Genomic DNA, 60,948 nt, shown 5'->3' on the forward strand with positions numbered 1-60,948 from the left:
TTCCTGGGCTGCTCCCATCTTTATTTATTGTTCTTCCTTCACACCATGAGTTCTTGAATAGCAAAGATAAACAATCCCTGTCTTCAAGAACAAAGGTTGGCAGGGAAATCAAATTAAAAATGGCAATCACATTTGCAGCAATACAGTCAGCTAAAATAATAATAACCACCATTGTTATATATACTGTGACTTCACTTCAGGTATCAGGTAGCTCAAAGCCCTGTTAGGCTAGCACATACACAAACTGCCATCATGAGCATATGGAAAACATACCTGGTGAGTATCTTCAGGTGCTGAAGCTTTAAGCATATGCACGTCTCACTGATTCCTTTATTACCAGCTGCTTTCAATCACCTGCCAAAAGCAGGGGCTTATATACTTCCTTGAGTAACACATGTACTATGTGCTTCCTGAATCAGGGTGCAAGAGTCAAGCTGTCATAGGTGGATGGGACAGGTTGGTGGAGAAGGGAGAAAGGAAGTGAGGACAGAGCTCAGTGTTCTAGGAAGATTTAGTATATACTTGTCACGTGCAAGATGCCAGCAGACAATTCACACTAGCTGTTGATCTAAATCACTAAATGTTTGGACATAAAGGTTTCAGCAAAATGCTAGGGAACTATTCCAGTCTGTAGGACCCAAGGACTAAAGCCTGATGCAAAAACTCAAATTTCTCGTAGGGCAGAACTTCTGCTTTCCAGCCAACACTTAATTTGTTCTTATGACCCCCAGAAAAACAATTCCTCTTCATTTTGTGAGCTTCTTATTGCTTCTAGCTAAGATGCTTAAGGCCACAAAGCTATGTAGCCACCACACTAATACATACAATTTAAACTGTCATACTCTGCTTATGTCTTTTTATCTTCCATGTCATTCACCTGGAAGAACCTGTGGAAATTTTTCCACTCATTCACCAATATACGACTCCATTACACTGGTCCTGGTTTAGGTAGCTGTTGTAGAATCAAATCTTGCACTTCAAGTGAAATAAAATAGAAAGGCAGGTTAAAAATGGCAGTAATGGTGCATGAGCTCAAGGGCCAAATTCTGATTTCACATACACTCTCAGCTAAAGCTACTGAGTCAGTGGATATTGATTCACATTCGCCTTTCTTCCCATCAACACTCTCCTCATACACAAGAGAGGTTGGCTGTGCAGAAGGGAGCACGAGAACTTCAGCTGACATAAGGACCTTCCAGACAATAAAAGCAGTCTTCCAGCAAGACTCTATCCATCTTCCTAATCTAGACAAACGTTGGCCACAGTCTGCAACCCCAGAAAAAGCTTAAGAGAGGGGGAGCAGGAAAACCGTTGTAGTTCTGTCACTGATGTAGGTAACCCCACCATCCTTGCTGCCAGAAACAACCATTTCAGGGACTCCGTTCTGTGATACTGGGAATTCCTGTTAAACTCCTATTTCTGACGTCCTGCTCTTATGTGAAATATCCGCAGTGTTTGCAAAGAAGTGATTATGAATGACTAACCAGTCGTGTATATATTTCAGGAAAACTTGGAAAGAACTTTATTATTTTTGGAAACACATACACTTGTTCAGGGTAAGCTGGCAAGGAAGAACTACTGTGGAAAGTTACCTAAAAAACAGAGAGTCTGTAGTGCCACCTACTGCTTTGCTCAGGATTTGAACTTCTGATTTCAAAAAAACCCCACTGACGGGGACACAAACATTGCCACTGTGGATTAGATCTAAGCTCAGACAGTGACCCGGACTTGACAAGAACCCACACCAGACTCCTTACAGCAAAGTGCAAAAATGCTGCCATAAACAACGTAAGAGCTAGTCCTGATGGCGAGCTTTGTGTCCCAAAGCATTAAGTACACTAGCCCTTCAAAAAACATTGTTAGTTTTTGTTATAATCTTATTGAATATTCCTGTTACACATATTACTACTAAAGCTGTTTTAGACTAGTAATAGGTCCTTGGCTTCACCACGTACCAGCAGCAATGAGTTCCAAACTTAAGTTGTACATTGTATGCAAGTGTGCTTCATTTATTTTTGAAAATCAGTTGCATTTTTTTTGTTTACTCTTTTTATTTAATCATAAGCCCCTTTGTTTCTACACTATAAGAGATGGAGAATTTCTGATCTTCAGTCCGCTGGTCGGTCGTGACTGTATAAACTTTCATCAGGTTCACCCTTTCTCAGTCATTTGCACAGAATTAAAAAAAATAAGAAATTCAAAAGTAAAGCCTTTTTGTGTTTACTTTAACCACACAGTCAAATATATGACTGTTCCTTGAACACTTTTAAATTTTCATAACCACAAATTCACAAAATATAGATGATCGCACAAAGATGACAGATACTCCTTTTGGATTATCACTAAGGACCAGAAAGCAAAGTACACAAAAACGCAAGGAAATGGTTGTTTTTCTCTCGTGACTACCAGCAAGCATCAAAGAATCATAACTAGTTTTTGCTACTCGGTATAATGTATTGTCAAAATCGGCAAAGAATACATCCATTTGTTCATAAACATGGCCTGGATTATACAACCAAGTATCTACTACGCATGTGTGTGTGTGTATGTGTCTGGTCTGTTTTGTGTTTGATTTGGAATCTATTAATTTAGTCCTTAATTTTCCATTAAGGAACCGATACAAGTGTGCACATTAAACATTTAAATATGGGTGCCCAAAGGCATACACAGTTAAACGACTCAGAGGGGTTATTGCTGAAAATTCAAACAAGTGATTTTCATTCCTCTACAGAGGATGAGGTTAAAGGTTGGATGAGATGACCTCCAGAGATCCCTTCCAATTTAAATTGTTCTACGATTTAAGCACAGGCAAGTATACAAATAGACAACCAACAAAAAGGTGCAATGTAGAATACGATGGCCTGGGACCATCACTTCCCATTTCTGACCAGGACTCAGAGCTCATACTAAGGATGCGTCATTCAGACGGATCTTAGGAAACTTCAGTCCCCATTTTCAAAGGTGAGAAACTGCCATTCGCATCAGTAGGACTTAAACTCCGAAGTACCTGGGGGAAGGCAGGACCTAAGGTCTCGTACAAGCCTCCAAAGCAAAACCTATCAACAAAGCTCAGAGACACTAAACTCATCACAGTCTTAATGTCATGAGCTTAAGAGTTCTTGGTCATTTGGAGCATAAAACAACATAAATGATGTTTATTCCCAACACATCAGGCAAGCTCCCAACTGCCATAATATGCTGTTTGCCAAAGAAGGGTTAAATCCACTGGAGGGGGTTTTAACAACTAGTGAGTTTCTGTACGCTAGCTATGTTTGATACCCTGTAAAAACTGATGTGAATCACTTTTGTGCCTCACACAAGCATCTTTCTACACAGACTAAAGGGATTTCAATCCATGACCAATAGGAAATGTTCTCTGTTTATCTTAGTTAGAAGAAATTCTTCATGCATCTTTTAGTATATTGAACAGTCACACTACTTAGAGTGACATTTTGGTGGAACACAGTGATAGTAAAAATATATTATGTTTCATACTCTGCCTTCCAACCCCCCCCCCCATACAGCTTAATAGATATAGCCTGTCTTCCTCAATTTTTTTTAAAAGACCATACTTCAACAATGCCAAGCTTTTAATAGCATCCCAATGCAATGCAGCTTAGAACAGCAAATGAAGAGTATCATATCCATACACAGAGAAGATGTAGGACAAAAGACCTAAACTATCTCTAATGGAAGGAGGACAGGGTGAAAGAATTATCAGGAACATTCTCCAGCAAGTGTGATGGGAAATTCCTGATTAGAATGTCTAACTGAACATGTTTTCCCCATATGTTACTGATTCAGTAAAACCACAATACTCATAGAAAAGAGCAGACTTAACTTTTACTGCAAAAAAGTTTTGAAGAATGAGTTTCACAGTATTCAGAAAGAAAGCCTGTAGTTTCCTATTTCTAAAAGAATTTGTCTTTTAAATATATATTCATATTAAGAAATTACATAAACATTTTGAAATAGTTTAAAGAAAATGTTTCGCTTCACTTAGGTTGATTATTTTTACTTTTTTGATATTTTCATTCTTTTGACCAATTTGAGGGGCTGAGGGGGGATACATTCTCTAACAGATTTTAGGAAACAAGGAAGTTTTCTCTTGCTTAGCTCAAGTGAGGGTTCCATTGCTAGTGATTTTCTGCAAAGTCATAAAACATAGTTCTTAGAACCAAGGAAGAGCACCATTCCTGAAAATAAAGTCCCTGAAACTCTTCAGTTTTCCTTCATTCTTTCTACAAGTGTTGACAGAGACCAAATTATAAGCTCATGTCTGAATGACTGAGCTGTAGTAAAGTTAAACAAAAATGCAAACTACAGACCAGACATAATATATACTAAAATAGCATGACTGTTTGCCCATTTAAGACTATTCGCTATCTGATCCCTTAGTACATGTAGGAGAGATGTTTTAAAAGAGGGGATTCAGACTGAATAATCCCCAACTAAAATGTCATTGTATAAGCAGAACATACTCACCAATTTCAGTGGCATGCAAACTCATACAAACAGATACCATGGATTAGAAAGAGTTGCTTTTACCTCTGTGTCTGAATCAGATGTAATGAGACAACTGCTGTTCTGTTCTGAGCAGCACTGAATTAAAGAGTTAAAAATGGATGTGATCAAATCCAGACTCAAATTATTTGCAATTAAAGAAGAGATCAAATACAGACTTGAACTCTTCTGTTTGATTCCATTCATATCATTCTTCAGTCCAGAATGACCCAATTTTATAGCTATACTCTTGGAATAAAACAGTTAATACACATACCCCCCCCCCCAAAGTGTCTTATTGCTATGTAGGAAGTGGATCTGATCCTGGATCCATTTAAGAAATTGGCAGAATATATTAATTACTTCCCCAAGAACAAGGTTTGGCCAGCTATCTTTACTGCCTGTGTCTAACTAAACTGGAACTAAGTCTGCAGTATGTAGGCAACAGCGTGCAGAAGTCAGCAAGTGGCACTTAAAAAGCACAGCATCAATTTGCAGTACTTAGCAAACAGCCATGGTTTCCATGGTGGTTATAAGGAATTTGCCTTTGAATCTGCATTAAATAGCCAAATTTTCTACATCCTGTTTGATGCAGTTTGGAAAACATCTGTTTTGATTAACTTGAAATCAGTGCAGCACATTAACATCTCAGAGGAAATTAGGTTCATTTAATATGGATTTTAAGGCTGCATTCCCCTTGCTCTAAATATAAAGGCCTTTCTGATATCGCCAGAAGTTCAGCTTCTGCAATGCCTAGTGATGGCAGAAACAGAGTACTCTGAGCACAGAGCAAGATATGCTGAGCCAAGATATGCCTTGGTTTGCTTCACTGGATGGTGGGTAATAATTCAAGGGATAAATCGGCCAGATCACACTGCGTGACCAGTGGTTTAAAACCTGTGAGATCCAGAAGGGGATTCTAAATGGGATCCTAAGTGGTGTAATTTCTCCTGTCCTGGTTTCCCTTACGAAGATGCAAAATGGTAGGAACCTTCACAAGCTGGTCTGGTTGGTTTCAGGTGCTCAAGGAAAGGTGCAATACAAGACACCTCTGAGAAGAAAAGGAAACAAGCTGAAGAAAGTTGCCTCCACCCTTGTAAGCAAGAATCACTCCCCAAGTCCATAGCTTTCCAAACGTGTCTTTTGGGTGCAGCAAGCTGAAAGATGGGCTTTCTCCACAGAAAACATAATTTTTGTCTGGAGAGAAAAAAAAATGCTAAAAACCAGCAATAAACCCATTTGAAAATGCTGCTCCAGTATTACAAGTGTTATTATTCAGGTGCCTCACATTCCATTTCTTCTTTATAGGCAGTTATCTCTAGTTTGATGACAGCTCTTAAGACACACTGCTGTATTTTTCCATGGGGGTAGACAACAGGGGTATCTCGGGAGTCTTCAGATGTGGTTCATTACGGATGTCTGGTTAGGCAATCCTGCCCAACGGGGCCATGGGGGAACTAAAACACAGATTCTTGAGGTACTTATGTAAGTTAGATAAATCAAAATAGTATAGATGCACCAGTGTTAACATCTATGGAAAACCTATAGAAGGCTGTGACTAAAATATAATGAAAATACAGTGTTAAGAGTACTGCAGGCACAAATAGGAGGGTGGATTCCACAGCAAATGCCAAAGGACGTCCACTTGTAGCTAAACTCTATTTTTATCCTCCATTTTATCTATTGCATGGTGTCTGACTCCTAGGGCTAAGATTTTTGAAGAAGCTTACAAGTATGAATGAGTTTGAATAAAATTTGGGTGACAGAGCTCCCTCAATGTGTTTTAGGATTCTCTCCCGTGACTGTTAAGCTTGCTTTACATAGGGCTAACGTATTGTATATTTCTTCACACAGGGTCCAGCCCTCCAGAGAGGGCTTCAACTGGGAGGTTGTACCTGTTGCTGCAGCACTGGCAGCTCATCCAAGTTCTCTGATGAAGCTTAGTAGTTGGTGAAGATTCCAGGGTTTAAACTTCTCCTTACTATGGCAATCATAGTAAGGAATTTTGCAGAGCTTAGTTTCTTATTTTCCCTCTCGTTAAAAAAAATAAAATAAAAAAAATCTAGTTTTCAGCACAGCTCTAATGATAACTTCACAAAATTCTGTGGTTTTGCTTTGTAGAACATTTAAGTATTTTGTCTCAAGTTGCTCCACAGCTTTACCATGTCAGGTCCAAATGAATCAAAGAAATCTCAGAGCAAAAGCTGATTGAAACTGGTAATATTCTTCTGGATTCTCAGAGGAACCACCAATTTTGCCTGATGGGGTTCACTCAAAAGACTTCATTGACTTAAGCAAATCTTTCAGCAAGCATGGCAGGAGTTTAGAGTTTCTAATGAACCATGAAACCAGGCAAGTTTCGTACAAGCTTTTTGAGAACGCTTTCCTTAATTCTAGCTCCACATCACCTAACAAACTTGCTTCCAGAAATCTCACCATACACAAGACCCATGGGAGAGTTTGTACAAGCTGTTGAGGAAAGTTGCAACAACCATATTAGAATATACAGCAGGCCCAGAGAGACCAAAACTTGTTCTCCATGTCTTAAATCAGAGCTCCAAGGGCCAGAGAGCAACATACATATTGTTCTTGTTCTCCTGTAACAAATAAGAGCTAGTAGAGTTTTTTTTTTTTTTCCTTTTTAAACACAGCGGGTTTTCTTGGAGAAAACGATGATTCATCAGTACTAACAATGATGAAAATTTCTTAGATCCAGGACAGGATTTCTGGATGGGAAGATGGGACTCCGAGTTGTCATGTATTCTCTTGTGCGCTCTTGAGATAACTTTTAAGCTCATCTTTTCAAGGAGAATTACAAGTTACAGACAGTTTGGCCACTGAAATCTGGGATCAGTGTGTAAGAAGACTGTAACAGAGCAAAACAACTTCTCAGTTTCTCTCTGCTTCAGCCTCCCCATGCTCAAAGCAAGGGAAACTTCCTTCCTCATAGAGGTCATGTAAAGACAAAAGCATTAGGTGTTTAGCCATAACAAGGATAGGGAACTAATACTTCTGGTACCTTAAAGAAAGGCCATAAAATTAGAATGAGTCTCAGCAAGGCTGTCAAAAATATACTGTTGGCCACTGGCCATCAAAGGTATTTTGAGTGAAGCTGGGGGCTTGTGCAGCTTGAAGTCAAGCTTGTTTATGTCTGTGCTCTATCCTATAAGGATGGAAAGGATGAAAAAATTGATAGTAGTTTTATGTTAATTTTGAAATCCAGAATGTGTGTCAGCTACTTAAGGCAGTTATATCCCACCAGCAAATGAACAGTTATTTTTATTTCTAACTGAACCAAAGAATTAGCATGCAGATCCTTCTGCATTAGAGCTTGGAGAGGTCTGCTCTGCACGAGACTTGCTGAAGACTACTCAGCCTTGAATGCCTGGCGTGCACATGAGAATGTGCTGCAGCTCCTAACAGCAACTGCATTTGCTCTTCTCATACCAGCTCAGCCCTTCTGGTTACAGAAGTGGGAGCTCCACCAACTTCCCATTCCTCTTCAGTAGCCAACCTATGACAAAAGTCATTACTTGTGCAACCAGTGGTCTCCACTGCCAGGATCGGAGGTGAGATACAGCAGCTCTGGACTGATCTTATGCTCTCTTTTACTTTAGTTCAAACAATCTAATCTGTATTTTCTTTATAGAAAAGTTTCTGGGAAATGCGTAAATATCTATATGAGAAAAAAGTATGTGAAAGAGAGAAGCCTCCTGTTCTTTTTAATGTATTATCTTAGAAGGCAAAGATTAGAAAACTCTTGGTGCAACAGACTGGAGTCAATTAGGACAAAATATTCAGCGTGCATACTCTCCTCCAGGCAATATCTGCAGCTAGTATGTAATGCAAACCACGTTAAGCAGTTATGTCTAGCCTGATTTCTGTCCAGCTACCAAGGATTCTAACTGAATTTCACCAGACAGAAACGTGCAATTTTTTTGTCATTAGAGAGCACCCAGGGAAGTAGCACAACAAAATGCTTCCTGCTGCTGGTAAATGCAGGAGGCTGTGATTTCAGCTCAGTCATTTGCACTCACATTGAGTAATCCACAAATATTTGAGTATTCTGGCAGCATAACCCCCACCCTGCAACAGTAGCAGAGCCTTTTTCTCTAAATAGTCCAAGACATTTCCATGTTTGCCTTCTCAGGCTATTGGTAGCACACTGCTTAATAGGAAAGGGCATCTGTGATGCTTTTCCTGATTATTGATAACATCTAAAAGGCTTAAACATTCAAGGCCTTTCCTGCTTCAGTTTTTAAGGAAGGTTAATTGAGATCAGATACTTAAAGTTGAACTTGTTTAACAACAGAGTAAGCACACAGTCCAGGCTAAGGGAAAAAAAAAATCTTAAAAAATATTTAGAGTAGTTAGATATATCCAAATCTGCCATACGTGGTAACTTCAGAGCATTTAGGAAACTCAGTGAAGGACTCAGCCATTTCTGATTATCTTTAGAGTGCTCACTGAAGATGTATGTGAAACTCCAGGAGACTAGAGAAGAGCAAGCAATTTTACTGATTTTTAAGAGAGAGGGAACAATTTGGGAACATATAGCTTAGTCTATACAACTGATTATAACCCCTGCTATACAAATAAGATGGTAAGAAATACCTTGCATACGCATAACAGAACAAATGACAATTTCTCCTGTCACAGAAGTGGCCTACAGTGTATAAAGAGATGACAGAGGCAAGTAAGGCTTTGAGCACAGCTCTCACAACATAATTTTCCTAAGAAAACATGGTCATTGTGAAATGATTGTAAAGAGGCAAAACAAGTGATTGAAGACTTGCATTCAAGGAGTCATTATTAACAATCCACTGCCAAAATGAGTGAAGGTATTCCCTAGGGTCTTTATCTTATAGGTCTATCATAGATGCAATAGTATTCAGAAGTCTCAAAGGTTTGAGAGACTTTTTTTTTTTTTTTTTTTTTTCAAACTGTGGACGATACCAAGCCAGGAGAGAGTGCAAGCACTCTGGAGGACAGAACTAGAATTTAAAGTTACAATTGTCAGCTGGAGAAGTCAGTAGAGAAAAGTTCAAAGACCTATTAGAGGCCTTTAGAAAACAGAGTAAATCAACAGGAATAACAGGACACTTAGAAAATATGGCCTATGAAACCCAGAAGAACTTGGTATGTTCAGCAAACAGAAGATGTAGAGGGTAGGGAAAGGGGAAAGAAGGCGTGGGGGACATTTTGCAGGATACCAAATATGGCAGGTGGGGTGGGGCGGTAACGGGGAGGTCAATGATTTGTTCTCCTTGTTCCTCACGGATAGAGCTAGAGTAAGGGGCTTAAATATAAAAACAAGAGAAATTCAGTTAAGAGATCAAAAAGATTTTCCTAATTTTAAAGAGTTAAGCAATAGCTGCTTGGAGAGATTGTGAGATCACCTGTCATAGATTTCCAGAACATCTGATAGGGTGCTTTAGGCTAACTATACTCACTCCTTGGTATACCTTCTAGCCCCCAGTACCTCCCTTTGGCCACCAGCACCCTCCTCTTGCTCTTCCTTGTCCCTGGCATCCCAGTTCCTTCCTCCCTGCCTCACAATCCCTTCCTTGCGACCCTTCTTCCCCTATTCCACCAAGCACATAGGGAAAAAAATCAGATGATTCTGAGGTCCCTTCCAGACATACATGTCCATGTTTCTAAAATAAACAGGCATATTTATAGTAACTGCAAACGTTAATCTGGGATTGTCAAAGGAACTAGAATTTCCAATGGGATTTCAATGAGAAGAGAATATTTACAACTCAGATCCTCAGAATTTCTGGTTAGGAAGCGATGAAAAGAATTGCACAAAACTCAGTGTTAGAGCTGGGTATAAACAAGAAAAGATTTTTGTATATACCCTGAAATGCACTGAGAACTCAAAGAAAAAAAAAGTATAGCTTATTGACACCAGAAATAATTCAGAACTCAGAAGTACATTATCCCACTGAAGCAAATCCATCATCATTTAAGATCTATTAATTATCATTCTGGTTGCCTTATATAGTATTTCTGCTATGATCTCATTTTGTTTTAAGGCAAAACAGGCCGTGCACATTTCAGATGTGCGTGCAATCACTGGCTGCTAATGAGTTCTCTGGCATCAGTTCTCAAAAGACTCCTGACAAGACTGCATATCTGCTATACAGCGATCCTTTTTTAATACCACATTCTTGCCTCACCTGGCAAAACCACACGAAGGCGTAAGGGCTTAGCCTAAAATCCAAAGTCAATGCCATTCCACCGCCAACAGTTTTGCTTCTTGTCCCCAAAGCTTATTGTCTACCTAAATATAGCAGAAACACAGGATCCTATGGTATTTGCATCCTCACTGGAGCACAGAACAAGGATTGAGATACTCACCCTAAGCAGCTAAGAGCACTGAAGTCAAAGGAAATTTCCCACTGACTTCACTGAGCTCAGACTCTAAAGAATTCTGCCTCAAATCACTAATGAATTAAGTTAGAAATAGTATCACTAATAAGAACAATTTTCAGCACTTATTCGATCAGTGGCTACAGTGACCTCTAATACTAGCGCTATACAATTGCTTCCATCCAGCGTCTCCATTTTCAAGAATTATGAATGACTTAAAAATGCAAGCATTTCAGCCAAAATTTTCTAAGCATGGCATCTGGCTCAAGGTACGTTTTGATTTATAATGAATTATTTTGTAGAGATCACTATTTTGCGACTATCTAACAACAGAAAATCTCGAACTCCATAGAACTCCCTAGAGTTCTTCAGAGAAAGATAATTTCTCTGTTCCAGAGCTTTAAAGTCATGCTGCTACTATTTTGTGTGCATGTGGAAGGTTTGAGGTAGAATTTGTAGGGACTTCAATGGGTTCCTGCAGTGTCCAGCTTCCAAGTTTTTTCCAGTTTGGAAAAAAATATTGCAGCACTGGAAAAACAACCTGTAATCCTGTAATTAAAGTCTGCATCATAATAATGCATATACACACGGCAACAGAATTAAGACTGTACCTCTGACTGTGACATTTCTTACCCCAGAGTGCTTAACTGTATAATTTTAATGTTGTATTACTGTCAGCTCTTTCTATGGGATCTATTTTACAATGAATGTACAAATGGCATATGTAACAAGTGATATCTATTGCATTTTATTATTCATCTTTTTCCATATATTGACATTTGAGATGTAACCAGGGACTTTGCACAGAATATGTCTGGCAGAAGTGGTGTGTACTGATTAATGTCCTTTCAGTGCTGATATGAAACACATGGGTTATATTAGCAAAGCGATGTATGAAATGATACATTGGAAATTACTTACCTATTCCATGAACATGACTTACCAAAGTCAGGAATGCTCTAGTGCTTAACTCTTACAAATACACGTGAATTAAACCATTTCTTTCTAGGGAAAAGGTTAGTATTATCAACCACCACTAGGCTGTAATGAGTCAGCCCCAAAATTTAGTGAAGTAAATGGCTTTGATGGTACAGTGGCAAAATTATGTATTCAGGCAACTGCTAAGTTAAAAGAAAGTCATATTATTCCTGTTCTCTTTGATAATTTGAAGTTATTTCTTCTTCAAATTTAGGCCACGATTGAGAAAAGAATCCCTACAAAAGTCCTTAGGCATATGCTTAACTCCTATTAAAATCAACATCCCACTGAAATTGTTAGTTAAGCATGTGCTTAAATACTTTCCTCAAGCTGGCAAGTAGTAATTACTTGCCAAAATTTTATTTTCTTTATTGATACAATATTAACTCCAAAATGTTGTGGACACATAAATATTAACCAAATTTAGTAATTTTTTTCTGGATCTCCTGGCCTTTTAAAAAATCTAGTCTGGCTAGAACACTGTCTTATCATTAAACCAACATATTAAATTTCTCTGACAGTAAAAATCTATCTATAGGCATACAGTAACAACAAATTAACCTCAATCTGACATGAATGAAAACAGTTTCTAAGTGGTTATAGTTCCTAAAACAGAATCTATATGCAATAAATATAATTATTTCACTGAAATTGTTAGCACATGTTTTTCTTTTGCAACAGACATGTTCACCGTACCATCTTGTTGTATTGATATGTTCTTTAGTAGCCCGTTCTGCGCCTTTATCCTTGATTTAAATTTATCATGACACATTTTTAAACAATAGCAGGAAACCTCACTTATGACTTTAATTATAAAATGGTGTTATAAAATTATATCCACATTTTACTTTTGGCAGTTGGCAATCCTCATTTAACATAAATAACCCTTCTTGGCCTCAGCAGTTCTCTTTGGTTGATTTCAATGCTTACTGTATGTAATTGATATAAAAACACAAGGTTTAGGAAGCAGTTATTGGAACTTGTTAAAAGAAGTAGTCAAGTTCGTAAATGCATTCATTTTGCTATGTTACATGCCAAGCGAATTAATAATGTACGTCTGGGAATAAGGGAGAAATTCTGTCTTTTTAAAGAAAGACTGATGTAACTACAGTATTCCACTCCTATGTTAATTGTTTGGCTCACAGATCGATGCCTTTGTTTCTCTTCCCCCACAGCTGCTTCCAATAATCTCCCCAAAACTGACACATACATACACACATATCTACAGTATATGCAGACATATGTTTTTAAGTACACATATCTACTAACACCAAAACAATCCTGCCGTTCTATATTAAAGAAGAAGAACAAATATATTAGCCTTGCTGTATAAGTGAAAGGACAATCACATCAGAAAGGGTTGTCCTCAGAAGAGTGAGGTTTAACAACACGGGAAATTAAGCTACTTGAAGTCATTTCCTAAAGGGAATTCATAAGCAGTTCACACAGAGGGGCTGATTTCAGTTGAAGACCCCTGAAGTCACACAAAGTCACCCTTGTCCACCTCAGTTCTGCACACCGACAGCACTGGTACATGATCACGCAAGAGTTACTTGTCTGCAACTCCACGCGAACAACTAAGTAACACCGAAGTTTAAGCCTCTTATGCACAATGGTCGTACAAGCGTATCATAAGTTACCTGCATAGAAATCAGAGGTGGACTGTTATTTGGAAAACTGAAGCCTGCCGTTAGAACACAACACCTCCTTAACATATATTTGATCATCGGATAGGATTACTCACAGAACTGAAGCTAAGTGTGTACTTAAAAGACCTGGATGAATTGGAGGCAAAACAGCCCGATCCTCAGCAGTGCTAGGCCCTCCATAACTTCCAGTGAGCGGATGGGAGCTACTAGCTGTCCCGCACTTTGAGAACAAATCACTTGGGTTACACCCCACTTTAAGTTTTGCCATCTGCTACCTTAAGAGCCTGACATCAAAATACTAACTCATGCTAATTATTTGAGAATTTAAAAAATATTGCAATTTTTTTTTTAAGCTTACATTTGGCTGCTTTACCTCATACCTGAAATGAAAATCAGGTGAAAAGGTAAGAAAAGAAGGGGATTTTGCACTCTGCATCAGGATCCACCACCTCAGATCATACGAGAGGAACGCGTCCTACAGGCCAAGTCACGCAACAGGACACGGCCAGAGCACAGGACTGCATTTATTGGGGAGACAGATGTGCGACACCACAGACTGTCCCTAACAAGCACCAGATGTAGATGGTTGGATGTAGAGGCAGCCAGGGATTCTGAGGAAAGCTGAGATGCTTCAACCGAACATGCTGTCAGTGGTGTGGTGGAAGAGCAGGATACTGGGGCCCAACGTGCAAGGCTCGCACAGAAAGCGGCTACAAGCTGGGGCCATTGCCATGGAAGAGACGCTCAGCCTTAGGAATATGGAAGGGACAAATACTTTTCCTGACTCCCCATGTACCCAGTCAGCTGTTTTTATACATCCAAAATGTAGTGTAGTTAATATTTGCTTAGTCAAGGGCATAAGTATTGATCACTCATATAAACCAGTCTCTTCAGCTCTAGTAGGTACCAAAATGTCTCCCACCCCTTTCCAGTGAACAGGCAGAACACGCCAATACTGTCATCCCTTACAAGAGAAATCTTTCTCATCCGTAACTTGCCACTTCCAAACAGTATTGCAAGAAAGAGCTAGCCTGTGCCTTCTACTGCTTGCTTACTACAATATTCAGCCAGGAAACCTTGGAGACACTGGGATTTCACAAACTTCTTGTAACCTCCCTTCTCCTTCTTAACCATGGGCAAAACCCAGTCTCTGTGACACAATAAAGTTCACAGAGTAAATCAATCCCAGGAGTTTTAATTCTTCTCCATTACTGAACTACAATATCCATTTTAACCTCTCAAAACTCATCCCTAATCAGCTGAGACCTCCTGACTTTAACTAGAGCTTTCCCCAGGAGAGGGGTACCACGTCAGCCCTGCTACTTGTGGAACACAAGAGGTCCAAAAGCCATTGGCTCCCACCATAAAACAGGCACAGCAGCTAACGCTTTAGTTTTGGTAGTCCAGACTGCCCTCTTTCTTCCTGTGGCATCACCTAGGCTGGGCAAGCATTGAAACAAATCTGGAAAAAAAAAACAGTCCTAAAGAACACGTTGCTTCTTCCCGCCTGCCAGACCCAGAGGTTTAGCTCAGGAGGCCACACATACTAGCATGTCTTTCTTTCTCCCACAGATGTTACAGTGTTTCTGAATAAACAGGAAGCTGACTGTACCTAGCAGTGGAAGAAATTACTTTGGAGGACGCTGAGACTCATGGGACTTTCACATTTCCTAACATAAACTTTGATTTTGCTATTTTTATTGGGAAGGGGCGTTCAGCAAAGGGGGTAGTGCTTCCTCCTCACACTTCCTATTACTATATGCAATATTAATACTTTAACCTTATAATTACAGATGGTCATATTTTGTGGAATCTGAGGTTTTGCAAACCTCTTGAACTTTTGTGGGGGTAGGAGGAAAGGGAAGTTACAAAGCATGAAGTTCACCAAGTTCACCACATCTTTCCTTATAAGCCTGTGACATTTTTTAAAAAAGGTGATTCAGATTTTTCTTTTTAACCACCATATTTTTGTGCCTGAAGACCCATCTCCAATACTTGATCGGGATATAATTTTGAGGCCGAGTCCTCAGCTGCTGCAAACTGTCACAGCACCACTGATATCAGTGCTACTAGTCTATGCTGGCAATCAGTCCCTGTGTGTCTGCCTCCACACTTGGCAGAGTAAGGGGAAGATTGATCCCTACCGGGGAATTCACCCAAAATTCTGCAGAGATCAACTTCTTCAAAAATCAGACAATCGGCATTAGCAACATTTAGGAGGCATCAAGCCAAGAAATCCCCAAAATAGAACTAGTACATCAGAAGAGCAACTTTCAGATAGTTATATTTCTTCTTAAAAAAAAAAAAAGAAAAAAAGAAAAAAGAAAAAGCAGCAGATTCCATGAAAAAAAAATGGCATCACAGCTGAGAAACCTTGGTTTCCTGACTTAACCGACAACTGAAATCAAAACCCGAAGCCACATCCTCGGCTAATATAAACATGGTGCAACTGAAGCTGATAGAGCAAGGCCTGTCACACACATCCCAGCCCCACTGTAATCCTTTTTAACAGTGTTGAGGCAGAATAACTTTCCAAATGCACAAGAGAAGGGATCTGTATTGCTCTGTCGGCGTACTTGGGACATGAGGCCACAGTTGGGGTTTTGCAGTGGCATCAGTGGTGTCAGGACACGTTGGTTCAAGTATTCATTGGAAACAAAGTAAGGGAGAATTAGTAGGCATTAGAAGTGCTGGAGGAGAAGCAGGGCAAAGAATATATTTGTTGGCTCACTATCAAAGAGTTGAGTTCTCCCTGTTGGTCCAACACAGTTTGAGAAGCCAAAAAACATTTCAACTGAAATCACCTTAGAACTCTTCCACCCTCCCATCTTAACTTTATAACTTAACAGTGAATTAAAGAATTGTTCTAATACAGTGAATAGTAGAAATATTTTTAAAGTATCAAGTGTTTATTTTACCCATGTTATTTTTATTTAGCAAATAATAAAACAAAATGGAGGTGAATTCTCAAAAAAAAAGCTAAGTATTTTTACTCTCACAATGCTTGGTTTTGTTGGTTTTTATTATTATTATTATTATTATTGTGGGGGAGGGAGGGTTGTTGTTTGTCTGATTTTAGCAACAAGTCATTTCTGCTTTGGAGAAAGCATTGGGAGCCCGCATTCTACTGCATATCAAATTAAGTCCATGCCCTACATTCTCCCAATGAAGTCCATTGCTCTTTTGGAGGAACAAAGCAAACATCTATCCATGATGTCCCAAAACCAAGGCATCTGCCCTCTTTTCTCAGAAAGGATTCTCAATGGCAATGAGTTTTCCCTTCAAGCACAGTTTTGAGAAGCCATTTGACTGGAGATATGCTCTCAGTTCAGAGTATGGCTAGTTACACTGTAAACAGGACTGCTTTCCATGTTCAACAACACCTCAAAGCACCTTCACTTCTGTATATATAGCTAAAGGTTGTTTTGTGTGTGCTGGGACTCCCATTTTTACCAGTAAAAACAAACAAACAAACAACAAACAAACAAAAAACCCACTCTTATATTAAAATACTGACTCTTTTTAATTTTCCCTGGCTCCTAATTCCACACCAGGTATCAGTGAATGGCTGAACAAATACAAAATTTTTCAGAATTTGTTGTGCCAGCATTTACCCACTGCTGCCATCAGGAGGTATCCTCAGACAAGATGCATAGGAATCCACCTTTCTCAAAGCCATCATTTTTAAATCCCTCCTTAAACTCAGCTTCTGCCATGATGCCCATGCTAGTCCCTCATGTCTCCCCTTAGTGAAGCAGAGGAAAAATAACTCTGATTTAACTCTGGCTGATGTAGCGTGTTTATTTTGTTGCATCCTCCCTTCCCACCTTCCGACTGATTGTTTCCCATCTAACATCTGAATTGCAAACATTCCTGAGCAGCCCTTATGAGCTGCCTGCAGAGCAGGCACCATATCATGGCCCTCCTCCACAACCACAGAACAGATGATCAACAACAGACTATCAACAGAAGTGCCTGAACGAAGGAGACAAGGCCACCCTGTCTTCATCCATGGCACACATACACAATGCAGCCAGAGCTGCATTCACCTCTCCTAAAGCTGGCCAGGTTGCCACATGATTTGAAGGCTTCCCCACTTTCTCAGCCTAGTCCCTCCTGCAGGCCTGCTCCTAACACATGATGACTATCCAGATGCAGCTGCTATGCTGTAATCAGCGCAGCTGACTGGCTAACATTTACGCCTAGCATTTTTCCTTAATCTCTTTCTCTTACTTGTCTCATCCACCTGTTGTTTCTGGGGCTTCAGACTGCAAAGCAAGACAGAGCAGTTTTTCCACCAGATTTTAAAGCACCTAGCATCATAAGGGCTTTCTATGATTAAAAGCAGAACCTCCTACCAATACTGAAGCATTAATGAGGTTCACAGTTCAGACAGTGGAAACAAGGAATGAGAACAATAGTACCCAACAGAAATGGTTACTTCGCCAACATTTGACATTTCAGCATGATGTGGCTCATGACGATCACACAAGTAAAGGAAAGTCACACTGTTTAGGACTGACTACTGGCTTGGCCAGGTTCTTTCTGACAGCCATGACATCATTCCTTGTGTGATTCACAGACCAGATCTAATGCTCTTTCAAGCCAATGAAAGGCTCTGTGTAACGCAAAAGAGGGTCCCTATTCCAAGGAACCAGGTAACATTATTTGCTCTGATGACATCCTTACCCCATACCACAAAATGTGGCAATTTAACTTCCTGCTTCGACAGCCTACCACCATGGCAACAGAAACCAGAGCACCCACTGCTCTAACTCCCTCCTCCAGGGATGGAGTCAGAGACGTGAAAGAGCTTCCTATATTCCTACAACAAGCCTCAGCAGATAGGGCAGGCAACAGTTTCACTACTGTAGACATGTAACACTTCCCTAGGTTCAGTTCCTGCTGTTGATTGCTTATCTGACACAAATCATCTTTACAGTGTTGGCGTCAGTCAACAGCATCACTATAAACAGAGCTTCGTGACTGAAAACCAGCATGACCAAGAGGAAAGTGAGGCCTATCATGGCTGCACACAAAGGCGTTCTAGCCACGTTCTCTGTTGTCACAATGGATTCATGATCTGCCTGCGTTCTGGTTTCAAATCCACACAAAGTATGTAATGGAGTTAAAAGCAATCTTTCTGGAAAGATCGCGATGAATCACAAAAGTGCTGGTGCATGGCTGTTTCCAGCCTGAGGATGGACTGAAACACATTCTCCATCAAAAGCTTGTGTCATGCACTCAGTATTTTCAGCTGACCACGCAGATGATGATCTGAACCTAGGGACAGGAAATTCAGGAGTGACAAAGTGATCTGAGAGCACAAGTTTCACTGACTTTTGACAGAGCTACGTCTAAAGAGCTATGGATAGCAGTGTACTCGAACTAGATTTAAACTGGCTAGCCAGGCATCAACAGCAAGACCCCATTAAATGAGGAAACACAGAGGTTCTAGCCAAAGCACAGATCCACAATGGCACAGCTTCAGAGCTATCAAAATCTGAACTGGCTAGCCTAAAGTTGGTCTATACACAGACATGTCCTCAACTCGTATCTCATGCATCATAACAAGGAAGTGTTCCGAGATGTATTCATAACTTAGAAGGACGGACAACAGAGCCACACAGATGAGCAACACCTATTTTAACAGAATGCCTGTTCTAAGTAACTTTGAAAGTATGTCCCAAAACTTACAGACCAAGAAGGGATTGGTCTTCCCTGAACTCTGGTGGATAAGTACTCTTTGTTTATGCATTGAATAGTATGCAGAACGGACATAAAATGAGAGGCGCTTAGAATGCCTTCAAATAGTTTTCCCAAGGGTCTTGAAAAAAATCATATCTTTCAAATAACAACATTGAGGATTTTGATGTTTTCCTGCCAGAACAAAGAGCACTCAGCTTCCAGACCCTGGATGATAGCTCTATTGCAATTCATTCAAGTGTCTCAGAAGTTTTCACACTTCAACAAAAACACACTGTTTTGTAAGTGTTACAAATTGTCCAAGTGCATCAAACCTCTGTAAAGCATCAGGCTAACGATCCACACCAAACGAAAGCCTTTTGGAGAAATTTATTGAACAACAATGTCCCCTGCTGGCAGGAACTAGATCCAACTTGTAATGCTGAATTACAGTATGTTCCCCAAGATTCTGGGGACGCAATCATGAACACATCATTAAATGGTCTGAACAGGACACCAAAAATAGAAGAAAATCAACACTGTGAACAAGTGCTACTTGAATAAACTAAACTAGTTTGGCTTATCTCAGATGAGGACAGAGGTCAGGGTATGTTTGATGCATAAACTTCCAATAACAGAAAACAAATCTGAACAGGATTCAGGATTAGCCTATGTGACTTAATACCCCAGTGAACAGTGCAGCAACATGGAAATCAGATCTTGGTTCTCCTCTCAGCTTTGCCACTTGTCCTCTGCATGTCTTCAGGCAAATCAGGTCTCCTCCACATATCTAGATTTTAAAAGTGTCAAAGCAGTGACCGTCTTACTTGTCTGACCAGATCTCACCACATGAAGGACCTGAGGTAACCCTTTCAAGAGTACATAAATGACATAGGAGTCCAGGACTTACTACAGATGTTACATACATACTGAAGGCTAGATTTTCAGAGTATTTGGGTCAGTAAAAAGGCATACCAGCCCGTCTGACCTGGGTGCTCCTGAGAACTCCAGTAACAACCTAACTCCTACTGATCCTCCTCTGAAAACACAATGGAAGTGAAAGCTCATTTGTTGGGTTCCACCACGCCCCCAAGCACTGATTCTTCAGAACTTATGTTTTGCTAACACCTCTCTAAATACCTGCTCCAGTTCTGAGAATGAACTTGGGTTTTAGCTACATTGGTTTTTAGGTGCTTCTGAAAACTGCAAGAAAGCAGCCAGAGGGAAAAATCTCCATTTCCATTCTTGGCAGGCAGCTGTCCATTGTTCCTCGTACCCCTTCTGTGAAAAAGGGGCAGTTGCACCCATCATGTGTGAAACAAAGCTCATGAATACCAATTATCATCAAAAACAAGGATTGCTATTGTTCTAGTTAGTTCTAGGATCTAGCCATAATCCTAAAGGAACACGATGAAATGCTTTTCCCATCCAGGGAGCTTGACAATTCTGTTGAAACTCAGGAAGGTAAACAAGGATTTATCGAACATATTTAGAAAGAATTAACAAACTTTTGGGCTCATATTCTCTTTATCAGATCCCTTGGGATTCTGAGGTTTTTTGCTCTTTCCAGCTACATGAACTAGTCTAATAAAAGCCATTACCTCTCCCAATAAACTTGGTTTCCTTGATATCCTTAGAGTACTGCAGCTACAAGACCACTACTACGAAGATTGTTTTGACTTTCTTCAGCAGCCAATGGAAGTCAGTGGAAGAAACCTCCAACACCTGCAAAATGACTACACTGTTGCTTAGGAAAGCAAAAGCCAGGCTCAGGATAAGAGGATCGTGAATCAGCACAACGGCTCAAAATTGGCAGATTTTAAGTGTCACAATGACTGTGTTTTGGCAAGGAACTGAGAACACACCACACTGTAAAGTCATATGAGAGAAGGTAACCAAAATAAGGGCAAGCTTCATGGGGGCGGGGAAGGAAAGCAGAACTATTTTAATGTTCCCTTAGCTTAGTCACTGATTCTATTTATATGCTTTAAGGGACTGTAAATACTTTTATCTTCACTCCGGATACAAAGAGTTTTCCAGTTTCTATATAAAGAAGTCATTTTGGACAGATCAAAACAATAAAGGCACAGAACTCCTGGATGACAGATGCCAGGATGTTAGTAACCGTAAATGGTTTTCAAATATGGCTCCATCACCATCCCCCACAGTAGCCCTTTCAAGTGGGAATTACAAATTGCCTACTCGGAGAGGAAATTTCAAACAGGCCACTTATCAAAAAGTGCCAAATAAACCTGTCATTGGGATAGAAGTTACAAACCATTCCTAAACTCTGCAGACATTTCCTGAGCCTGTGAACTCTGATCTTGGCTTCTAATAAACATGACATCAGCTCCCCAGTACTGCAGACACAAGACACATGACCCACCACTATGTTATCGCTTCCTCTGCAGTTTCTTCTAGGATCTGTTCTAAAGCACAACATCAATGGAAGACTTTCCGCTTATTTCAAAATTGGTTTTGGATCAGGTCCTTAAAGAGAGGTCAAAAAAGCACAGCATGGTATCAGTATGTGAGCTACAAATATTATTGCAAGTATCCACTTAAAAGCAATACCGAATCTGAGACGTTTGAGGAGTTTTCCAGGTATTGAATTAGTAAATGGGTTAAGACGAGACTCCTCTTGCTGTCAAAGATTTATTAACTGCTAACTTCTCATCCTAGAAATGTAAACAAGCCTTTAAAAACTCTGATTAAACATGCATATACTGGATGGCTACTGAATAACATCTCAAAACATGCCAAGGATCATTCTGATATGATAGATGATTTCAGATACTGGAATGAGAGTCACCTTAATTTCCAGAGGAATTTCAGGGAATGATTAAGATAGCTGAAGCTCCATGGTTTACTTTTTCCTTGTAGCTATTTCCTTTGCAGATAAGTTTGTTTTTGAAATTTAAGTTGGAAAAATACTTTTTTTAAAAAAGTTCCTGTTTATCTCTGGGCTGGGAACATGACCAAGACCCCTACACAACACACCAGGTAAAACAGGCCATCAGCTCAATAAGCACAGAACTAGGTCTCTTGGGAAAGCAACTTAAACACCACATTATCAAAATAAGATATCTGTAAAGACTATGGAGTATTTGCCTAAAAATGAAGCCCCTATTCCTGCCTAAAGAATTGCCATTTACATGATACTTGAATATTCCTAAAACAATCCCACATCAAATATATGTCAGAGCTGGCAGGTACATAACATGTAATCACTGAGAAATTCTTATTAAAAAACTCCAAGATAACACATGAATCTTGCTGGAGAGATCTTCTACAGAGTGAATCCACACAGGTGGTAAGTCACAGCAGGGACAAAGATAAAAAGCTGTCCAAAGTGCTCAGAGTGTGACTGCCCATTTTTATTTCCCTCATTTTTGTCTTCCATCTTAATCAGTTCAGAACCTCCGACCTCTAAAACCAGGAAAGCCCTGTTGGTCTGTAGAGGTCAGAAAGGAAAGCTAGCTGCTCCATGACACAAAGTGGCCATGAGCATCTCTAGCCAGGCTTAAAGCAGCCGTGCATAAAGAGAATTCTAGCACAGAGCTGCTAACTCACCCTGGAGTCAGGGCAGCCTGGGCATTTGGCTAGCCTGCAGGCGGTAAGGCAAACAGGTCATCCTTCTCACGGCAGGATACCACCTGCCGTTCACTGGGATACAAAGGACCCGAAGAGGAGATCTCTCTGTGGAACAGATATGCAAGCAGTCGTATGTATATCTACTGCGATCACAAGAACAAGCCGGTCCTCGGGAACCTGCAAAGCTCAAGGGCCCTCCACAGGCTGCTGCAGGGAAGGGGGAAGCTCCTCCTTGCTGCTGAGCTGGACAGGAGATGCTGCAAGTTTGTTTGGTGGCTTTCACTCCGAGGGCTTTTCTTAGGGAGGAAAAAACTCACAGCAGGCACAAGATCCCTGGCCTGTGTACACTGATGATCAAAAGAAATTATCCAGTTTATACTAAGTGAGGATTTAGCCTTCTAGTTTTACAGCTGTAAACATACAGGGATCTCCCCGGACTTAAAAAGGACCGGCCACCGACTATGCCAAACTCATTAAGCCGCAGTATTTTAGCGGGAACACAAAGATGGAACCGGCACAGCCAGGGAGGGGACTGCGAAGGGGAAAGGAACTTACTGGAGTCGGGGTTAGTCAGAACAGCCAGGCAAAGCTGTGCTCTTACTAGCTGGGCCAAGGGAGCTTTAACGACCAGGAAAAATTCAGTGCTTTGGTTTTAATGACTCATGGAGCAGTGCAGTACCTCCTACCAACGTGCTGTGGCATTTGTACCCAGAAGGAAGTGTGTCAGCTACTGAGTCATGCAGCTCCCAAGGATTGGCTGTCGCCAATCTAAACACTAACCATGCCCAGCCCTGTTCAGTCCTGACATTACCGTAGCCCAAGGTTAAGCTCATCTCCCAAGAGCTTTCTAAAATGAAAACCTTGCTGGTTATAAACAAAATACGATTTCCAAGCCTGGGCTACCAGGACCAGGTTTGAGAGCCCAACAATTTCCCTGCACAGACACTTAGCCTTCTAACGCCAAGGGCCCGCACTACAACCTGCCGACGCGACCAAAAAGAAAAGCCCATTGGCCGTTTCAGAGCAAACTTTAATGCAGGAGTGGGACTCGTGTTTTTACACTACTGACCTACATTTGCAAAGCCCTGGAGGCAGTTTTGTCCAGCCTGTAAAAAGGAAGAGCTATAAAGCCAGCTATATTAAGCTGTTATGCAATAGAAAGCACAGCTGCACTGAACAAAAACAGCCTACAACAAGAAGAGGAAACAAAAGCTATGAAGTTCCATGTAGGAAAAACTAATGCGTTTCAACTAACAAAGAAGGGACTTTTAATTAACTTGTTCTCATCGAGTGCAGAGATAATTAAATTACAAAGACAGCCACATTAGCGTAATCAGTTTATAAGAACTCACATACAGAGACAAAAGATTTTTCTAGATTCATCTACAAAAAAGAAGCTTCATTTAAACTGCTTTCATTCCTCCTTTGTTAAGTGCATTCATGTGCTCTTTTTTCCAGAGAAAAGAAGATCCTAACATCAATCCAATTTAATCAAACCCTTGAAAGGCTACCACAACTTTTGATCCAATTCTTTAGCTATTTTGTATTTTTAAGACTATTTCTTTCTTTTATTCATGCAATTACTCAGGAATCTCACCTTTCACTTCAGTGAAGTGCATCTCCCATCCTTACAGTTGCACCGTAGGGATTGAAAACATACCTTGAATGCATCACAAGTGCTCAGAATGACAAAAAAAACCCAAAGTGTCAATTAAAATAACAACACTGGGGAGAGCTAGTTTGGTAAAGCCAAAAAACTGAGGGAGAAGTTAAGATTAAGAAGGGTGCAACTCATGACTTCTGATCCTTAGCTTCTGATAAATGAGGCTTGCCTAAATGGTTTAAAAGTAAGTATATTTATTAGAATGAGCTCCTCTGCATCAAATCATGAGGGATCTGCACTACTTTAACTTCAGTGTTCTTTAGCCAAAACAATAGTCCCACCTTTTCAGCGCCAGCCACAGTAAAAGTCACTCATGATTTGCTCCACGAAGGTCCAAAGAGTTCATATCAGGCCAGAGCACAAAGCAAATGAATACCCTCAATGGGACCATTCATATCCTTGAAGTTAAGCAGCTGTTGAAGTGCTTTGCAGAACTGATCCAAAATACTTAATCCTACCCTTAGGGAAAAGAAAGACCTCATAGTAAGAGGAACTCAGTCTAGGAAAATAAAAATCCACAAATAGCGTGCTCCTGAGGTATATTCAAAGGCCAGTTACGTGTGCTCAGAGCAGAGCTTCTCCTGGAGCAGCCACAACACACTTGTGGACGCTTGCTTGGTATAGATTAGAAATTGCAGCAGCAAGGAGGCCATTCCCATCTAGAGCAATGGAATTGCTCTGGATAACGGGAACAGCTTCTGCAACCTTGCAATACCTCAAACAGAAAGTGGGGCAGCAGGCAATTACTTAAGCAAACTTGTGCCCTTAATAAAATCCACACAAAAGCACAAATGACATAGACCTGACTTCCCCACTGCATCCTGCGCCCTTATTTTTCATCCCTCATGTTCTCCTGCCATCTGGATAGTAGGGCTGCACACGGTTCTTATCCCTGATACCTCACTGCAGGATCTTCTCCTAGCAGCCTAAGGCTTCTCATGCAGATCTGTTTTGTATGACCAACAAGTTCCACATTTTGGCTTAAGAAATGCTTCTTAAATAGATAATGCTCCAGATGGACTTAACAGTCAGGTGGGTTAAAATTATATATATAAAAAAATCAGAACTACAGCTGAAGCCGTGTGGCTTCCAGTATTTGCTGTTGTTTAAGAAAAAAAAAGAAACAGATAATATATATACACACTATCATTTATAACCTATTTTTTGATTAAATTATATTTCAGTGGAAGATCTTTTCACCCAGATAACATCCTTATGCACACACACACAAAAGAAAGACAAATACAGGTTTGTAGGTTTCTGAAGAACAAGGAAGGGTTTGCTTTAGGGTTTTTTTTTTTTTTTTCTTTACATGTTGCTCATTTCCTCCACAAGATGGCTCACATTTTTTTTGTGAGCATGCAATAGCTCATGTTTAATCAACTCCTGACTGTGAACCTATCATGGCAGAATCATGTCAGTTCTCCCTGGGCCCAAAGCTCTAATTACCTGGAAAAAAAATACAGCATACTGCACTCCTATGGGAGGGCAGCAGAGACACCAGCGGGCACCTCGCATCTGTGATAAGGCAAGGACAAGCCAGAAACCCAGACAGAAAAAGCAAGCTTTCCACAGGCTCCTAAACAGCAAGCATGCCACCTGCCCTAAACGTTAATCAAGCGTACCAGGACATAAGAGGCTTTTACCCCATGTCCTCCATACGCCTTTAGCAGCTGGTGGCATGGCACACACTACCATCAGGTAACGTAACTGCAGCGTAGAAAAGGGGCATCTGATGGGCTTTTCAGTTATCAGCTATTCCTACCGCTGCACTTCTATCCCCGCTGCGGTCGCCCCTGTTAGTAAGGCTGCAGTGGCATCTACTGGTCACAGCCCAGCGAAGCAGGTGGTATTGCTGTCAGCTCCAAGAGGTTCATACGGCAGAAGATCATGAGCTTTTCAGGCTTCTTTCACAATTTTGCTTCTACACTGCTATTTGCTATTGCTGTTATTTATTACTGCTGCTGTTAAGTTGCTTCAGAGATGTTTTTAGGAAAAAAAAAATACATATAGACAACCAAGTGCAGCATCACAACGATTCACATGCACCTATTTTAATAATTATCAAAAGTGTAAACTGGGTTTTACTACTAAAATATTGCATTAGAATAGCAAAAGGGTACCAATACATTATTGATGTCCTCATCCTCCACAGGGGAGAGAGGCATGAGCATCCTGAGCCCTGGTCAGCAGATTTGCCAAAAAGTTTTCACCAAAATTCATTAAACAGAAAATTGTTCCTCTTCCCCCTGAGAAAATTAAATTAGTTTCTGCTTTGCATAATATTCTATCAGAGTATGTGCATGTGCATATGGATAGGAAGACAGAGAAACCTAACTGTTCCAGCAAGATATTATTTCAATTCTTATATTAGCCTTTCTGATGGGAACCATAGTTGTAGTTTCATTTTCTGTCGTTCGCCTTCCCTTCCACAAACCTCAGCTCCCCACAAGGCGCACACACCACAGCGCACCACAAGCAGATACTCCCTTGATTCGACCGCATCTTCCCTCTGTGAGGTTGACCACGGTATCTTCCTGCAGATACAGTGTCAACCTCTACTCCCAGCAGCCCTGCCTACATTAACCAAAAAATAAATAAGTAAAAGAATGATACAACCCATACATGGTAACATGGTAAGAACTATATTTAGTAGCAAACTTAATTTAGAAATGAGTTCCTGTCAATGGGAAAAGCTTCCTGGGTTTTCCGTGAAAGGGGAAAAAATTCTAAGTTAAATCGAGACAAGTTCAATGAGTGCAGAAAATGGCCTATCCGTTACCGGACCTTTTCCCTGGCAGGGCAATGACGTCTACTCCAGTTGACAGTAAGTGACCAACAGAGAGAATCAAACACCGCAGGGTACGAATATATCGCTCCATGGGTAGAAATCCTGAACTAGCTGATATGTCTGTACATTAGAGTGCTAATGTCAATCCACAGTCAGCCTGTTTCCTAGCAGCAGAATTACAAAAGTCAGCGCTGCTTTATGCCTGGACTAGTTGGGCTTCTGAGAAGGCATTAAAGAAGAGTTGCACGTTCAGATGGGAGAACCCAGGCTACCAGCACAGCATTGCTTTCATCAGGAATTAGTCATTCAGGAAAGCTGTACAACCTACTTTTGGAAAAGTACCATTAAAAAGAGTCTGTTAATGCATTACTTTTAAAATAAATAAAAGGTCAAACAAAGGTGAGTCTATTTATCTTAAAAGCTTCCATCCAAATGGCCCCAGTGCAGACTTTACATGATATCTCAGAACGCTCTCCAGCTAAGAAAAGGTATCCTAAAGAAAACAGCTATAAAGACGACCCTATAATCAAATGATTACTTGGAACCCAGTTCTTCTCATTCTGGCATTGGTAGGAATAGTACCAAATCCTAGCCTAGCCTTTGGGACTTTCTTTGCCTGTTTCTACAGCAAAGAGTAGAACTGCAAGAAATCCTCATGGGACGTGCTACAGTACCTTAATAATAGATATAGTCCAGCACACCACAGAGTAACGCAGCATAGCTTTTCTTACCCTGAGATCCTGGAATGCTTTTTAAGCATTAAGGAACACTATTAGCAAAGCTTGCAGGATGGGAAACAGAGGCTGTTATTTGTTTTGGAAGCAGCAGACTGCAGATCAGAACATGTGAACCAACCCCATACACAGCTCTGCAGGATGCAGCTGCTCTTTATTGCCACTAGTCATTTTACTGGAAGGCCATTACAAACAAAAGGACTTCAGGTATCAGATGCACGTAGAACAAGTACAATGCGCTAGAGAGCGTGGCCTTCCAGCGAAAGCTCCAGGCTTGACATCAGGATTCCGGCCTTGGTTCCATCCTCTAAAAGGCATGAAACTTCGCACACACCTGTAGCCACTCCATTCCTCAGATCTTCTACTTGCAGAATGAGAACTGCCACTTCCTTTCTCAAAGGTGCAACAAAGCTGTCATGAACAAATTGAAATTTAACTTGATCTACAAGAAACACAACATAATAGGAGTGCAGATCAACTCCACTGAGCAATATCTTATAAGGCTGTATCTTGCAGACTGTAACATCTATGTACACGTTCAGGCATAATAACTTTTAACTCATAACTTTTATAACTCCACAGCATGTGTTCTGAGTCTGAGGGTGGAGAAGAAAGAGGTATTACATATCTGTATTGTTAATTAAAAGTATTTAAGGGCAAAATTTTCAAAACCAGACAGCATTCACTTGACACCACCTCCTTGTATCCCTGACTTCACAAAAGCAGAGAAAAGGTAACACTGAGAACTTCTGAAAGTCTTATCCCAACACCTAGCACATTTGACAACCAGGCCACTAATTATTTTTTAAAAAGCCAACAAAACAGTCCAAACCACAGTCTTTGCTCTGTGTTGCAATCACTGGACTGAAGCAAGGTGAAAAGCTGAATGGTCGGTTTAATGAATTAGTTTCTTCTCAGTCATGAAGAAACAATTCTGCTTGCAACTAAAGCTTTGCAGAGCTTCACTGCTTCAACTGAAAGTGATACGACAAAGGTCTGAGTCATTAAATCAGCTGTCTGGGGAAAAAACACTTTGTTATGGTCTGTTTCAGGGATTATTGTCCTTGGTCTGTTCTGTGGAAGAAGTCCCCTCCCACTCACCCCTCACTGTTACTCATATTCAAGGGTTTTTTGATAACACTGTTAAATGACTCAGACTTCGTGCTAGATGTGTCAGTGTTTCATCATGCTCTGCTTTTCCAGCATGAAACAGCCAGAGAGAGGGGGTCAACTTTCAAAATCCTTCAGAAACACCTGTGCCTGGGGGAAGATACACTCCCTGCAAGCTTGATTCATTATGGATCACTGCTGTCTGCTCTGCACCTAGGGAAACGCAGTCACATCAGCCTCAGGCCCAAGTTCAAACCTGGAACAGAAGCTCTCCTAGACAAAAAAGTGATAGAGGGATTTATTCGTTGTTCCTTTTAATCTGAGTAACGGCTACAGAACTTAGATTTAGACTGAACTTTTCCAAAGTTTCAGATATTTAGATCGTGGCTATTGGATTCATCATTTGGGAATACAGTCAAGAGGCATTGACAGATAGAGAATTACCTCTCATCTTGACCATTTATTATAGAGTAGATTTTAAACATGCAGGCCTACAGGTCTGCTATAGTAAAGATTGGCTTTTCTCAAGGGCTTTGTCAGTATTGCCTGGTCCCTGTTCTGAGGTTTGTATTGATTTTCCCTCTGTAATTCTGGGGGGGTTGGGGGGGAGGAATACATGAAATACATGCACTACCTTTCTTTCCCCAGAGCAAATGAAAAAATATATATATTTTTTTTAAGCAGAACAAAAATCTCTGATGAGTGGTTACTTGGGAAAGTTCAGGTGAGTAAGCAGCCAAAGAGAACTGGGGAAATAAACCACTTGCAGTGGGTTGATATTCCCCCCATGCCTGTCCCTCCAGACTTGCTCTTCTGGATCTGCTTTTGACAACAGCCTGACACACTCCAGGTGGGAAAGTTTGCTCATGGAGAGGGAGGTAGTATTAGTTCTGCAGTACCATTGCAGTAAGATCTTGTCTCTTGTCTTCATCAAAGCATGTCAAGTTAATATGTCAATGAGAAAGATGCTTTTTTCTCTCCTGCATGTCACTCTTCTACCATATGCAGAAGTTGTGCTCCTGCAACACGTTCACTCACACCTGTTTCACAGGCCCATCAACAACATAAATGGCAGCGTTAGCTAATTGTGATCACTCATACTTACAGCACCATGTAACTTGCGCTAACATGCAAACACCCCTGGAACAAGCCCGAGCAGCTAGCACAGTCTACACTGCACCAGAATTACAAAAATCACAGTAAAAAAAGAGACTCTCATATAGCTAATGGAAGCTCTGCCATTAGCTTCAATTGCACCAGGATTTAATTAATGAAGTTAATCAGTTTACTACCATTACTCATTGACTGGCAAAAGATCCTTCACTATGTGTACCCAAATGCTGCCGCCACATACAATCCCTACCTGAAGCTTCATATGACCATAGGAAATCACATCAAAAAACACAGAGAAGGGCAACTGAGCTCCAAGTTTCTTTGAGCTAGCATGTTGCCTGACTCTTCCACTGACCTCCACAACACCCGATTCATTCTTATTTGTAAGCACTCAAATGGAGAATGTGAAGAAAATGCAAGTAAGGCAGATTGGGAAGGAATGGAAATTTGAAGGACAGAGGCATCCATGAACTGAAATGACCCCAACAGTATTGGAAGTTTACTACTGAACAAATTTTATTCCCATACTTAAGGTAAGATCATGATGGATATATAGAGGCCTCTGTGCATTTTCAGCAGTGCAAAATAAAGACTGCACTGCACACTTCCATACTTAAATTTTCAAAGAGGCATTCCTGTTTAGGCAGCACGAGAGATGAGAGGACATCCACCAAGAAAAGAGAAGACTGTTACTCCATACCTTGTGTTCATGGGAGTATAATCACAAGAAATTGTGTAATAAATCAAATCTTTGTGCCCACTTGGTGACAATGTGAATTTAAAACACTGGCCTAATAAAAGTGCAGAGAAGCTATAAAAATGCACTGGAAGAGGAAATAAATCTTAAAAAAATAAATAAATAAATAATTCTGCCTTAGTCATATTACATTCCCACGCTCTCGAAATATCCAATTGTCTGATAAGAGACACTTCGCTATAGGCATTTAGTGGACCCTACAGGAAAAGGAATCAAACTGTAAATTGATCATTCTGAATCTTAGCTGACTAACTCCAAGCATGAAGTCATATGGTACCAATATCCGGTAAGGCTCATTCTTAACTAGAGGAGGTTTTTAGCATATAAACTGATTAAGAGGGTGCAAAGGGAGGTTTCCTGCCATTTTCCACAGGAGTTCTGGCAGAGAAAAGCTATTGCTCAACTCCAGTTTTCCCCACTCACCACCTCAGAAGAGCAGAGAATTACAGGTAATCAAATCTGACTTCATCAGCCTCCCATGAGCAGGCCAAAAATGAGCATGCTGCCTCCAAAACGTATCACAGCTTTTCAGCCCATCAGAAGTAAACCATCACTGCCTTTTACACTATGGGTTTTGTTCAATGCTGACTGAAAGTCCACCCATTTCCTGACACCCACGCCTTGTAACAGTAGCTTATACTAGACTAAAAGAAACTTACCCAGACTTCTTTACTTTCTGGCTTTCTTCCAGACTTTGTCTTCTTCATCCCGCTCCTCCAGTTACAGTGAGTGCACTTCCCTCTCCAAGGAATTTGACAGATAGGTTATGAAGGGTTCTCTCCAGCACTCCCAGAGCTGTTAAGGAGGAACATGTCCCACAGCCCTCCAAGCACAGCAGAACAAGGATGACGCTAAACTCTGCATTCTCTTCCCTCAGGTCAGTCATTCACAGGGAACTGAAAAAAAAAGTTTGTGCTTAGAAGAGGTTAAGGCTTGGATCCATCCAGAAATGGGAGTCCATGGTTATTAATAGTTCTGGGCTGGTAGCCACCTTTGTTTATATCTACTATCTCCTGACCATCTTTTTGCTTGATTTAACCAAGGGCCTGCAGTCTTGCCCAAAGGAAAGAAGTTTTATTTGTTTAAACAACAAAACACAACGATTTTTTTCCTAACTGAGCAGCAGCAGACCCAGCTGTTTACAGAGTTCCCCGGACCTCTGCATCATGTCCATGCTTAGGCTGTAAAGGAACACCAGGAAAAGCTTCGTAGCCTTTTCTTAGCCATGCATGTAAGACCAAACAAGCTCAAACTGCTAGGAAGAGGCCCAAGAACTACCTCTGTGAATTTTTTCTACTTACTTTTCCAACAGTTAAAAGCAACTCAGACCCGAGTTTCATATTCCCTCATGACCCTGTGAAATTGTTTGCTGCTCTACATACGTACCCCATATTAAAAAACAGCTTACCAAACTGCCATATGAAGATCGAATAGCCAGCCAAACATTGAGTCAAAGCATTATGAGGGAGCAGCAAGAACAGGGTTGCTCTACAAGGAGGAATGAGCCAGGACCAGAAGGTGACCCCAACACACACAGTACTCTCATCAACCGGGGCACAGTCCCATAGGGTCTGAACACGATGGGCAGTGCAGGGTACTGATAACAGAGTCCATCAACAGCACCAGTCACAGCAAGGGGGTGAACCAGGTTCAGGGAATCCAGTCAGAAGCAGTAGGAGACAGGGCCAAAGACAGACCTAGAGATGAGGCTACAATATTGGCCCAGGGTCCAGCCTGGAGATGGGTATGCCTACAACATAACTCAGGCAAGGTCTGAAGGCCCAGTCCTGAGCTTAATTGAAGCTCCTGGGCCCATGAGCAGGCAGTTGGGGGAACCCAGGTGAGGCTGCTTAGGGCAATTAAAGCCTATTAGTGCCCTCATGTGATTGAGAGCCCTGAAAGACATGAGCTCTCAAGTCAGTGAGTCAAAGGATGTCTGATACTTACACAGTCTTGATGCACATGTACAGGTGAAGACAATCTCAAAAGATCCGTGTAGCCAGAGCAGCTCAGTGACTAAATCTAGGAGAGAAATAAAGGGTGCCAACATCCAATGATTTTTATCTGTGGTTCAGCTACTTCACACCTACTTTGTTTCAACAAGAGTAACTGTTTGTTCCCCATGCATTTCCAAAAATGTATTCTTTATATTGTTTTTCTCTATTTCTCTCTCCTGTCTGCCACTGTGTCTTATCTTAGTCACTAAACCCACCAAGCAGGTCAAAAGCTTAAGCCAGGACAAGTTCTTATGTGGGGAAACTGCCTCTTAGAGGAGCATGCGCCCAGTTCCAATCAACTGAATCTACTTTTAATCTGTGCATCATAACATATCCCTACATCACAAGTACTCCTTTCTGTCCTTCGGCATGTTGTGTACACCCTTAGAGCTGAACTTACTTTCTCCCCAGGAACCACCCATAGAAGATTAGTCTCAAATTCCTCAATGACTGCATACTAAAAACAGCAATCCCTTGTACACCCAAGGTGGCTTGACGGCCGTGGAGTAAGGGTGTTCTTGTTAAACATAGATGAGTTAGAGTCCACTAACAAGCCTAAGTTTGGCTCCTCTAGGTGTTGCACTATTACTCCTATCAGTTTCACACCCACCATCCAATGTCAGACAAGAAGACAAGAAGGACAGAAGGAGAAAAGCCTTCAGCCATGGTCACTATAGACTGGCTTTTATCTGCATTTTTACATTTTTAAACAGTAACTGGTTTTAAGGTAGAGTCACAATTTTTTTTTTAAGTTACCCTAAACTTAGTATTTCTCTTTTAAGTCATATTTACCATGCCTTTTCCCCAGCTCTCACTTCCTGATAGAGAGATACGGAAGTATTTCGTGTATAGATTTGCCATTCTTTGTTTTTGAGGGCCGCTATCAACCTCACCTTGGCAGCTGTCACTCGTGGTCCAGCTACCACCACCAGAAAGAGCTTTTTCACACCGCTCTTCTTCCACAGACCACCTCAGCCACACAAATAGTCCCAGCATCATGAGCAAACGTTTCTGGTAAGCTAGGGAGCTTTGCAACATCGAGCTGCAGAGAAACGGGAGCAACAGTAACCCAAAGCGATCAGCAGAGCCCGGTTATGGCCGTGGGGCTAGGGCTATGGTTCGTACTTTGTTGGTAGTATTTTGGAGCTTTGCGAGGGGCAAGGGGTTGAGGTGGGTCTTTGTGGTTGTTTTTTCCTGCTGCTCTGAGGACACCTGCAAGCCCTCACCCCCCAAGAGACGGAGCTCTGCATCGGTGGGGGCCGCCCTCGGGCACGAAAGGCCGCCTGCTCCTTTCCCCTCTGCCGTCAGGGCCGTGAGGCCTTGGCGAGGAAGCCGGACCCCCTCCCGAAATGGCGGCGGCGGCGGCACGAGGAAAGGGGCCGGGGAGCTCCTCGAGGGGAGAGTCTCCGCCACCGTGCCCGGGCAGAGGCAGGCAGCAACAGCACGGCACATGGCCGCCCGGCAGGGCCACGCCGACGGCCGCGGCCTCGCGCCCCGCAGCGGGCGGCCGCAGCGCGCCCAACGGCCCCCCCACCACCAACGGCCGCCCCTCAGCGGCCGCGGCCCCCGCCTGCGGCCGGCTCGCCCTCACCTGCCGGCACCCGCCCGGCGGCGGGAGCGGGGCGGAGCGGAGCGGGCCGGGGGCGGGCTGCGGGCTCCCGCCGGGAAGGGGAAGGGGAAGGGGGCGGGAGCGGAGCGGCGCCAGCGCCGCTCCCTGCAGCCCCCAGGGCCCAGCCGCGGTGCGGGGCAGGGCCGGGCCGGGTCGCGCAGGGCGCTGCTCCTCCTGCTCCTCCTCCTTCCCCCTCTCTCCGGCACCAGGTGGAGGCGAAGGGAGCGGGAGCCGCGCAGGGAGGCGAGGGACGGTGCTGCCGCGGGACACTGCAAGTGAGTGAGCGAGGGGGGCTCGGCAGGGACGGTGCTCGCCCCTCTGTGCGCCACACAACGCCGCGTGCGAGGGGCCCTGCAGCGACGGGTCCTGCCCATGCACCCACGCACGCCCGCAGGGGGCCGTGGGGAGGCCTCCTGTGCCCACGCGCGCCTGAGGGGGCCCCGGGGCCGCACCCCCGCGGGCTTGAGGGGCTGCGTGGAGCGGTGCGCGCGCGCGGGGGGCCCTGCTCCCCACAGCCGTCGGGGGGCCCCGCGGCGCCCTGCGCGTGGGGACGTGCAAGGGGGCAGCGGGCCGCCCCGCGCCGGCGAGGGAGGTGGAGGAGGAAGGCGGGACGGCCAGATTTTCTGACCTTTTAATTTTATTTTTTTTGGGGGGGGGGGGAGCTCTTTTGCTCGCCGCGGCTCCATCTGATGGCTCCGCCGCCCCCTTCAAGGGAGCCTCCTTGCCGGGGCCGCTTCGTCGGTGGCGCTGTGGCACTTCCCGACGTGCCCCCGCGCCCGCACCCGCTCTGCTCGCCCAGCGCAGAAGGGAGGCGGAATGGGCGCAGCAGCTATGGTTAGGGCTGCGTATCTCGCAGCAGTCGTCTTATGAAAAATGCCAAGGCGCCACATGTCTTAGAAATATTCAGAGAGAACAGTATCATGCTCTTTTTCCCCCCCCCCCCACTTACCTTAAAGTGGATCTTTTCTTGCTCTGGTACAAATAACGCCCGCTTGTATTTCCATACTAAGCATGAAGTTTGGAGCTGTAAGGGCTAAAATTTGCAGGGAATTAATAGTATGGACACAAACGCTATAGAGTGCAGCTGTTAAATTACTGCTTTCCTAAGATGCTCTGTAGAAATATTGCCCAGAATTAGCAGTGGCCTGAAGACGTGTTTCTGGCCTGTTTGATCTCTGTAAGAGGCCCCGCGCAGCCCCAGCTCCACGCTGTGTGTTCCCAAAGCAGATCCAGGCTTCACCTGAAGGTTTGAAGACGTGGAGTTTAGGTTTGTTTTTTAAATACACAGCAGTGAGTTGTCCTTGTTGCTAAGCTTGCTCCTTTTTCTAGACTAGGGTCTGTTTGTGCTGCATTCTCTGATAGATTTACTAGTGTTTGTGTTTTCTTATCATCAAACTGAAACGTCTTGTTTTGAAAAGGAAGTGGGGGAAAGAGCAGCTTTAGGGAATGGTGGAGTGCCAGAATTAGCTGCACTCAGGCCATGGTTTTCCAAGCCCTATAAACCAGCAACATGAATGAAAGAAACGGTTTCACCCACCCCTTGGGCTGCTCATTTTCACCCGTGTCAGCACATGCATTTGTATGCAGAATTGGATTAGGAAACTAAACCAGATTTAAAAAAAAAAAAAAAAAAGGTAACCCGGATCAGTTCCCAAATGTTTTTGCTGGCACAAGGGGGCAGCTCAGACTGTTTCTGTTCAGTAACAATACGGGCATATGGCAGGCTGAAGTGTCTGTAAAAGTATGGCAGCTGTGCCAGATTCCATGCCTGTGCTCCTGAAATGAAATCACAGAGTTCTCATGCTTAGGCCAACTGATTTTCAGTGTTGTTATTGATGCTTAGAGCGTGATTGGTGGCATTCTAGCTTTCTGAAGCCAAGGCTTTGTCTTTTGCTATGAATAAAGCATAACAACAATAATCAATCTCTACACGTTCTGCTGCCCTTGTGCTGGAGGCCTCATCTGCCTGGGCGACCTGCTCAGAAGCTGTGTCTATGCACACTGCTGTGGAACATGGTACAGCCCTTCACCCCCTGCTGTAAGGCGTATCTAAAGCAGTATATCCATATGGTGCAGAGCTGCACAAATTCAACATCCCAGCCCTATCCCAGAAGCAGTAGAGCCATAGTGTTTCCTAGTGTCCAACATAACGTCTTCATTTATCAAGGCAAAACAAACAACTTCTTGAATAAGCATCAACCTTTGTTGGTTTAGTAACTATTTGGTGAAAAGGTGTAGGCTGCCACATGGAATAACATAATTAACAATAGCACTTGTTCCTCAGTATAAGTTAGCCTCTTGTAGTCATTAAGTTGCAAATTTCTGAGTTAGATGTCTGCATAAGTTAAAATGATTTTAGAAGTTTAGGGCACGCTCAGCCCTACTCTAGTGACACTCCTTAGTAAGATGATTTTCCTTAAAAGGATGGTTTTGAGCTGTGCAGGCTGTTTCATTTATGTTGTCCTGCATTTCTTTGGGATCAATCGCATCTTTAGCAGACACACTTCCATTGCCTTTACCTTTGGAACCATTTTTCCTTATTAGTAGAATCTGTGATTACCACCACATTTCTATTATCCTTTTGATACCCAGTTTTACATCAATAGGGTTGACATCAGGTGTGACCTAGGACCAAAGGAGTTCAAGGAACCAGGTCTAGAACATCAGTATTCTGAGACCAGATCTTCACTGAAAGAACTTCACTGAAATGGTTAGATGACTGTAATTTATGTTGTACTCCATGATACAAATACTGCATGATATATAATTTTGTGAACACAACAGAATAAGAAAAGTCTTACTGTTGAAACTCTTAACCCTTAAGATGTTAAGAAACATTAATAACATCTGAAAGTCTGGAGCAGATTTAGCTAGAACAGGCTGGCTGTTTAGTTGAAAGGGCCTCTTTATGCCTCTGATGGGAATCTCAGAATGAACCTTGAACTGGGCTCCGCCTTGGAGTAGTATCTTTTGGCACTAAAAACCTTTTATTATCTAATCAGTAACATAAAGCTTCAATATTATCAGCTTGGTAAATAGGTGTACTTAAATTTTCATCCGGTTTCTAGGCATGCTAGATTTAACCTTTAGCTTAACTTTACATTATTGTAACCTATGCTAGTCTGGTCTTTCTCTGTGGTCGGTCCTAGAAAAGGTCACTCCTCCTCTCACTCCTCACTTGTGACCATGGCCCTTGATTCTTTTTGACCTAAGTTTTAGGTTAACGGTTTTAACTTACTAAATACTTTCTAAAAAGAGCTACAGAAGTCTGTTAACATTGTTAATGTTCCCTCCAGCTTTCTTTGCAAACATATCCCAGTTATTTTTTATATTAGAAGCAGTCTATATTTGTACTTTACCTACTTTATCAGAGTCTTTGCCTGGGACTTGGGCTCCTAGATACTGCTGGAAGTCTGCAGTAAGTTGAAACCAGGCACTTCATTGCCTGAGCTTCAACTGCAAAGGTTCGTTTCTTAGGGTTCAGTTTAACATGACAGCTGAGTGCTAATCTGGTCTCTTCTCTCACTGATTAAATAACACAAATCCTTCCTGCAGCATCAGTCGCCTTATACTTAAAAGCTCGTTCTTCAGGAATTAGCAGAAGTCTACTGATCATAACCAGAGCTTCTGCTTTGAGCATCTTCTGCAGTTTGGCTTGGCATGATTACTGTTTCCCTGTCCAGCAGGAACCTGGTGGGATTTCGGACTAGTCACCCTGCTGGGACAGGATACACGCTTACATCTCTGTGCAAACACACTATCAGCAGGAACTGCAATTACGTGCCTGGAAGTTTTTAACACTTCCAGGAGGCTTCTGGACAACAAGCAGTGCACTGTAAAGGGGCTGGTACCGTCCTTTTACTGCAGAGTTCCCTGGATTACGTGTTTTCCCCCCACTCCCTGCAGAGACAGCTTGTCCCTTTTAACACCACTTCTTGATTTTGCATGCCTGAATGTTATTTCATCCTCCCCATTCAAACAGAGTTTGAATGGCAGAGAGCCATTAAAGTTTTGTTTCCCCTCGGATCCACGCAAATGGATAAAACTACTCCGCTTTTGGTCCTGTGGCACCAAGCTGGCAGAATTCATCTGCCTTTGCTGCAAGTGTAAACTTTTATTCACAGGGAAAATTGCAGCAGTAAGTGTACAAATCAGTAAAACTACCCTGTTTACTGCACAGTGAACTGCAAGCTTTATGGTGTCCCAACTGCCAGCTTAGCACTGGATAGTGGGGAAACTTCAGTGAAACTGGGCTATCGCTACCCAACAAGAGAACTTGAGATAGGAAAAAAACAAAACATTCAGAATAAAAACAAAAAAAATCACACATTCCTATCTTGCAAGAGTAAATACAAAAGCAGAGTCTAGTAAAGAGGTAACAAGATACCACATCTGAAGTTTCAGCCAAGGCCACTGTGAAGTCTTGGCAGCATGGAAGTGTTTTGGGGCTTTGGAGAGATGCATTTATTTCAAAGATGGGAAGAAAAAAATATCCTCTTTTTTTCTGCAGAGCTTACGCAGACATTACCAGAAATGATTTCCTCAAGTGAATACGGGTCCAACTCTTGGGAGCTCCTGGTGATAGTCGATCATCAGTACGAAGAGGAGCAAAAGGAATTTACGCTACGGGTCTCAGGGGATCTTCATATTGGAGGAGTGATGCTGAAATTAGTAGAACAAATTAGTGAGTAAAGACCTGTTTAATTTACACACTCTCATTAAAATAACACATGCAGCTTTCCCTCTAAGAAAAGAGGCTCCTGCACATTTTGAAATGGCACTGCCTCACTTATTTCTAGGTGTGTACCTAGCACGTAGGTGCTGCAGACCCAGCCTGGCTTTTTATGTGGACAGAACCCTTGTCTGCGACTCAAACACCTATGCTATCACAACGTAAACAAAACTTTACCTCTTTTTGTTCTCCAGTTAGACAAATGTCATAGTTGGACTAAACTAACTAGTCCAACTCCCTTTCCAGACAGGCTTCATATCTAATTAGTCTGAGGAGCAAAAAAAATGTGTCCATCCATAGCAGTCCTGTAGAGAAAGAATTAGTTGTTACGTAGGCATTTCAGAAGTTATTGTCTACTGTGCTACAGTAGCATTCCAGCCAAAATCAGAGCCAGCTTAACTAACCATGGTTAGGTAATCCAGTATCCAGCTATGCAGTAGGGGATGGCTGCTCAGAGCACAGACTGGCCGAGTCCAAGTTAGAAGGAGACGAAAGGTAAAGTACCCTGTGTACTGTAACAGCAGGTCAGCCCCACAGGCAGTAAGAGAATCGAGGTTTCTTTAACTCAAAAGAAACCAAATGGACTTGCCTGCCAAAATAATCATCTGTACTCTGAGGCTGCAGAATGACAGATACAGGCAAGATGGCATGGTACTTGATTATTATATCAATGCCACTGGGTTTTCATATGCTACTTGTTTTTTAACTATTGTTCTCTTTCCTGGAGTTCTTAAATCTAGAAGTCTTCAGTCACCAGCTTCACATTTCTGTTCCTTGCTTTAGAAATACCAGATTTGGGGCAACAAAAAGTAGAGTATTCAATGCAGAAACTGTTTTATGTGGTCACCAGTGTTTGACCTTTGATTTTCTTTTTCCTCCGTTTTTTTTCTCCTCTGTCTTATTCCAGCAGTCATCATAAACTGTGGTGCAGTTACCTTCTCCCCTAGTCAGCTTGGTCACCACTTTGCATGATGTGTTGAAACCTAAGGTCTTGTTTGCTTTGTCTGGCATCCAAATATAGGAGATCAGTGTGTCTGCCATGAAGTTAATACGATGATGCTAGAGAAATTTTGGTAGAGACAGATACGCTGTTGCTATAGGCTGCAGCCTTGCGGTTGGCTCATTTCTTTTCCCAAGGTGATTGATGTGATAGTGGCTGTGGAACAAAAGTCATATCAGTTTGCCAGAGTTTGAGTTACTGTGGATTATTGAGCCTCAGCTATTGAAGCAGGTGAAAGGCTAGGGAAAATAAAACTCAAAGACAATAAAGTCCATTGTATTCCCTCCACCTGCTTTCTTAATGTTCAGATACCATCATAGATGCCTTCTTGTTGTTCAAACCGTACAAAATCTAGAAAAGAATTATATGCTCTGAATAACAACATATAGATCCTCATGGACAGTTCTAGCTTTCTCTCCTGAGACTTTTGATTTACTTTAAAATGTTCTTGTATTTTCAATACAATGTTTTAATGTTTTGTCCCTTTCTTTCTGATAAATGCAGCATATCAATATTAAGGGATGTTTTAGGGAATGATCCAAAAATCTTTACCATTTAGGAGAGTTACTACAGTAAAAAGGATTAGGCAGTGCTTCCCCCCCAGCTGAAAAAACACTTGATTTTTTTAAGTTTCTTTAGAAAAAAATTAAAAATACTTTTTTTTTTACCATAAAAAAGAGAACTACACTTACTTGACTGTCAAAAAAAAATCCTTGAAACTTAATCTTTCTTAAATGGTTTGACTTCAGAAAAACAAGAAGAGAAAAACTGAACTATAAGAAAACCCTTCAGCAGAATAGTCTCAAGAATTTTTAATTCAGCTTAATAATTTCAGGGCTCTTACTGCCAAATGAAAGGTTTTGTTTTGAAATTTCTTTTTTTGGGGGGGGGGAAGAGGGAGATGCACAAGACATTTTTTAAAAGGATCCAATTCAATGGAAGGGCATTTTCACATGAAAACCCATAGTGGTGAAAAAGCTCTTCTTAGAGATAGTGATTTTTATCAAGGAATCCCTTTTCCAACATTTGACCATGTAGCAAATCTGTAATGAAGAAAAATGTAACCAGCAAGGTAGGTTTCCACGACTTCTCTTTGTGCTTCCACTCACAATTCAGCCAACAACTAATGGTAGCCTGAGTTCTCACTGGGGAATAAGGCTAATTTTTCATAGTATTTTTACAACTAGAGAAAGCTAGTGTATTCAACTAGTGCAAAAAGCTTTCTATATTAAATAATATTTATAGCAAATCTAGAACTATATGATTTGTTATCACTTTTCTTGCAACAACTTTTTACCAAGAAACTCCAAAACAGGGCAGGGTTCTACTGCACTCTAGACACATAGAGGAACAGTCTCTTCCTGGCAGAGCTGGTGAGGAACAAACCAAGGTTACAGAGAAACTACACCTGCTACTACAGATCATTGGCACCTGGGAAGTCATTTAATCTGAGAATTCCCTGCAATACTGAGAATAGCAATGCTTTATCTCTGTCCTATACGAGTGCTTTTCAAGCTGATCTGTTCAAGGTTTTGACACCTTTCAGGTTAGGATAGCTTACTGTTCAAGGTTAGTCAGACTAAAGTCGCTGTTCTCCCCCTCCAAAACTCTTAACATAAGGAATGAACAAAGCCTCCCATCTGTTCTTCATTCAACCAACTCTTCTCTATCTGCATGTTTTCCAAAGTACCAAATACACAAACTTTTATTCAATCAAAACCCAAGCAAGCCCATATTAATGAAACAAGACAGTTGTCTCTAGGCAGGCCTGTCTCTTCTCCAAGACATTTTAGTAGGAAACCCTCTTAATCCCTGGTTGGTCACACCAGCTTGCTCTTCTGCACAGACCATTAAAAGGCCTTTTTACTGTACTGTACCATATCATACCTATTCCATCTCCCTTATACGTTCCTACCTCCAATGGGGTAGAGAAGGTCATCTTATATGTTGGAGCGCCTTTTAACTCTTTCCTTATTGTCACAGGGCTTACTTACAACATAATAATTTGTTCTGTTCATTATTTAAAGAATGTTGCCACTATAAAGTTGTCCTAAGTGGGCCACGCTCAGGTGACCATCCTTGTTAGCTTAACTGTGCAGCCATAGAGAAAAGCTGAATTAGTGTGTCTTTCCTGGAACAGCCCTTAGCTGTGTGTCACTAAGGCTTCCAGGGATGCATTGCTGGTGCTTAACCCTGTAGAGATGAGCTGTTCAGTGGTGCTTCCCAGGAGACTGTGGAAGAACTCGTGGCCATCTGGGTGCACTCAGGCTGTTGCAGGAGGATTTTCACCTTGTGCTGTCAAGTTGCGAAGTGTTGTTATTAGTATGTATCCCAGCACGATGCAAACAGCTTTGGACCATAGACAGCACCAGATTTAGGATGCCCTTTCGCTGTGGATATCTGGCAGATTAAGGCAGCACCACAGTCAGCATCTATGTTAACTCTTCAGGGAAAGCAAAGTTAGTTCCCGGTGACTGCCACAGGTGTTCAGCAAATGGGGTCCAGGTCCCAGGAAGTGTAGTTGTTACTTCAATGTAAATAAATTTTCCTAATTGCAGGGCACAGTTTCCAAGCCAAGTTTTTGAGTATGTTTTCTCTATAGTTTATTAACGATCTTCTGTTTTTGTTTTGTTTTTTACATTTTGCTAGAAATATCACAGGATTGGTCAGATTATGCTCTTTGGTGGGAGCAGAAAAAATGTTGGCTTCTGAAAACCCACTGGACACTGGATAAATGTGGGGTACAGGCAGATGCTAAGCTGCTCTTCACTACTCAGCACAAAATGCTGCGGCTTCGCTTGCCAAACCTGAAGACCGTGAGACTGAAAGTCAGCTTCTCTTCTGTAGTATTCAAAGCTGTCAGTGACATCTGCAAAATTCTCAGTAAGTAAAACTAAATCCCTTCCTGCAGCTAAATTTGAGCATTTCATTAAGTGTCTTTGTTTGATGTAAAGTCCTTACTCCCACAAAACTGTTTAGCTCAAGGAGAAATTTGATTGAGTTGATCTGAGATCAAAGGACAGACACTTGTTTTCAGTATCCAGCATGTATCAGTGGTTCTCAGTCAGTACAATAACCTTGATGCAAACAGTGCTCAGAAGTGTGTCCCGTGGCCCACAGGAGTACTGGATTGTCAAAGTCCCGTTGATGGCTTTGCCGGGATCCTTTTCCTCCTTGAGCCAGCTCACTTTTTGGGCTTGTAGCAAAGAGCTGATTCACCTCCTACACCAGCTTTTAGCACAGGCAATTTCACGGGTGTCAGCTGATATATCACTTGCACTAGTACCAATAATATGATATTCAACTTGGCCTGTTGCTTTCTTCAGAAGGAGGGTGCTTGAGAGTCCAAGACACTTGCAAACCTTTTCAGTCCAGGGCATATGCAACTACCCCACGCAACCCCATGAATGTACTGTAGTGATGAGTCCATACGTCTCTGCTAGTCCAAGGATGGAGCACCTCCAAGCAGAGATTAGGTTTTGAAATCTGCCAGATCTGCGTGCCTGTGACCAACAGGATTAAGATGAGCCTGCAAACAATCTCCAGAATCCTTTAATTTTAGGGTACACCTAATCCCCATTTTAATTTAGATCTTCAAAGCTTAGCCTATTAACACATTCAGCTTCAGAAGGAATTTACCACCTCAAGCCGTATTTACCACAATGCACCTTTCAACTCCATCTTCTAGTAACGGATTGTGAAAGGGATAGTATGTCTTTATTACACTTAACAGCTATGATGGAATGATGTGATAATTGTTCAACTGAAATTTGGCTAAATTAAATATTTCTGCCCACATTTTTCTTCCAGATTGAATTGAATGAGTACAGGAACTCTGTAACTTCTCTCATGTCAAAAATGTCTTTGCTTACTGCAGGATAAGAGTATCATTCAGAAACAAAGTACCCAGTTTGCAATTGACAATACAGGTCTAAAACAGCAGAGTATTAGGGAATAGTGTATCGCCAAGACAAGGTCTTATAGGTGAAAAGTAAAATTTTTAAATGAAAAAGAAAAGGCATGAACTTCAAACAGAGTAGTTCTGTTTCTGTTCTCACTTATTCAGAAGTCAGAGACTTCGCTGAGTTTATTCTGCTCAAAGGCAACTGCAGAGACATCAAGGGAGAAAGAGTTTGTCCCTAGTGTTCTAAAAATGCAGTAATGCTTACTACAAAAGCAGGCTTAAATCCTGGCAAATCTCACCCTCACAGCCTGAAGTCTTTAGCCTTTACAGTGAATTACTGGCTTTTTTTTAATGGGTAGTCCTCTCAACCTGTTAAAAATAAGATGCAGATAGCAATATGGAGCTTCCCCAGATGCTTTTACCAACTGGTCTTTTTGGCCATGAACTTCTGAGTTTCAAAGGTTTTCTCTTGCTTCAATTCCCGAATTGCAATTACAGATATTAGGCGGTCAGAGGAACTCTCTTTGTTGAAGCAATCAGAAGACACACTCAAAAAGAAAAAGAAAAAAGACAAGAATAGCAAAGAACCAGTTATAGAAGATATTTTAAACCTGTGCAACTCTCCAGTGATTTCTGGATCACCAGGTAATGGAAAAACTCATGTGATCTTATTCTCCTGATTGAAGGCCAAAAGGAGGAAGAAATTCTTTGATCCACAATTAAAACAGGGGAGAACAGTTTAATGTAGAATGGAGGTCAGAGACCTTCAGTATTTTCCTTTTCTGTTTGTTTGGGGGGGGGGTTTGTTTTATGTTTCCCTTTCCATTGGTATATGAAAGGGCACACCAGAGAACAGATTATTAACTGTGGCTGTGCACACAGTATCTGCTACTGTTCTTTAAAAATATGAGGCTTAACTTAAACTAGTCAACAATTTTGGCAACCTGAAAGGAGAAGCAAAAATACAGAATTGAAAATAAGTCTCTCTCTTTCTCCACCAAATCTGAGATATTTCACAGAACAAGGAAAAGCTCTTCTGTCCCTGAGGGCACTTCATCTCTGAAAGGGCAAGGCCTGCTGCACACAGTAGACATAGGAGAGTGTCTTGAAAGAAAAGGGCCTTTTTTTGCTGGGAAGCGGTAGACTACCTAAGTCCAAAGGTCATTTTCTTTGGAATAATGCATTACTGTTCTAACTTGCAGCAAGCCCAGGTTTATATAGTAAAACCATGACACCTATTTATGATCCTGTCAATGGGACACCAGCTTCTTCTACAATTACTTGGTTCAGCGACAGTCCCTTGACTGAGCAGAACTGCAGCATCCTTGCCTTCAGCCATCCCAACTGTTCTCCAGAAACGCTAGCAGAGATGTACCAGCCTCGGACTTTAGCTGATAAAGCCAAACTTAATGCAGGGTAAGGATGCCTCTCTTTGATATCTTTGTTAGCTGATTTAACGGCGATGCCATTAATCCAGCTTTTTAAGAAGTGCTAAGCAGAATTTGAAAACAGAAGCCTGATATTAGGCTATATTGCTACTTTAAAGTATACTTTGATCTACGTTTCGCCTCAGAAATCTTAGACTCTTTTTGATCTTTTTTCCTTAATCAACGTTCTTGGTGAGACAACTTTGTCAATATAACTGTGTAGACTCTGGATTAAATTCCTTTGTTAGACGAAGGCAAATCCACTGAAGTGAGTAGCAGTGTGTGGGCACGGCTCAAGGTCAGTTTGGATAGCAAACTCAGGCTTTAATGGGCAGCGGAACTACACACGGGGATAAAGTTAGTAAGCTCTAATGCAATACAAATAGGTGACTTCTTTAATTATGCACAAGCAAACATTGCTTATTGTACCTCACAGCAGAAGATAGAGCACTAGGGGTTTAGTGGCGCAATTCTTGGAGAGTATTGTCTCTTTAGCATTAAAACACAGATTGTCATTTTTTAGATCTTTGGAGCATTCAACAGTGACTTCAACATTTTAATTAGATTTCATTGGGTAACAAAAGTAGCTAGAATTATAAGACAGCAAACCCTGAAGTAAAAAGCAGGAATTCTAAAGATACAGAAGCATTTTTACCTTGGCTTAAGTTAATTTCCCATTTCTAGAGGTCAAGAAGAAAGAATCTTTTGGTAGGTCATCCCATAACTACTTTCTGCTCTGTTTCTGGCATCTACTCTTGAAGCAGAAGATTTTAGCTAGTGCTGGAGAAAAATTAGAAAGATTTTAGGTATGGTGTTCAAACACTGAAAGTTGAAAATCCATAGGAATGTTCTGCCTTTTCAAGTTGTATGAATTTTCCCCAGGCTCGCAGGAATTAGAGCTGTTTGTTCTCACTTTCGTTTCACAATTACATTGGAGCTCTGCAGGTGTGATAGTTTATCCTGCACAAATGAATTTGTGGGTTGTTTTCTTCTGCAGCTGGCTAGATTCATCCCGGTCACTAATGGAACAAGGCATTCTGGAGGACGATCAACTTCTTTTACGCTTTAAATATTACTCTTTCTTTGATTTGAATCCAAAAGTAAGAGCTTTGTTTTTATTGTTACTCATTGTTTGCCTGCTTTCATGTTACATAAGGATACTGAATTTTAGCTAGGATTTGTTATGGGCTTTTCAGAGATCGAATTCCATTTGTTCCCTCCAGCTAAGGCTCTACTCTTCCCCTCTGGATAGCGAATCACCATCTTCACCTGAAATAAGTTCTTAAGTATAAAGACGAGATCTGAAGAGCGCCAGAAATAGTGGCCAGATTTCCAGGGGGGCTGGTTTACTTTCTGGTTTACTTTCTATCTCAAAAGAAAAACTAAGGGGAAGCCTTAACCAGTAGTATCTCAAAGGATGTAAAGGTATGCATCCTATTTTTGAAAATGGACTTAAAAATGGCACTTACGTTCCACTGCCCTTCAGTGAGATTTGGCTTTTCCAGGCTCAAGCCTTCTGAAGCACTAAGGCACCTAAATCAAATCTCTTCCAATACAACTCAGTGATTTGAGTGATTAAATACCTTGGGAAAGCTCAGCACAAATGCTTAGGGCCCTTTTGAAAACCAGACTTAGGCTTCAAAAAAAACCACACTTAAACACTTCTCTAAAGTTGCCTCTCGCTTACCCTTATTTCCACTAAAAATCAGTTACTGTGGTTTTGTTAAACCAGGGTTTTTAACGCTTGGGTGGTGAAATTAAAGTGAAATTAAAGCATGATCATTGACCAGTATAAATCAACAAGAGTTCTAATGTGAATTTTATGTAGACCATTTATATCAGCTGAGGATTTAGCATTATTACTGTCTGTAAATTAGTTGTTTCATTTCAGGCTTCTCAGATAAAAAGAATGGCACTTTCTTGTACAGGTGGCATGTTTTGGATGAAATGCCACCCCTACGAAAAATCAAACAGGTGCCTCAACTTAAGCAGCCCAAACATTTCCATTCGTTGCCCCAGCCGGCAATGGAGCCATAGGATGAAATTACCCAAGGCTACTTCATAGCTCACCACCATTGAAAGAGAGGTCACACTCCCAGGTTCATCCTCCCATCACCTGCCTTGCACTAGCTCTGGGGCTTGAATATCTCTGTGAGTCACTTCAGCTTGTTAACCAAGCACATATTTACCTCTGGAGGTGGGGACGAATGAACAGCGAGTTAAATCAGTTCACAGCAGGATCTGACTAATGCCAAGCTAGCGCAAGGATAGGGCTGGAACCAAAAAGCCAAGAGCAGGAGAGGAGAAAAGAGGAGTAAAGACTTCTGTCCTTTGGCAGCAGCAAGCTGGTAAATCCCTTCAGCCATGTTACATTATTTTAACTTTCAGAGTGTGGTTTCGCATTTGGCTTAAGCCAGTCTAAGACCTACTGCCACAAAAAGGGATGTCCTAACTTCCCCTTCTGCTTCAAGCAAGGGCTCCTGATTAGTTTTCTTTTGGATCAGCAAGTTGCTGTGACCCTATGCACAATCACATGAGCTAATACAAGGGAAAGATGGGAACGTACAGCAGGGCAAAGGAGGGAAGGAGGAAGGAAACGACTTTTATGGCTTCAGCCCAATGTGAGATCAGCTGCAGCTGACCACGAAAGCACATTTTTTGGTCATAAATGACAGCACTGTTCTTTTCTGCTCCAGTACGATGCGGTGCGAATAAACCAGATCTATGAACAAGCCCGCTGGGCCATCCTGTTGGAAGAAATTGACTGCACAGAGGAAGAAATGCTGATCTTTGCCGCGCTACAGGCACGTACTTGATCCAAGTTGCAAAACCTGTTTTCTCAAGAGGCAGGCACAAGCTAGGACAGGACTACGATAGGAAGAGCCTAAGCTGATAGCTCTGCTTGGGCTGGGGGCCTACTTTTATGTGAGTGTGAAACAATGAGCAGCATCCATTAACTGTAAAACAACTAAATTCAATAGCAGCATACCATTATTCAAACTGATACATACACTTTGTGGAACTATTTACTAACATTATCTAAAGCAAGTTGTACACAGGATATAATTTTGATACAAGTCTGTTTTGAAGAGACTACTATGAAGTGATGCTCACCGTACCAACTACCACCATGTCATGTGTTCTTCCTGAAAGTCTAATACATATATTTATATGTTGGTAACAAGGAAAAAAAGAAAGAAAGAAAGAAAACTTTAGCACAGTGAGAAGGTAGGACACTACAGAATACATATAAATTTAACATGAAAACTATTGCATTATTCCTGTAGTACAGCAAACCAACTTAGCATGGCCTAGTCCTGACTGTGGGTAATGAGGCACAAATAAAGTTCTCCTGCAGAGCTTTACACAGTTGACCAAGACCCAAAAGATCAATGGCTGTATTTTCAAATGCTGTGATTATATGTTGCTATATATTTGAGTCATATTTGAAGTGAATTTGCCCTTCAAAAATCTGATTTTTGATGTTTTATTTCAGTACCATGTAAGCAAGTTATCACTGTCATCAGAGGCACAAGATTTCACCTGTGAATCAGAAGTAGATGAAGTAGAAGCTGCACTTTCTAATCTGGAAGTGACACTGGAAGGTGGAAAAGCAAGTAACATTTTGGTATGTCATTTTGGAACCGGAAATTGCTTTCACTATGTCAAATGCATTGATCTGATGAACCTACTTGGTTTCCGATTTCTTACCAGAGTTAACAGACATTTACAGAGTGCATTGTACTAAACTTATTCCTGATTATCCATAGGAGGACATCACAGACATCCCGAAACTTGCTGATAATCTCAGGCTAGTTAGGTGAGTTATTAAAAGTAATAATAAAACATACAAAACAAAAACCTTACCTCTGTAAGAAATCCCTTTAGTTTTTGCATTCTAATAAAATAGTAGATCCTGAGGTTTTAAGTGAACAAAGATAACCATATAGTTCTAACTAGCCTAATACCATCCTCTTCACATCTTTCTCTTACTGCTTTTGGGCCAGATTCTCAGCAAACCTTTCTAGCTCCTGGGGCACTAGGGCCTAACATACTTACGCTAGATAAAAGAACAGGCTCTTTATATTTCCTAGGGCTCCATCATCTTCTCTAAAGAAAAGATTCTGCAATTTTATTTTCAAGTTTTACTGGTTTTTGCCAAAGAAAAAACGGGGAAAAAAAACAAATTTCAGCTCTCCCAGAAAATAATTTCTGAAAGCAACCCTATGGGATTTTTCTCCCCCACAAAACAAAAGAAGCAAGCAAATTACCCCCTTTCTAACCAAACATGGAGTTTGAGTCCCTTTTTTTTTTTTTTTAAGTATCACTATGATAAACCAGATCAATAATACCTCACCCAAATAAGTAAACTGAGAAAAGTACAATTCTGTGATCCCATGATAAAATCCTGATTTAAGGGTCATTTAATATCACTGCACTGATCTCAAGACTACAGTGTCTTTTATCACAAAACAGTCTTCGGGTTTTAGAAAGATACAGATTTCTATTGCAGGATTATCAGTTTCATTCTGTTGACAAATTGATTTGTAGTCAGTGAACTGAAAATTGCACTTAAATTGTTAACTAATTTCTGATAAAGAAATTGTATTTGGCTTCGTATTACCACTGGGGATTAAGATGAAAGGAAATTTAAGCCTTTAAAGTTCCGTCAGTTACTTGCTTCTAATAATGGGTTATTTTTTCCCCAGCAGTAGAGAAATTTGTTTTTTTAAAGCATTCAGCAGTTATTTTTCATCATTAAAAGCTTCCTATATACATGGTAAATCCCTTACTAAACCAAACGCATTGGAGAAATTAGATCAGTTGTAAAACATTTCCTTAAAAGGAACAAGAGTATATTGTTACTAAAAATATTTGCTTAATTATAAACCTAAATGCAAAGTTCTGCATGTTGTACTGCTGACTGTATTCATAGAATGAACATTTATTTACTGTAGGTACCACAGTAGCACACTAGGAAAAATTACTTTCAGATAGGTAATAATGTTATGGAGAATTACAATACTTTTTCAAAAAACAAAAATAATTGTAAGCTTTTGAAAAAGTCTTCAGGAACTTTTCTGGATAGAAAAATAGTTCATAAGTTTAAAAAGAAGCTAACAGTCCCTAATTTTTGAAGCATTTTTTGTCCCTGTATTGGAACATTAAAAGCCAAATTACTTGGCAAATATATTTGAAAATCCCAGTTATTTTTGGAATTTAAACAAAGAAGAAGATCACCATTTTCTAGAAAGGACTAGTCTAGGACTTCTAGAAACACTCTGGGGAAGACAACAGAAGGTATAAGAAATCACCATTTTCCAGCTAGCTGTATAATCTTTGCACCATCATCTTGGATTTAAAGGAAAGTGTAAGATAGACAGTGGACTTCTGATTTTTTTTTTTTTTTTTTAACTTTAGCGATGATCTTTGTAGCTATTTGTGAAGTATTTCTCCACTAAAATAGTGCTATAACTCAGTTATATTTTGAACTAATAGCTCTGTTTTTTTCCCCTTGAAATGAATCTAGGGTGTTTTTTTCTCCTTGGCTGTGTTAGTGTATTGTTAGCAGAATTAATTCTGGTTTTTATCTCTTACTGAAGAGAGGAGGAGTGAGTACACGATTATGTTTGACCATTAGTGTTCATCAGTTAATTCTCAATTCCACAATAGATGCTTTTAAATTAACTCTTTGAAAGAAATGAACCTGCATTAGCAAAGTACTGGAATAAACTAAAATAATGAAAGCTAGTATTATATCCATGTAATTGGACGTGTGTGACAAGCTGGAATACCATTGCCCTAACGGAAGAAGATGGTTTAAACTACTACCATTTCTTGAAGTGGTACAGAACCTCTGAGACTTAGGCAAGGAACAGAATTTTATTGTGTTAGATACTATTTAGATATAAAGCCAAAAAGATGGTCCCTACCTCAAAAGCTTGCAGGTTGAGTAGAATACAAGTTAGTTGCTAGATCAGGAGCCCTGAAAAAACTCACACAAGTTTTGGTCATGGGAACTAAATAGCACATTACATTAGCAGTATTGAGTTCAAGTAAAAAACAGAGTATGTTAAGTCTTTGTTAGAAGGGAATGGCTTCGATTAGGAATGGAAGAAAAGAAATCACAGATGGGGTTCAACCAGAATTTAGGGTAAAAAACACATCTCTACCCAGGACAGCTCGGGTACAGTGTTGGTCCCAGGGATTTGCCTTTCCTGTCATTGACACAAGTGTAAGTGAATTGACGCCATGTGTATGTGACTGCAAAGGAACTTGAGATCTGTAGTAATATTTGTGAGTGACTTAGTGATATGTACGTTTCAATATAAACATATGCAATTCGTTTGTTCTTTTAGGCCCAAGAAGCTGTCACTGAAAGCCTTCAAGCAATATTGGTTTGTTTTTAAAGACACTTCAGTATCTTATTTTAAAAACCAGGAATCTGGCCAGGGAGAACCTATTGAGAAACTAAACCTAAAAGGTAGGAATTTTCTTTTCCTTTATTTACTTTTTCTGTTGCATTCATGATTTGAGTAAATCAAGAAATCACTGTGAGACTCAGGAAGAGAAAGCAATAGCATTTAGTCCTGAAACAACTACTTCTGCTACTCTTAAGCAGGCAGACCTTGTCTGCAGAAGAGGCCTCACCAAAAGGATTGAATACCTTAGCCCAAACCAAGATTATCTGGACCGGACTTGTAAAATGCTGTATACCACTGAATTCACTTAAAGATGAGTCAGACAGAGAATATAGTCTATATGTGACACTTGCATTTCCAGGTATTTTTAATCTGTGTTTTAGGCAATACTCACCTCTGTCCTTGGCAAAAGCACATTGGTAGCAGAGGATTATGAATAATGTCATGGACAGGAATACCATAGGTTGCACCTATACGCTGCTGTGCAGGGACAGCTCCAAGATCGCTCTCTAGAACTTCTTTGTTTCACACGTGGGGAATTCCATAGCTGCAGCCCAGCTTCCAGGTACTTCTGGAGGAGAAACCCTGGGTGTACACAGGGCAAATGCCAGCACTATATATAGCCTCCATCTACATCTACTCCTGCAGGGACATCATATGTTCAGCGTCAGGCAACCAGTGATGCCCAGGATTCATCCTAGAAGAAACCTTTGAAATAGAAAGAAGATTGACCCCTGTGAACAAATGGCTCTGCATACCAATCTGCACATCCTCAGTAGGTCAGATGAATGCGTGGTAAAACTAGCCAAGGTGACTGGAACCTGAACAAGCAGCCCACAGCTTTGGTGTCACTTGACACAAAGGGGCACTGTTGGCGTTCTTGGCTCCAGCTGAATCCAGAAGGCCTATAATAGTACTACAGCATTGAAATACCAGGTCGCCAGAGTTCTCTGGGATCCCTGAACCGGCCAGCTCCACGTAGATGTTACCGACATCCCATTTTCAGTACTAACTTGCTTCTGAAAATAGAGTCCAGGCTTTCAAGTAACTTAGGGTAAAATTTCCAAAAGCGCCTATCTCATCAACTCCTGTCCATTTTAAGCATTGAGAGTTTCCCAAGATTAAGCAGAGGTTTCGAGAGCATTTGCATCCTTCGCCCTTTTGTATTCCACATTGAACAACATGCTCTTTGAGCTCGGAGCGTTCATCACTAAAAGCATTCATCACCCTGGCAAGCCAGATCTGGCAGTGTACTAGAACAGAAAGCTTTGATTAGGCCTGATCTTTGAAAGTCTTGGCCCTTGATCTCAAAACAAAACAACCATTAAGTACTGGTCTTTATCATTATACTACTACTTAAAATTAGTGACATAATAATTAAATCCATTTCTTTGTGATTCCCCATGATCTAGGATGTGAAGTTGTACCAGATGTAAATGTTGCAGGGAAGAAGTTTGGAATCAAATTACTAATTCCTGTTGCTGATGGCATGAATGAAGTATATTTAAGATGCGATAACGTGAGTAATAAGACAGAGTGGAAAGTCTGCATTCCAGATTTATTATTAGATTGTCTAGGAGACCCATTATCCTATTGTTCTAGAAATTGTACATAAAAATAAGGGTGCCCAAAAGACTTTATTAACTTCATGTCTAGTAGAATATAAGAAAGATGTGGTAGACTAACAAATACTTAATGGTTGAGGGGATAAAGGGGCAATAATTCAAAGTTTATCATCAGTTTCCAAGTAGAGCTGTTGGAAAGAAAAAAACATGGGGAAAAAAAAATCAAAAGAAATTAAAATATTTTGTTTCAGTGTTTTCAGAGGGTTGAGGTTTGGTTTTTGTTCTCTTAGCTTTTCTTAATTGGAACTTCCCCTTAGGACAAAGGTAGCATAATAGGGATCTTAAATTTGTTTCAAGATTTTTACATCTATCCTAATTCTGTAATTAGTTGGAAAAGAGTCCCACCATAAAATTTCCCAGTGAATCTGTTCCAGAGCACTGGATTTCTCTCTGTTAACTAGCAATAGTTTCATGCATCAAACCATTTTCCAGAAACATTCACGTGGAGAAAATACTGAACTTCTAGTAACGGTAGCATTGATAATCAGATATACTGTACAGCCTCAATTGTAGCTGACAGAGCTGTAGACACACCGAAAACCAGTTTCACATAGTGCATTCTTTGATATTTTATAACAAAGCATCTGTTTTTAATGAACATGGGAGCATTTTCAAGGTAAGCATCTTTGAAACTCTAAAACGTAACTATTCCACAAAGCTAATCCTGTACATGGAACTAGTCCTGTCAGGGAAGGACAAGGGTACTATATTACCTGTACATCCACCCAAATGAAGCAGAATAGCTCCAAAGTTGTTTTATCTCACAGTGAGAGATGTTTGAGCAGTAACCATCTTCATAAATGATTTGTCCAGAAATACCAAACATATATATCAACAAGTGTATTTGTTGCAGGAGAATCAATACGCTCGGTGGATGGCTGCTTGCATCTTAGCCTCAAAAGGCAAAACAATGGCCGATAGCTCTTACCATCCCGAGGTCCACAAGATCCTTTCATTTTTAAAGATGAAGAACTGGACCGTGTCTCCTCAGGCTGCCTCCGATCCAGAAAGCATGGACATGAAACCAGAATGCTTCGTCTCACTACGTTATATAAAAAAATACAAGTCCAAGCAGGTATCCTCAACATGGCTGTTATGGTTGGGGATGGGTGGTTCCAGAGACCAGGCAGATGATGGAATAGGGACAAGACTAGATCCAGGTAGCATTTGGAAACCACGCAAGGATTCCTGGCCATACACTGGAATCTTCTTACAATATGCGTTTGCCCCTTTGATATTTAGCAAGACGCCTTTTCTTTAAACTGAACACAGTGACTGGTCTCTCAGCACTTTTCCAAGTACTCCTCCTACATCCACACTGCCCCCTAAGTAACTAATTATGTCTTCATGATAGTGCTGTACCTGAAAGTCTCTTCAAACTGAGTAAGGAAGGTTTTTAAGGGAAGATACTGTCTGTATCTTAAATACAGAGGTCTTCCTGCCCTCTTGGCCTGGGTACCCCTCTTCCTCTCCACTTTATCCTTTGCCCACTGCTTTTGCTGTAAGAGACTTCAGCCCACCCATCCACAGCACACGGTCCCCAGAACAAAGCAATGGGGTACATGCTACTCCACATCTTCCATAGTATCATCTCCTTGTCAGTCACCTAATCGGAGGGGCTCACTGCAGCAGATTTCACGGCCTGCTTTCAGGGCTAGATAAATGATGTAGTAGAAAAAGCAGTTATTTAGCAAAGGGAACTTTTGTTACCATGAATAAGTTTGTATCTAGCTAGTGCATGGTGCCTAGAGCTTGCCAGATGCGTGAATGAGTAACGAATGGTACATTAGCAGAGAATCGCAAAGGATATGCTGAGCTTTTTCCCTCCCTCGCACTGTTTCAGTTGCAAGCATGCCCTGCCCACCCAGAGGATAGTCAAAGTCCATTTCCCTGATGCTTGGAACTGCTCCTTAGCAGCATATTTAACATTCCAGCAAGATTGTTCACCAGGGGCACATCAGGTCAGCTGCAACAGACAGACACAACCTGCAACAAGCACAGTAGAGCCCACTGCGTCAAGAGGGAAATACAAGATTAGAACCAAGAACATGTCAGTTAAAAAATTTCTGGCCTGGAGCAGTGCAGATTCTGCATGAGAAGAAACTTGCTCCAGGATAGCTGGGATCAGAGTAGCGAATGTGCAATTCAGAAGTTCCTCATCTGCTGCTGCTTTGGCCAACAGTGAACCAAGGGCCAGATTTCACTGGTAACCCTAGCTAGTCTACAGCAGTCTGGCATGGTGGTACTACAATAAACCCCATGAATCATCATGTCAAGGGAAGTCCTTGCCCTGAGAATACCACCTCACACTTCTGGCCCAGTAGAAGTGATGTAGCCAGGAGAGGGGGAATGGAGAGAGAATCCTCATTTCCCGGCAAGCTCACTGTAGAGAATGGGCCTGTGGGAAGCAAACAGGGCAAGATCATTTTACAGTATGTTGGAGCTAGATCCAGTGCAGCACAAAACCAGGCACTGAGACCTTCTTGCACCATTCTGCCCAGTAGCTCAGGATCTGTCCCCAAGTGATCTCCACAAACATTTATCTGAACATGGCATCAGAGCTAATACTGTTTGATTTAGTGAAAGCAAGGATATTTTTATTCTCCAGTCCACTGAAATCTTTCTCTCTTCCTGTGTTTCCCAGTTGGCTGCTCGTATTCTGGAAGCCCACCAAAATGTAGCCCAGATGTCCCTAGTGGAGGCCAAGCTGCGTTTTATTCAAACATGGCAGTCCCTCCCTGAGTTTGGCTTATCCTACTACATTGTAAGGTAATCACACTGTTACAGCAATGTCAAGCTGCCATATGTTCACGGTCAGTGATTTTCAGGAAGTTCCTTGAATCCCAGTTCTGGGAACATACTCCTACTATTTCCCCACAGACCTTTTTAATTCTAGTAACTTCCACGCTGCTGTTTTTTTCTATAGCAGTAGCACTCAGTAGCTCCATTCCTGAAGCAAGACCCTCCATTATGTCTGCCTTCACACAAACCTCTTGGGTTTTGCCTGAAGTAACATATCAGTAGGATTAAACCCTTAGTGACATAAACTCACTAAAATGTAAGAAGATGCAAATCCTGTTGGTGTTCTCAGGTTTGCAGTGCATTTGTTCACTCCAACTCCTGCTCACTGGAGTTAGATTCAGCACTTTATGCTGAGCATAATTGTTTTGGCATTTCATTAAGAAATACAACAGCTAAGTAGCAAACACAATCCCTCTGTTAGGTTCATCTGGAAGACCAGTCGGCACAGGAGAGATCCTGTTTTGTTCATAACGCTTCCCCTGGACACTTACCTTGAATACTGCAGAATTCTACAGGGTACCCAACCTGTACTTTCTTCTCTTGACAAAATGCCAAAAAGCTTACAAGGTATCGATACAGCCACACTTGGGGGCTCCTTCCTTAATTTGTGCTTAACTTCTCTTTCAGGGCAACTTAGAAATCAGTGGCTACCTCTGTGGTGTAAATTGAACCAGCTGGGAACCGTTCTCTGGCGCAGAGGCTGTCTGGCATAGAACTGCCCACATCCATACCATTAAACTCTCCGATTTCCCCAAATCCGGTAGCTTCACGCAAACTACCAACTTGCCTTGGTCTCTGGATGTTCTAACTCCTGAGCTGTACCCAGGAGTCATTTGGGAGAGCACAGCTTAGTTGGGGCCAGAACTGCACCCAGGACTGTTCTAGCAATTTTACAGAACAGGCAATTCTGTTGAGTTCAGTACCCAGGAATGTTCCCTGGCATGATTTAATTTACTAACAGATACAGATATTTTGTCCCATCTGTCAGCAGTTGTTCTGCAAAAAATCCTGAACTGCATCGGTGTGATTTTGTAGCATGGACAAAACATCTTGAATTTTACAAATTGACAGGCAGAATCTCAGTGGGGAGTTCGCAGATTGCAGTCCAGTTCACATTCTTTCCCTCAGGGCCAGTTTCATTTAAGGACAGAAGGTTCAAAAACAGGATCAAAATAATAAAAATTATTAGCAGCAGCCAGATGAGATTTTTTTCTAGCTTTCAGCATGAGGGTAGAGGACGGTAGTTTCATTCCCTGAGTGATCTTTTGCTAAGTATTTCCTACTGAGAAACATCTGTCCACAAAAAGTTCTGGTACTTTGGTATTTATTTTTCACCTCTAATCAAAAAGTTAAAATGTACCAATATTTTTGTAATGTGATTTCTACTTAGAAATATGCATATTTTGCTAACTGAATTATTTTGATAAGCTAATAGTGCTACATAATATAAAATACTAAATATAATATTTTGGTATGGTTATATAACTTAGCTGAATATAAATGGAAGAACAAGTTTCAGCGTTACTGAAGTGAGGCAAGTAAAATTAACGTTGACACTTTTCCAATAAAAAAAAAATCAAATTCTTGCATTAGCAAAAAATATTCCCATTTTGGCAGAATGGTATTTCTCAGCAGAAAACAATGACTTGGAAAGATTTCAGCCAGACCTACCTGCCTGCTTTTTTTATATCTTTTGCCATGGTTCACCGGGCTGCATTCTTGCCTTACAACAAATACTGTCCTGAAGAAGGGTTCAAGCTGTCCTCAATCCCAGGCTGTCGTTACCCCCAGCTGCACAACACTGGGTGAGAGGGAAGCATCTTCGCCTTAGTTGTGACTGCCTCTGTTCTCCTGCATTTTTTGCTCTTGCATAGAAGGGCAGGTGTTTCTCTAGAAAAAAATATTGCAAACTGAATCTGCTCAGAGGTTTGGGGTTTTTTTCAGGTTTAAAGGAAGCAAGAAGGATGATCTGCTCGGAGTGTCCTATAACAGGCTCATACGGATAGATGCAGCCACAGGAGACCCTATCACAACATGGAGGTTCTCCAACATGAAGCAATGGAATGTGAACTGGGAAATACGCCAGGTAAAATTGGAATGGCTCTCTGCATTCAGTCATTACATTTGAGACACTGGAGGATGCTTTCATAAAATGTTTTTAAGCCTCAGTGTGAAAAGATTTTGAATGTTTACGACAGGTTATTAAATAATCTGCTGTCTGAATTTTTTTTAACGGAATTTGTGGTCAAAGTTCAGAAACTAAAAGATCGCCAGTTTAAAACGTACCTATCAGGCTTATTTTCCTTGATTTCCATTTTCCCTGATTTTGATGGGATGAAATACAGAGACTCAAAGGTAAATTCCACGCCAGTATATGTTTACTGCTCTGTTAGTAAAAATCTCATTTTGTTCTCTGCACAGTCTAACTCATGCATCATCCTCTAAATTGCAATGATTCTGTTTCTGTTATGGACTGCGGCTACAGGAGCCCAGCTTGCCTTTTAAATCCCAAGCTGAGATTGCCAGGCTATGGTGCAAGCTCCTCTATTTCAGTATGTGATCCTAAGAAAAGAGCTCCATGGTGTGATTTATACCAGGGTGCTTTTGACCTTGGTTAAGTTTGCTCAGTGCAGCCAGCTGTTACTCAGTTTGGGTTTGAAAGCTTGAAGCCCCCTTTGCAAATCTTAGATTTCTGGAGTGGAACTAGTGTGACCTGATGTAAATTCAAGCAGCCTGGAGACTCTTCCTTCTTATACGATTTCCACGTCCATCTCCAGGAGCCAGGAGAGACCAGATAAAATCCATATTGCTGCAGTACTTCCTGTGCCAGAGCCTGCAATGTGTTGGTAAAGCTGTTGGTTTTGCATTAAATCACTCTCAAAAAAGGCAGAATCTGCAGTTAGTAGCTAACCCCCGTTTGCTGGATTTTAGAACTGACAGTAGTGAAACTCAAAACCTGACCCCAGAAATCAGATTTAAGGTCAGCGCACAACAATGAATGGTATTAAACATTATTGGTTAAGTGTACAAAGAGTCAGGAGTGCCATTCTTTCTGTTTTCAGTGTTCTTACTTACATGTTTACAAGGCCTCCATATATGCCACTAGAAAAAATCTGGTGAAAAGCTTTGTTTTGTTGGCTTCCAAAACAAGCAGCAGGATTTTGACCACAAGAGGGCCCTGCCACAGCAGAAAGTTGAGAACCGACCAGCCAAAGACCCTCAGCATCCTGCAGACCCAGAAATCTTTACAGCTCCTCTGTTAGCAGAGCTAGGCACTGGCTTATCACAGTACTTGTGGTCTAGCTGCTCTCACACTCGCTCTTTTTTCAGATTCGTGTCAGGTAGAAAGATGATGTAGTTTATCTCTGTTACTGACTTTGTCATATGTATTTTCTTTAGGTTGCAATCGAGTTTGATCAGAATGTGTCTATTGCTTTCACCTGTCTGAGTGCAGACTGCAAAATCATCCATGAGTATATTGGGGGCTACATCTTCTTGTCAACCCGCTCCAAAGACCAAAATGAAACACTGGATGAAGATCTGTTCCATAAATTAACTGGAGGTCAGGAATGAGGTGAAGCAAGCTCTCCCCCTCTCTTTTCCCCCAGCTAAAAGGACCAGAAATTAAACAAGACTCTGTCTGTTAATTGCTGCCTGATAAATATACTGTATATTACAATCCTGTAATAAGACTGAACTAGTTCCAGCTTCTTTGTTAAATATTGAAGCCAAGATCACTGGATGGAGTATGGCAACTCCATCATCAAAACTAGGACAATTAGACTTTGTTTCCTTTTGTACAGCTAGAACTTTTCAAATGAAAGGTATGTAGCCACTGGGCATTTCTGAGTCTAGTATTTTTAATTGCAATAATCTGTTTTAGTATCCAGAATAAGGAACCTGAGCATGTTGTACAGCAAATTTTGTTCTCTGTTACAGCCCTGCAACTCATGTTGGCTAGCATGTCTCAGGATTTAACAGAACTAAAGCTGAATAAATAACATTTTTTAAAGCTACGTTACTTGTCTGACATTTGTGCTGGGAACAGAAAAACATTTCATCAGTACTCCAAAGTCCTGCAGATGGAGCTTTCAAATCCCAAGTAGTGATTACATAATCATTCAAAAATGTAACACCCATGTCTACCTTCAATGGTGTGAATAGAATCCATTAAAATCAAAGGGGCTACCAGAGGCACAGAACAAAACATTAGTCTTTGCAAAACCAGGTTCTAAATGTTCATCTCTTGAGGTACTGTGTTAATTTCCAGGTTGAAAGGAATACTGTAGTTAACTATTTTAAATTATTTGCTTGTTAGAAAAGACTCTGTAGGTAGGCCTTCCTTCTATTTTCTGTCCTTGTTGCTCTGTTTTACTGTCATCTAATTCTAAACTAAACTTGTTCATAAATTGAGTTAGGAGCTGAAATGCCTGTAGAAATGCTGTTCGTCATGTATGTAATGCAGAATACAAAGCAAT

General features: G+C 41.3%; 1 protein-coding gene and 1 long non-coding RNA gene across 2 annotated transcripts; one reads left to right on the top strand and one right to left on the bottom strand.

Moving 5' to 3' along the window:
* Window positions 1-31,729: 31,729 nt before the first annotated feature.
* Window positions 31,730-35,556, bottom strand: LOC106490521 (uncharacterized). Its single transcript, XR_001293625.2, has 3 exons — window positions 35,508-35,556; window positions 32,900-32,974; window positions 31,730-31,848 (listed from the first exon to the last, which is right to left on the bottom strand). It is a non-coding gene; the product is annotated as an uncharacterized lncRNA (long non-coding RNA).
* FERMT1 (FERM domain containing kindlin 1) lies at window positions 34,757-60,486 on the top strand. Its single transcript, XM_013949946.2, has 15 exons — window positions 34,757-34,833; window positions 39,069-39,242; window positions 42,940-43,173; window positions 44,693-44,839; window positions 45,397-45,610; window positions 46,619-46,721; window positions 48,318-48,425; window positions 49,118-49,249; window positions 49,392-49,441; window positions 51,981-52,105; window positions 53,456-53,562; window positions 54,522-54,743; window positions 56,313-56,437; window positions 58,415-58,556; window positions 59,870-60,486. Exons 2-15 carry the CDS (start codon window positions 39,092-39,094, stop codon window positions 60,041-60,043), a joined length of 2,034 nt encoding a protein of 677 aa, XP_013805400.1. The 5' UTR covers window positions 34,757-34,833; window positions 39,069-39,091; the 3' UTR covers window positions 60,044-60,486.
* Window positions 60,487-60,948: the final 462 nt, after the last annotated feature.

The sequence above is a fragment of the Apteryx mantelli genome, chromosome 3, assembly GCF_036417845.1.
Source record: "Apteryx mantelli isolate bAptMan1 chromosome 3, bAptMan1.hap1, whole genome shotgun sequence".
Lineage (NCBI taxonomy): Eukaryota > Metazoa > Chordata > Aves > Apterygiformes > Apterygidae > Apteryx > Apteryx mantelli.

What these genes read in the sequence shown, in the direction of transcription:
- FERMT1 (XM_013949946.2), top strand. Translation starts at nt 39,092, where the DNA reads ATGATTTCCTCAAGTGAATACGGGTCCAACTCTTGGGAGCTCCTGGTG. An exon ending in GAAAAGCAAGTAACATTTTG is followed by an intron (nt 49,250 to 49,391) that starts GTATGTCATTTT and finishes GATTATCCATAG; the next exon opens with GAGGACATCACAGACATCCC. An exon ending in TATATTTAAGATGCGATAAC is followed by an intron (nt 53,563 to 54,521) that starts GTGAGTAATAAG and finishes TATTTGTTGCAG; the next exon opens with GAGAATCAATACGCTCGGTG.